The sequence below is a fragment of the Clytia hemisphaerica genome, unplaced genomic scaffold (assembly GCF_902728285.1).
Source record: "Clytia hemisphaerica strain Z4C2 unplaced genomic scaffold, Clytia hemisphaerica genome assembly, whole genome shotgun sequence".
Lineage (NCBI taxonomy): Eukaryota > Metazoa > Cnidaria > Hydrozoa > Leptothecata > Clytiidae > Clytia > Clytia hemisphaerica.
This window is the reverse complement of record NW_027104560.1, coordinates 531,386-603,474: the sequence shown is the minus strand read 5'-3', so window position 1 is coordinate 603,474 and position 72,089 is coordinate 531,386. Positions and strand designations below refer to the sequence as shown.

Sequence of the window (72,089 nt, the reverse complement as noted above, 5' to 3'; positions counted from 1 at the left end):
TATTCCCATTCATTTCTATAAAAATTATACAAAGAAGAGAGTGAACAACAATGCATTATGAAAACAGAGCGAAAGATTATGATTTCTCTAACTCACTATGGCGTTAACCCCATTTCCGAAATTTGACGAGTTTTCTTTGCCTTGAGCTATATTATGTTTATATTTTTTGCAATTTTGAGCATTAATATGTTAATAAATGTTATGCATATAAATAAAGAATTAGTCAGGTAGAATTAGCCTGAGACCTGGACAAAATTGCCATCAAGCTGAAAATTGGCACAGATGTTCTTTAGGGTATACTGAGTTACCAAAAAAAAAGCCCCATCAATCCCGACAGGGGAAACCACTTTTTCGGACAGTTTAAAACCGAACATGTCCGGAAATTATGTCCGAAAACAGAATTGTTCAAATATACGAGTATTATATATCAAAAGAAAGAAAATTTTAAGACGAACAAAAAATTTGCCTCCAAGAAGTCATGGAAATAAACACAGAAAAAGTTATGAGTATCAGAAAAAACCCTACTGTCCAATTATTTTTTAACTATGTAGTAGTATTCCCTATTCTCAATGGCAGCGAATCTCCTTGCAGCTTCAAGCCATGTGTTTTTAGACCAGCTCCTGAGTGCCGGGTAGCGCCAACCTAGAGGGGTAGTAATTTCCTATACGATTTTCGTGCTCCTCGACATCCAGTTTATGGAATGAAGAGGTAAATAGCGTTTTAAGGCGGCTTTTGTAGTAGGGGGTCCTAAAAGAGCTCGGGTAAGGAATTACTATTGAGAAGCCGTTTTGTGTCAGTAACATCAGTCCATATCTTTTTATCTTAGCCATGGAAATGTCTTTAAACTTAGTAAATATAACTCAAAAGAAGTAGTAAAACAATTTTAAGAAACAAATTTCGAAAAATGTTTTCCGGGGGCTCGCCTTGAGAAAAATGGGTAAAAAGTAGCCATTTTTGCCTATTTTTAGCCTGTTTTCACCCTCTTTAACAAATTACACGCTTTAAAATATTCAAAAATTCAACAAAAACATAGAAAACGTTGGACTTATTCGAAATCGTTAAGAAAATTAAGGTTACGTTGTCATTACTGGCAATTTTCAAAGTTTCAGGGGGTAAAAAATGCTATGTTTTCCTATATTTCGCCTATTTTGCTTACCTAAGCTAGTTAGAGAGCTCGAGAATGCTCACAAACCTCATAGAAGTGTGGATAATACTAAACTTCAAAACTTTTGCCTATTTTTCACCTATTTTGCATATACCTAGTTCAAAAACCTCATAGAAGTGAGGCCAATGTAAAAATTATACAAAACTCATCCAGGATGTGGCATTGTTGGAAACACTTTTTGACTTTTCAGGGGGTAATAATGCGCACATTACCTTTTTTCGCCTATATTGGCTGCATAACCTAATTGAAGAATGAAGAGCTCAAAATATGTTCAAAATCCTGGACAGAATTGAGGAAGCTTTGACCAATATAAAACTCGTACTACAATTTCACGACACGTTTATTTGCCCTTTTTGGCATCTCAGGGGGCAAAATTCGGGGCATTCTCCGACCGCCATGTTGTACACTGAGTATCAACCTCAGACGACCGAGTATAGAAATTTTATCACGCATGTGTCAATCTAACCACTAAAGAATCAAAGATGAAGAGCAAATATTGCCGTATTAATGTCTAGCAGATTGTATCAGTATACATGCTTACTATTGACGAATATCCCCAGAAACCTCCGAGTTTAATTGAAATGTGTTTCTTTCAAAAGAAATACTCTACATCATTCCAAATGTATAACAGTAATTCTACTAAACTATTGAGAAAACTGGGAAGTACATTAGTGCAGGATCCGTTGATTCATTACCAATAAGTAATATGCACTTGATTTCACACTAAACTATTAATTATACTTCAATGGAATCGAAATAATAAACAGATCTTTATGTTCTCATTCTCTATCGCTGACTCTTTTTTTAAAAGCGTCGATGATATTTTTGAGATATGTTTTCCACGACGCGAGTAAAAGTATCAACTTTAAACTTAATCCAAGATCTTAGATTGTCGTCATGCTTACTTTTCACAGCGTTGATTGCGCGCTGAATATAATTGATATCCGCTGTCACAGGTCGGAATATGATTCCGACATGTGATTTTCACGGTAGTCATGTTCTGATGGAGGTGATGCTTTGGTGTCAGTATTTCCTCTACTGGTAAGTAGGTACCTTCATCATTGAACATAATATCTTTCTTAATGATATAAAGATCTAGGTAATATTTTTAGTTCATGAGTTCAACACAATTTTTGTTGAATTGAAAAAATGTGGCATCATGGTAATTACTCTTACAAGAATATGATTTATTTATTTGTTACGATATGCACTTGTATTAATAGACAATGGCTGCATTCGAATGCGACCCGAAAGCTTGGCTATCAGACCCAAAAGTGGAGGAAGGTGCCACTCTTTCTCCCTGGACTACTCCACTTATTCTTTGCCTTTCTCTTTATTACTGAGCATTAAGCAGTGAGGTATCAAGTACAAATGACCCGACCAGCCAGGGATTGAACCTACAACCATGCGCATTGTAGCTAAGTATTCCATCTTTACACTATGGTTCGCTTCAACGTTTCGTTTTCAGGGTTCGCAATTGACTGTATAGCGAGTTGATTTTTGTCGGGCGGAAAAGTTAGGTCCAAATTAATTATTTCATGTCTAAGAGGAACTGTATCTATACGGGTTGTTCGACAGTATATCCAAGCAGATTTCTGGGAAATTTCTTGCAACGGACTTTTTTGCTTTAATGCTTAGGTCGTAAAGTGTTGGTTTCCCTTGCTCCTCATTACTAAGCCTTGGCGATTGTGGCGATCAAAGCTGTTTCGAATGACGAATGACGATGCGCTCTCGAACTAGTTTAGGTGAGCAAAATAGGTGAAATATACCTTATCGGGGAAAACTTCGTCGGGGAAAAGTGACGAAATTTTGGACAAGTGACGAATATTTTCCCCAACGAAAATTTTCCCCGGCCTTAATGCATTTACCAACTACCAGCAAGTGACGAATTTTTCCCCGACGAAGTTTTCCCCGATAAGGTAGGTAAAAATAGCCTGAAACGTTAAAAAAAGTGCCAGTAATGACAGCGTAACGTTAATGATTTCGATTAAGTCCAACATTTTCTATTTTTTTGTCGAGTTTTCGACTTGAGTATTTTAAAGCGTCTAATTTGTTAAAGAGGGTCAAAACAGACCAAAAATAGGCAAAAATGGCTTTTTTACCCGTTTTTTTCTCCTTGTGAGCCGCTGGAAAACATTTTTCGAAGTTTTTTGTTTTACTACTTCTTTTGAGTAAGGGGGGGGGTACTAGGGTTGGTGAATGAGGGGTATGTGCGGACGGGACCTCCGGAAACCGACCCTTAGAGAGACCAAATTTTAGTGAAAAAGTGGCCCTTAAAGAGACTTTTTCGAAAAACTTTCTCTGATTTTCAAAAATTTCCTACCCTTAGTGAGACTTTTTTGTAATTTTTTCTCTCAAAATCAATTTTTTTTTCTAAAAATCGTGATTTTTCCCACCCTTAGAGAGACTACTTTGAAATTTCCTGATTTTTGTAACCCTTAGAGAGACATTGAAAGGTGAGAAACCCGACCCTTACCGTCCGCACATACCCAGCACCCATTTTTGCCTAAGTACCCCCCCCCGGGTATTTACCATGTTTCAAGACATTTCCATGCCTAAGATAAAAAGATATGGACTGATGTTACTGACATAAAATGGCTTCTCAAAAGTAATTCCTTACCTGAGCTCTTTTAGGACCCCCTAATTCAAAAACCCCCTTAAAATGCTATTTACCTCTTCATTCCATAAACTGGATGTTGAGGAGCACGAAAATCGTATAGAAAAATACTACCCCTCTAGGTTGGCGCTACCCGGCACTCAGGAGCTGGTCTAAAAACACATGACTTGAAGCTGCAAGGAGATTCGCTGCCATTGAGAATAGGGAATACTCACTACATAATTCAAAAATAATTGGACAGTAGGGTTTTTTTCTGATACTCATAACTTTTTCTGTGTTTATTTCCATGACTTCTTGGAGGCAAATTTTTTGTTCGTCTTAAAATTTTCTTTCTTTTGATATATAATACTCGTATATTTGAACAATTCTGTTTTCGGACATAATTTCCGGACATGTTCGGTTTTAAACTGTCCGAAAAAGTGGTTTCCCCTGTCGGGATTGATGGGGCTTTTTTTTTGGTAACTCAGTATACACTAAAGAACATCTGTGCCAATTTTCAGCTTGATGGCAATTTTGTCCGGGGTGTGGTGAAATTTCAACTAATTCTACCTGACTAAATGTATAACCCAACAGGACTTAATAGAGCTACTTTCGTTTTGTCCGTTTCGCTCTTGTCTTATTATTGTTAATGTTGTGCAACGGACAAAACAGCTCGATGTGCTTCAGCTCACCCACATCAGTTACCCTTTTCCCAGCACAGCAAACGTGCACCCAACGTTCACAATCCATGGCGTCGCAGCCTATTGCCATGTTATTTACGCTGCGCTGGGTGTCGAGCTTTTTGTCCGCTTTAGACCCGAAAACGACACTGCAATTCGGATTCTGGCAAGTGGAGTCCTTTGCTAAGGGTAAGTTCGCTTGTGGCACAGCCTCCTTCTTGCCAGGCAAATTGATGATGGGTGGTAATTCTGGAATCACTATTGGTTTAATTTGGTGAGGTTTTGTTTGGCTTTTTGGTCTTTTCCGTGTGGTGGTACGTACTTTTTGCGATGTTTTTGCAGTCTGTGAAAAATATATTCAAATAAGCACTGAAAGTAGTGTTTCTGGCCTGACCCCTGCTAATTCACCACCCTCAATGCACCCTAAACATAAGCTGTCATGTGTGAATCAACATTGGCAACCCGGATGGCACATTGAAGTGTACTTCCAACACATATTTACCCCAAAAGTCTTGTTTTTATTGTATTGTTCTATGACAAGGTGGACTGAAAGGGAGTGATATTGACCCAATCATAATTCTGCAGAAATATAAAATTCAAATATCACTAAAATTATACCTCGGACTGATTGGCTGACTGAATGGATGCGACTTCAGTTTGATCTTTACTGCAACCAAGCGTGTCAAGTATTGTGGGGGAGTTTTTCTACGGTGAAAGGACAGTCAGGTTTTAGTTATATTAGATATTGTTGGGCTGCTGTAAGGAGAATAATCAACATAAAAGGGGTTGCGGAACGACCGTTCCGTTTTCGCAAAGCGAAGAAATTTTAACACTAACAAATTATTTTTATAAGTCAAACTTTTATTGATAATGTTTTCCAACTCAACTATTTCTTTTTAATAAGAATTTTATAAGAACAATACGAGGCTCAAAAATTAAATACGCCGGGTTTTGAGCAATTCAAAAACAATTTCAGGCTCAAAGTGCAAAAAAGGACAGCCAAACCTTTAAAAAAATTTACTGGTTCTTATAAAAAAGAGTGCAAGTGACAAAAAAGAACACACATGTTTCTTGTGCAATGGCTGAATGACCAACAACAAAGATTTACATTAGGCTTTAGGCGTTTATCTGAATAAATTGAAAGACTTTTATCCCATCTTTTTGTGACTTTTTGAAACAATTACTTACACTTAGCTCTCTATAAAACTTTTACAAAGACAGATTTATCAACAATTCAAAAATTATATTATACATTTCCCTTCAAAATTTAAAAGAAAATAGTGCGTAGTTTGAAAGATGATCTTGAGCTTTTCAGCCACCTCTTTATGATATCATTCACTTCAAATGTAGTATCAATTTTCGGAAAAGGAATCAGCAGCCTAGCAATAATTTCCAGTAACTTATCAAGACTAGTGAGATTTTTTGCGTGATGAAATTTTGTCTTTTTGTGAGTCTATTTTTGCGATATTGTATGTTCGGCAAAAAGATGTTCCCAATGTTTCATTTAAAAAATCAATCCAAACCAGTCCAAATTAATTTTTTGAAGAACCTTGCCTTGCAAAATAAAATTCAAAAACTTCTATAATTCATATAAGTATATTAAAGTAATGCCATTACTATTTATTAGGCGGTAATAATAACAAGCTTTATCTACAATCTCACATCAAATAGTTTATGAAAATATAAGTTGATTCGCCAGTAAAAAACACTTTTTTGTGAAAGATATCTTGTTTGAAAATATATTCGAGCTAGCATCAAAAGTAACATATAGGTACTTTTATCATTTAAGTTGTCTTTTGGGCTAAAGTCATCAATCATGCTTTTGTTATCACTTTATCGTACAAATATAAATCGGCATTATTCTAATTGATGATGATCAAGCTCCAATGTTAAACAAAAATCTCTCGAGAGTCAGCAAGCGATAATGGAATCAACAATCAATCAAGCCAAATCAAAATGATTCCATTATCGAATAAATATTGAAGAAATCTTCAATGACGAAAATAGCAACTAGTAATTATCATTTTGATTCTGCTTTCCAGTACAGTCTTCTCTTTTGTCTCGTAACCATTGCACGGAATAACATGGAACTGGCACAATTTATATTCAGCAGGACCATTTTATTATTGTCCATCAATCACAATCTGTTCATACAGTCATAATGCTATGTATATTTTGGTTTTATGCTGCTTCTTTGTTATGCACATTCATCCACCAAAACTCTGAAACACTGCTGATTCAGCCAGTCGGCTAGCCCAGGACAGGAGCTGGAGCTCAACTACTTTTTGCCTTTGAAAATCTGATGGTGGAATAAGTAGATCGCAGCGCTATCATTCAAATCAAAAAGCGAAGATAGTATACGGCAGATTCTCTGACTACCAGTAGTCGGCCGATCGGTAGTTAAAAGTCACCCATCACATCAATCAAGAGCTCCTTTTCACCTGAACCCTGAAGACAGAAGAGATGAAAATAATTATAGTAAAATGGAATAAACGCACGACCCATATGAATAAAAATAAGCCTGTGGAAAGAAAACATGGCCATATGATATCCATGAAACACATGGCCGAGAAAAAAACATTTTGTTTTGTGAGATGAAATCCAATTTAATACAAAAAAGTCAACACAAAGAAAAAGTACTAATGTAACATTCCAAAGGTAGTTGAAACTATAAAGGTGAAAAAAAATGAAGATTTACCTTTCAATAGGCCATAATCAGTCCAAAAGTTAATAATGCATGCACCTCAAAAATCGAAGAGATTCGTTGGTTTTCAGGGCCATCTTTGTTGTTTTGAAAATGAAACGCAGAAAAAAAGACTGGGCCCACACATCTGGAAGAAGCGGGAAAAAAGCAAAGAAGATAAAGCTTTGACACTCTTACTATTAATTGTACAAAAGTTGCAATTTTAATCAAAAGTCTTACTTTATAATACTTTTGATATCAATCATATTCTATTGCAATAAATATTTTTACAAAACAGATACTTTTAATAGTGCTACAGAAAATTGATCCCATCCAACACGAAGCAAAGTCGATATGTCACCGGACGATTTTTTTTGAAAATTTCGTGCATATACAAATTTTTTACGCCACACGCCCAGATCTAGAGAAAGGATGCTACACTCCCTTTCGGGCGCTTCGCGCCCTCAAAACGGTCGTTCCGCAAAAAGCAGCCAGAATGCTAAACAGTTTCCCGTTTGTCAATTTTGACCCTGTCATGTACATGGTGATACATACAACTCCAAAAATAATTCAAATATATATCTCAATTTCATTTGACAACTGAAGGGGTGTATCATCGTTTTCTTTGTTGCTGCAAGTTGGCAATTCATCACTCACGGGAGCTTTTTCCTAAAGTGAAGCAGACGCTAAGTTATTTCAATATTGTCGAGCCTACCGTCAAATAGACAAAATGTGACCCTCCAAACGATTTGGAGTACATTAAAAACGAGACCGGTCTTGGTGCGGTCGTGCTCGTGCCGCTTTCCGACTGGTCAATTGTGCGAGTAAAAGTTGAAAAAAGCGGCCAGAAGACCGCACAGTACCGTACGGTCCGTGCGTACAAAACGCCGACTAGAGCGGACGATGGTGCGGTCCCTGCCGTTTGTTTATATTTCTTTCGGTTGCCGTAAGAATTTCAGCCTCGAGTTCAAGCAAGCAAAACAACAACGGACAACTCGCAAGCAAAATGGAAGGATGAGATGGGAAAAATAGATTCTTTTATGGGAAATGGGAGTTCGCTTGAAATTTATGTTCTGTTTTATTTTCCTCGTCATTGGTTTTTGACTATCAGGGAAGATTTCTGCTTTCAGATTTGTCCTGAAGTTGTATTCAGATTTCTTTGCTTTGCTTGCACCACCACCAGATGTGGCAACAGGAAGATAGAAAAACAGCATTTGCATTTGAAACTCAAGAATTTAGAAATACTAATTATGGATAGGATACAACTCTTGTTTGCTCATTTGACTTACACTTCTGTCTCTTGACAAAATTATTTGGTTGTAGATTCTTTTCTTAACAGGCCAAACAAAGAGGTTTCTTGCAATTGGAATAAAGGATATAACAAAAGAAAGAGTCGGTTGGTTGTTAAAGTTGTCTGATTTTTTATTTATGAAGCAATTTGTGGTTATTTTTCTGGAAGGCGCTTGGTGACACAAACAGAACAAAATTTCGGTCAAAGCAATTGTGAAAAACTCTTGGTGATTTTTTAGCTTAAAATACAGAGTTTTAACTGGGTTTTTACAGTTAAGAGGCGACAATCACAAATATATTCATGTTGCATCCTTGTTGGTTCTAAAAAGTGAGTTGGTCGGTAGTGCGGAAAGTTTTTCGGGTTCATAAAATTGGTCTGTGAGGCGGAAGAAAAATGTTCGATAGCCAGCCAGCCAAAACGTCTGCGTGTTTTGCATATGGTTTCAAATTATAACCTTTGAACACTGTGACCTTTGACACAAAATGCTGCATGTAGCTAATGATAAACAAAGTTAGAATGCTTCAAATGCGCTAGAAATTGGTCACAAAAATTGGTAATAATAAAATAAGCAATAAGCAAAAGAAACGACATTGACACCAAACGTCCGACAAATTTACTGACTCTCAATTTTCAAGAGTCGGTTGGGGGACGCGAAACAAAGATATTTGTGATTGCTGCCTTAAAATTCTTAGTAAAACAAAATAAAGTTCTCCAGCTTATTAAGTGTTAGTACAGTAGTCAATAAAATTAGTCAGAAACTCAGAAAGTTATGTGAATATATACAAATCACCCAATCAGCTAGAAGACTTCTAGGCATACAGTACAAACTTTCGTGATTTTTGGAAATTTTGGCCACCAAATCAAAAAAGTAAATGTAATTTTTACAATTTTTTGACCTCACAAAAATTTCTGCTTTCGGAAGTTAGTACATCTAAAGTAGTCATCACAGCTTATCAGTGTTGTTACAAAATATTATTTTACAATTTTTGACACCAAAAATGCAGCAAAACGGTAAAAGATAACAAGTTCATTCAATATATATGATATAATCAGTAAATATAAATGTGTTCACCATGTATATGTTTACGATTATATCATAAATTACTTTAAGAAAACCCTAATTGATTTCAAGAGGAATTCAAAAAGAATTTCAACAGAAGGCTACTTATTGGATCTTTATTTTAGAATAGTAGAGAAGATAATTTTTTCTGATCTAAAGAATTCTTATGTCCTTTCTTTTGTCTGTTTATCTAAAAACCTGGAATTGAGTCATCAAATTTAAAATTTGAAATCACAAACCTAAAAAAAATTAATGAAAAGAGAGTTTTTATGTGTTATGGCTTGTGGGGAAAGATGGCTGGACTGACAGTAACACTACCCTATTAGTATTTTTACAATGCTTTTCTTCATTTTCAGAGTTAATAACAAAGAATGAACTGATGGTGGAGTCCAGTTTGGAAAATGGACAATGCAATATGCTATGCTATGGAAAGGAACTATATACAGCATGAAACTGTTTCAACACTAAAAAGAAAATATAAAAAGCAGTATAATCATCTCAATCCGAGTTCAAGGAGCAACCAAATCTTCAGTGCCATGTTTACAAAATTGACGTATTTCTTTCCGAAGATATTCTGCGCGTGCTTGGGTAAACCCCTTTGGTTCCACAATATCTGGTAGCTCTGCTGTTACAACTGGTGGTTTACGCTTTCTAAAAACCGAGATTTTTACTGGTTCTGAATCCAGAGTCTCATAGCATGATACAATCCCTGGTTCATCTTTTGACATGCGAAAATGATGGTACTTTAGCATGTCCTTGAACTTCTTGAACTTCAGGGTTTTTTCAAAGTGATGCGACCAATCGTACGTCTTTACGGTCATGTCCTTGTTGTGATTTCCGACAAGAACGGCAAAGTTACACTTGGTGCCATCACAGACATCGGCAATTTCGTACAGGGATGAAACATACGTTTTCCTCAACTTCTTCTTGAAGCTACCGAAACACCTTCAAAGAAATTGAATGGTTAAATAAAATTGGAAAATTCGATAATGTACGGTAGAGACTATTAATTTTTTGACACAACAAAAATTGCAAATGATGGCTTCATGATATCGTATAAACACTTATATTATATATACTATGGTATACGCACAATATATCTTAGATAACAATGAGAATCTTATGGCTTGTAGAATAGAGTTTAATTGCGTTTGTGTAATAATTTGGAGGGTGGATTCTTCATGAGACGAGAAATAAAAAAGGATAATAAGCTATGGAAATTTTATACTCTTTCATGCTTTAAATGTAGGAGGGGGTTACCTTAAAGGAAGAAATTTTGGCGGAAAGAAAATTTGGCGAATTTGACTGAAATCCGCCAAAATTTCTTTTTCCGCCATCCGCCAAATTAAATTCCCGCCAAATTAAACATTTTGAAAATATGATCTCTTTTAAGGTGTTTTTGCTATTTTTTCGCTGTTTTGACGCCATCTTAAGGTTAAATTTTTAAGCCACCGCCAAATTAAATTCCCCCCAAATTTAGTTTTTTCGTCCATCCGCCAAATTAAATTCCCTCTGAAAAAACCTTTTTGGCCATCCGCCAAATTAAATTCCCGCCAAAATATCTTCCTTTAAGGTACTTTGCATTTTTATAGAGAGCAAAAAGTTACCTCAAGACTTTTGAATACTGACATCATCAAAATTAGAAGAGTCACCCGAAAAATGAGGTTAAATTCAAGTTAGGAAAACTTGTAACAGTTTTGTGATTTTTTTATCCTCAACTCGTACAGAGATGCTCATAAATTGGAGGTGCTGGTGATGAATATGCTCTAGCATTATTTTCCCATTATTTTCTTCCAAAAGTTTCAAGGTAACCCAGCTTAAACCTCTATCTCAAAAAATATCTTCGAGGAATTTAGAATAGAAAAGTATGTAGAACCTGTCGCAGCTGAACTTTGTATGCCCAGCAATCATGAAGCTATATTCTATTTTCTCGTGAAGGCCATTCAAAATTCGCCACATGAGATACCACAGGAAGGCATTATTCTTATTCTGCCCTAAAAATCAAAAAAAATCAGACTTAATACAACTGTCTGGAAATTAGTGTGACATACATAAAATTTTGAGCTGAATTTGATAAAAGGATGTAATACTTTCAGAAAATATGGAGGGTACTTAGCGTTAAAATGGGACTAAAAATGTCCAGGCATATCATAAAATCCAGCTAAAACCCTGTAAAATCCCAAAATCTTAAATTTAGCATAACTTTTGATCTAGGCATCCAACTGACTTCAAATTTTGACAGGTTTTAGGTATCAATAATAAATTTCAAAAAATATTCAAAAAATTTTCAAAAACTGCTGACGTCATCAAAAATGACGTCATTGTTTTTTGAAAAAAATTACTCATTTTCTGCATGGATTTTAATCGTCAATTTTATTAGTATGTTAAAAACCGGCAAATATGTCAAATATATTTATTTTGGCTTTTAGAAATTCAAAACAGAATTGAAAAATCTCCATTCGTTCAACTTTAATTGCTATTTTATTGAAAAGTACTTTTTCATTGGTCAGCGATAAGTGTGAAAGTTTGTGATGACGTCATCACCTTTATAATGACGTCAGCAACCAAAATTTTTTTCTATGAACTCTTTTTATGGTAGAGAACATTTCTGCCAAATTTCAAGTCCATATCTTTTCTAGATCAAAAGTTATGCAAGGCTGGTGGAAAACACCCCCTCCCCCTTGAGAATACAAAATCCGAAAAAGCCTGATAATAATAGGGTTAATTTTATGGCACTTTTAAAAAAGTTTTGAGTTTCTAAAATAAAGTGCGCACAAAGGGTTAAAAATAAAAATTGAATGAGAAAAAATAGAAATTGAAAAAATCATTCAAAAAAGTCGAGTAAAGAAAGAACTCAGACCCACGGCAACATGAAAAAAAATTCAGAATCCTGCAAAATCGAAGCAAAATCATTTAAAAAAAAGTCTGAAAAAAATCAAAAAATCAAAATTTCCGAAAACTTACCGGAGCAGTTATCGGCGTGTAGATAAGCTTCGGTTTCTCCCATTCCATACCGTTCGAAAACATAATGTAGATAGCTTATCGTGGCGTTTGCACCTTTTCCGGTCGTACATATCTCATCCATCAAAAAGTTATATTGCAAATTGAGGCCGTCGTTACAGATGCCGAAAATTCCACACTTTCTAGGAGTTTAAAAAAAAATTGGCCCAGGCTGCATTGGATTCGATGGATAATGAGTTTGTTGGGCATAGTCTTTCCACAGGTGCGAAAAAGAACTTGACCCCATGAATTGTAGATCACTGTCGATGCAAAGCTGACGATAAATATTATAAACACTTTCTTTTGTCTCATAAGACGGTATCAAGAGTTTTTTGGCGTCCTCGTCGCGATAGTTGGCGACGCGACCAGGAAGGGGGACAGCATTTGCCATTGCATAGTTCTCGACAAAATTTTTAGCCATCTCCCTAGTCTCCAAAGAAAACACGTTGTGGGGTAGCCTGTTAGTATTGCCATGTGTGCGAGGCACAGGTCCTTTTTCCTCAAAATGCTTTGATACGGTTGAAAAAAGTTTTTTCGAAAAGGCATGCAAAAAGTAATAGAAATCCCGACACACACGAATGCCACGAAGAGAGTATTCCAGATGCTCACCAGTTTTCCCTTTTTGGGATAATAAAAACCCAATGATAACCATGTCGCGTTCAGTCTCATGAAGCTCTAGCATAGTATCACGCAGCTCTTCAATTTCGGCTCTGGAAAACGGTAGGTGACATGCTGAAGACCCTTCACCGAGCTTACAACAATGCTCTCTATAAAACTTCTCCCTTCGTTCCACCTCAGCAGTATCTGTTACACGTTCCTCAGACATGGTTTTCAAAAGTTATTACTAAAAATGACGAGGACAGGATAGAAAGGACGCGAAAGGAAATACACAATGAATTTTGTAATAGCAGTTAAATTTATTTCGTTTGATAAATTTCGGACGTACTAGGAATTTCAAAACGTTCGAATACAAGAAATACTACTTTTCGGACGTCAAAGGAAGCAAGGGATTCGAAGACATTCGAAAGTTTGACGTTCGAATATGACATTCTAATACTTTAAAAGGCCAAAACGTTCGAAAATGTGACGTTCGAATACTTTAAAGGGCCAAAACGTTCGAAAGTGTAACGTTCGATTATGTTTAAAGGTCAAAACGTTCGAATCAGCTGAGCTATAAAAGAAACTGTTTCCGAGCTGTATAATTTGAACTTATTCGGTTTAAAGTGACAAATCAGCTGATTTACTTCCGTGTTGAATAAAATCACATAACATTAACGAAAATGGAAAAGTGGACTTTGATGTATTTCTCCATTGACGAATCGACGTATCCTATTCTCACAAGCCGTGTACAGTGGATAGAAAAAGGGAAGGTTGGCAATGTGTTGGATGGAAATAAAATGATCCGTGGAGAAGTGTTGGGAACGAGAAGTAAGTTTCTCAGCAGGAGCTGCCTGTTGATATTTAGACAAAAATTTTATCACTTATGAGTTCCCCCGATTAGCTTTTGTTAATTTTCGGTAATTTTGTTTGATAATATTCATTCTGTACAACTTTTCATTTTCATTTTGTCACCTCTCCTTGTATTTATGAATAAGAAAGACTGATCAGGGATTCATGTTTTTTTTTCTCTATAAGCATAACTTAAATTGGCCATGGTTGAATTTAAGAGCTACGATAGTAAAAGAATTGGCTAATTTAACACCCCGAGCCTTGGCAACCTGATATACTTATCCAAGAAAAGTGCACACTATCATATTTATTTCTTTAACAGGGACGAAAGGTGAACTAATCGAATTTGATTTGGAATGGCAAAAGAAAAAAGCTGAACAGACTAATGAGGTATAAAAATTTATTTCTCGATTTTTTCTTCCTTCTTTATTTGATCGGATCGGATGAAGTCTTTGCGATGCTTTTAGAATTAAAACGGTAACGGATTAAGAGAAAAGATTCACGTTTGCGTTCAATAGCGTCTGCGATTATTCGATGGTTTTCGAGTTAAATCGTTTTCGATAACGAATTAAGAGAAGCGATTCTTGTTTACGTTCAAAAGCGTCTGCGATTATTCGGTGGTTTTCGAGTTAAATCGTTTTCGATAACGAATTGAGAGAAGCGATTCTTGTTTACGTTCAAAAGCGTCTGCGATTATTCGGTGGTTTTCGAGTTAAATCGTTTTCGATAACAGATTGAGAGAAGCGATTCTTGTTTGCGTTCAATAGCGTCTGCGATTATTCGGTGGTCTTCGAGTAAAATAGTTTCGATAACGGATTGAGAGAAGCGATTCTTGTTTTCGTTCAATAGCGTCTGTTTCATCTGAAATAAAGGAAGAATAGCTTAGTTTGTTGGTCAAAAAATTTTCCTAACATTTAGTGAAGAGAAAAATAATACATGTTTTTTATAAGCATACAAAAAACCAAAAGCTGGCGCGGAAATGCTTGGCTCGAGAGATTAACAAAGCTGAAAAATATTATCATTCCAGTAGAGGCCACTATATCCAATGAAGTATAAGCCCGAAGGGCTAGAAATGACGGATTGAAACTAAAATTTACCACTAAATTTCGAAAAAAATATCAATCGTAAAGAAAGGAATTGCTAGATTCAATCTGTCGTCAAAAATGCGACGCATTTTTTAAGGCTTCACTTTTTCTTGCCTGAGAAAGGTTAGAGATTTAAAGGGATAATCAGATGGTTTGAGATATTTTGCCTATAGATAGCTTCTAGGATTTTAGGAAAAACTCCTAAATTTTTCGGTGTACTTATTTTCCTGACTCAAGTTATACCACTTTGAAATTTTGAACCTTTGCTTGAAAACAATAGAAAAAAGTGTGAAAAGTCCCTGAAAAGTCCCATTTTTCGAGATTTCAAATTGGTATAACTTGAGTTAAGAAAATAAATACACCAAAAAATTTAGAGATTTTTCCTAAAATCCTAGAAGCTATCTGCAGGCAAAATATCTCAGACCATCTGATTATCCCTTTTTAACTCTACTTTGGGCTTTAAACTCAATGACTATATCTTCCCTTGTACAAGAAGTTGTGCAAGGGATTTTATGAATTAATTATTGCTCATCTGAAAATTTTCAATTTTGTTTGAAGTTTGTTAAAGCTGGCAGTTAAATGTACTATCATTTTTTAGAACTCAACTCTGGTAAAGTCAACATCACCAAAATCAACCACAATAAACCAGCTGCGCTGGAAAGTCAGCCCAAAATGCTTAGAAGGCTTAGAATGATTAATAGGAAGTACAGATAAGAAATCTGGCTTTGTTAAAATCTGAGCAGCTTGAAAGAACGTAACTATTTGCTTGAAACGTTCAGAAGAAAACAGAGCAGTGCATAGTGGAATCCGTATCCAAAGCAAAAGTCGGTGAAAAAGTTATACTCTTTCCATGACAATAATAAAAGACCCAGATAGAAGAAATAGTCTACAAGTGGTATATAACTTTTAACATTATTCGAAGGAAAAAAAATTCTTTGATATCTCACTTTCTCCATCTATGCTTTCTCTATAATTAGCTCTCTTTATTTACAATGCAAAAGCATCTTTTATTAACTATTGGATATGACGCAAAAAAGAATTTTTTTTCTTATTATTAATTATAAGGCTTCTTTTTATGTTATGTGTTTGTTTTTTTTCTTATTTTCGCGCGCTAAATAAGCCCGAAATCCTGTTTCCCGAACATAATCCGAAATCGGAATTAAAAATGAAAGTCTTAACGACGACCAGCGGGAAAAAAATCGTCGAACCGATTTGAAGAGTCACCGGGGCTGACTAAAAACAAAGTCAAAACAGGTCGCGGAGCCATCAAAGTCCAAAAAGGTTGCCAAGCTATCAACATCTAAGCAGGGTGGTGCCCTGTCCAAAAAGGTTGTTGAGCCATCAAATTCAAAACAGGTTGCCAAGCCACCAAAGACTACAACAAAGGTCACGGAGCCAACAAAGTTAACCAAGAAAAAGGTCACCAAGTCATCACATTCGAAACAGGCCACCGAACCACCAAAATCAAAAAAGATTGTTGTCGAGCCAGCAAAGTCAAAGCAAGAAACATCAACTACCAACAAAAGTAAATCAAAACTAGTAGGATACTTACAGTTATTGTAATAGATATTCAAAATTGACTTTAGTATTTCCCCATCATGTGTAGTGGTCCAAGTCTAGAAGAAAAATAAATTTGTAACAATTTAAAGATAATTTTGGGTTACTTTGAGAAGTTATCATGATATTTAATTTTGGGAAGTGAAAAAGGTCATATTCTGGTAAGAGCTGATATTTTGAAAATTTAAGAAAATTCTTGAAAACTAGTTTTTGCCAAAATAAGTACTTATAATAAATAATTTTTCAAGTAAGAACAAGTAATGACCATGAAAACTATTATTTATTAGGTGATGGATGGAAAACCAAAATCTAAATCAAAAGCAGCTAAATCTGAAAGAGCTAAAGACTCAGTTAAAGATAGCAGTGGTCCAGAACCGGTAAGATACTTACAATTATTAGATATTGCTAATAGAGTTTCCAAAATCTTGTTCCAAGTTTGTCACAGCTCTTAAGTTTGTATTCACGTGATGTCAGAAGATCCACAAGAACTGAAAGTGAGAAGGAAGACAAGGACTTATCTTTTTGTCACTGTTTATTTTTGGACGGGCAAATTTTGACAGGAAAGTAATTCATAATCTTAATTCAAATCAGTTTTAGAGGATTTTTACATTTAGTAGAATAATGACTTGTTTTATTCAGAGCTCGCGTTTTCATTTTTATAGGATCGAAAAATGAGTCAAGGAGAGAATGATGTTGTGAAAGCCTTCCACCACCGCCAAAGTAGTAAGATGGAAAAGTTCAACGGGTTCTTAGTTGAAAAGGTTGTATTATCCAAAAAGAAAAAGGTTAAAGCAAAAGATCCACGAAACTTTTTAGAAAAACCTAAAAGAAAGTCATCATCACCATCACCATCACTGTCACCGTCACCCTTGCCTTTGGTGTCAGAATCAGGTTTACGACGGTCTTTGTCACCATGGTCACCTTCAAAGTTACCATCGCAATCTCGGTCCCCATCACGTTTACGTTCATTGTCATCTTCACTTTCAAGCTCGTTAACATTATCATCTTTACTGTCAAGCTCGTGTACATCATCATCTTTACCATCACATCCACGTTCACCGAAAGCGAAACTTCTGGAGACTCCGTCAACTGTGGACAGGTTATCTCCATTGTCTTCAACAGCTAATTCGCCATCCTTTGGTCAAGAATTATCAAATGTGTCGTTTACTACACCAGTAGCAAAAAGCCCAAGACAACTGAAATCTAGAAAATCACCAATTGCAAATAACCAGGCTGTGGCTGTACAAACATCACCAACAGTTGATTCCATCATCCAAAGAAATGGCACCCCTGATTTTTCAAGACTATTTGGTTCTACTCAATCAACCCCGTTCAATCACAAAAACATGCAAATTGAAGATCTACGTCGTGACATTACAGAATGGAAAGAACAGATGAGTAATCAATTGACAGAAATCAAATGTCTTTTAACAAATTTGACTTCTCCTCCACGTAAGGACAGCAACGAAGGCGTCATCGATGTTACACAAATGGACAAGTATATCCACACTGATAACTTCGCTCAAAGCTTTCTCGCTCAACTACAACCTGAATTACTGTCAGGTTCACTCAATCAACAACATCAACAAGGAGCGTCAAACCATCACCAACAACAATCTTTGAACCATCATCAACAACAGCCGTCACCACACAACAATCAGCAACAACGAGCCTCATACCTTCAGCAAGACTATTCAAATCAGCTTCCATCATCAAACCAGTCTTCTCAAGAGAGTGATATCAATCATACAATATCTAAATCAGAGAAAAAGGATATGATCAAGTTAGCATCTGATCACGGACTTGTATTAATCAAAGCCAAATTTTCCATCAGAGAAATTCTAACCTGCAACATCAATGGCCGACAAAAATTTAAACCATTCGATCACAGAGTTATATCGTGCATTCTCAATGAAGTCAATAGCAAGTACAGAGTTCCAGAATATTTGGAGGAAGATGTGCAAAAGGGCATAACAGCAAAATTAAAGCGTTTTCGACAAAGTCTACGGGAAAAACTGACAAAGGAAAATAAACTTCATGAATTTTTAGAATAAAATTTCAAAATTTTAGACATCTAGTTCCAATAGTGCACCTTAAAGGTTTTATTTTCACATAAGTGTTCCCGCTTCATACCAGGAGTCTTTCCGACCAATCTTGCTCCACATTTGTGTCAATTCAATATAAAAACGCTTGTAAATCAAAATTGATAAGTGAGCAAAGAATATAACTCTTATTAAAAAACAAAACCTTTAAGTGTACACTTTACTGAGCCAGTTGTGTTTATTTAATTTTGCAAGTTTTTTGGTTAAATTATGCAAAATTAAGCAGAATTAAGTAATGTTGATCCTTTAAAAGATTACAAAATTAAATAAACATCTATACAATAGCTAATTTTGATTTTTTTACGATTCATGTCCGTTAAACTATCAGCGAGTCCATTAGTTTGATGGCTTTTATGAACGTTTTGAAAGTTTCCCAACTCAAAAAAATTTACACTTACATTTTACAATTATGTGACCCAAATTTCTCAAGTGACTGGTCTGTAGCCAACCTTTTTGAATGCCCGATGAACAATACATCCATCTTCCCTTTAAATAAAGACAAAGGAATTTCAATTACTTTAGCATTTGAAATGTTTTGCAACTATGAGACTTTTAGGAGATTTTACATTCTTATGAGATGCTACTCGATATAATCGATTTTTTCTTCTTGATGGTTCTGCAAATGCTCCTTTCTAACATTTGATTGTTTTTTTTTATTTCGATGAAAAAGTTGATTTTTGTTCTGATTTTTAATCGACAAAATATTTATTTACTTTGGTTATTGATGATATAATGATTAGTGAGTCAATTATTAAATTTGGCAGGAGCTATTTCAGTGAATTTTGTGTTAATTCACCAAAGTTTGTTCCTTTAAGGTATCTCAAATATTTTGATTAAAGTTTTGTAAATATTGTATTTTAAGGTTCACAAATGCAAAAATTAATTTTCTTTAGGAATATTGTATATTATAGGTATAATGTAAAAGTAAAAGTTGTAGTTTTTTTCCAGAAAATTTTGAATCATTTTGTTCTTTTATTTATTTAGATACTTATTTTTCTAATTCCAAATTCACAAGAAAAGGTTTTGTAAGCCTACTTTAATTATTGAATAGAAATGTTTGTATTATTCTTGCAAATTACCCGTATTTTGAATTGCATGCTTCTCATTATATCTTAACTTTTAAAAATTATTCTAGTGAAAAATAGTCACAGTTTTTTCCACGCCCACAACTTTTTTGCAGCAGCCACTAACTACCCACAATATTTTTCTAGACCCCTAAGATTTTATCTGGATATACCAGACGTCATTCCAGATCCACAAGATTATTTCACAAACAAGATTTTCTTTGGGACCCACAAGGACGGACATGCAAAAGGCAGTAGGGCTCAATCCACGAGAGCATGTAATTAATCATTCTCAGTAAGAGAATAAAGCTTAAATCACAAATAACTAATGTGTGCATTGTCTGATTATAATTGAACAAGAATTCTATTTCAAAATAATAACAAAGATAATATTCCATTTCCTGTTTTTGCGGAAATGTTTTAGGCAGTCATCCAAAAAATTCTGTTCGCGTCGCAAAGGGTGTTAAAAATACATGCGGGCGGTCGGACAGGCTGTCGAAAAAATTCCCAGGTTTTTTTTTAAAAGCTACACTATAAAAGAACAAATTGCTTTTCTTTGATTTCTTTCGAATCTCCACACCGGAAAATCAGCGGGTGGGTGACACAAGGAGAAAATTTTTTCGATGACCGCCGTATTACCGCCGTATTATTCCTTAGTCATAACAGAATTCAAACCAGACGTCCGCGCTCGATAGAATCGATCATCGGAATGGCTCGATGACGGATCGATGGATTACTTAACGATCCGGATGGGAGATCGATGGAAGATGCAGCCATTAAAAAGTCTTGAGTATCGATCCTTCGTTGATCCATTATCGAGCTAGTATTTCAATCGAGTATATCGATTCGTCATTGATCGTTAATCGATTAGTCATCGATTGTTAATCAGATCGTCATGGATTGTTAATCGATTTGTTATCGATTGTTAATCGATTTGTTATCGATTGTTAATCGATTTGTTATCGATTGTTAATCGATTTGTTATCGATTGTTAATCGATTTGTTATCGATTGTTAATCGATTTGTCATCGATTGTAAATTGAGATCGATGAAAGATCGATGATAGATCGATAATTAATCATGAGCTTAAAAAAATCTTGAGTATCGATCCTCTATCGATCTCCCATCCGGATCGTTAAGTAATCCATCGATCACATATCGACCCGTCATCGAACTGTTCCGATGATTGATCCTATCGAGCGCGGACGTCTGGTTCCAAGAACCACAGTGACTAACACACAAACACAGCAAAACAGTGTGCCCTTTATTTGCAATTTCTGTCAGATTTCATTTCTGCCCAACTGTTAGTTTTGAAGTTCATTTAGATTCAGACAATTTTTTGCCAACCACTAACTCATTTTTTTACCTAAAAACTACACAAACACAAGTTATTTGTGATCGTGGCCTTATTCAATTGATTCATTTTTTCATTCAGTAGTGTGGCAAGTATAAATTTTCTCTGTATTTGTCAAAGGCAGCTTAACCTTGGTCATGAAGGCATTAAACATTGCTTGTATAAAATTCAATTTTGATTAGAGCCTATTTTCTTGTAAGGAGAAAATAGTTACTAGTTTAAAATAGCAGGATTGCCACTTACAGTATAGCTATGTAAGCTTTCTTTTTGTGAAGTTTCTTCCATGTCGCCGTGTCAATTCAAGACAGCCTTAAGTCCATTTTTTCCATTTTGAGATAATTGACTTTAAAGGTTGAGATGTGTTGGACTTAAGGCTACACATTTTATGTCAATGCTTCATAGAAAATAAAATTTGCACTAAAATTTAGGACTTAAGGCTGTTTATGGTTGATATATTATGGAACTTTCTAAATTCTTACTTTTTTTGAATTGCAAAATACACCTCTTTCCCATTAGAATTCTGTGGACTTAAGGCCGTTTTTGGAAAGCGTGCATGCTAAAATAGGGGGTTATGGTCTTAAGTCAATTTTCGAAAAAATGGACTTAAGTCTGTCTTGAATTGACACGGCGATGTGTGGTTTCTTCCATGTGTGAAGTTTCCTCCAGTCCAGCGAACCTCCAGCTTGAATATTCTAAGTAAAAGAACTTGCGATGTTCGATGCTCACATGTGAATTCTTGAGTTCGAGCTTTGTATATTTTGCCGAACATTATAAAATCCCCGAACAGTCATGTAAAAAACCATTCCGTAAAATGTATGCTGTTTGTTATGATTTCTCCTTTGCCGGCAAACGTTTCGAGCGGCAAAATGTCCGCACCATGACCGCACTGAATACCGCACTTATTAAAATGGTGCTCTTTAGTGACCGATCGAGTGCGTTTGAATGGATTTTTAGAAAAGATTTTTGGATGATTTCTGGCCGATACAAAGGTACCATTTGACCGCACGGTAAATCGTTTCGCCGCTTTTTTGCCGCACATTTTATCGATCTGTCCGCACCAAGACCGGCCTCATTTTTAATGTACTCCAAATCGCTTGGGGGGTCACAAATGCTCAACAGTACCGTGTTTAATACGCAAGTGTAAGAGCATTCCTATTTATGGTAAAGCAAAAACAAAAATCCAAAAAAAATTCGTAATATCACAAAAAACAAAGCTGTAATTCATATGAAGCGATTATTTAGTTCTTCCCTTAAGATGTGCTTTTGTAGAGCAGGCCTAAAAACTCTTTCTTACCGTCCTTTTTACTCTTCCGTACTCAATTCTATCACCTTCCTTTGTCTTCACGGAGATTGAAAATTCGAAATTGAAATCTTCTGCCAGTTTTAGGAAGGAAGTTCCGTACACAGATGTAGCCTTCATCTGCTCTACCATAAATGCTACAAAGTATCTGGAAGGAGGTATTACCAAAAACAAATTTCTAGCGTTTATTTTATACAATAAGTTAAGACATAGTGGTATAGTAGTCAGCACTTCATTGGACTGACCAGTCCTAGGCTGGTTTAAAGCCATACCAATCTTAAGAAAAAAGACTCAGTTAATATCGATTGCCGTTGTTGTAAGCAGGCGGGCCCCATGCGTTAGTTAGTGAGTTGGTAATTAAAAGACCGTCCGAAAACTAACCCTAGAAAGCCTAGTTTTCATTGTTTTCGTATTTCATTAGCGATAATTAGGAGCAAATCCCACCCTCGAATGTGCGCGTACACAATAACATAATATTCTCAACGACTGTTTTTCCATTAGCCGATCAAACACATACATCCATGCACGGGGGTGATAGTTTGAACGAGGAGCTGATCTTTTTTGGCGATGTTGCCAATGAAGCGAAGACCCACCTTCTAAAAGCATTACTTACAAAAACCCAACCGTTGATTAAGGATCTACCAAGAGTCTTCAACACAGAACTCGAGCGAGAAGAAGCAAATCAAATCTCAAAGTTGACAATTGAGTGTGTAGGCTAAAACTCTGGCAAACAATTAATCCACGCAAAATTTAATCAAGTCAAGGTCTTAAATTGAAACTCCTGCTCTTAAAAACCATACGTACAAAAAAATTATGGTTTCTCTTTATTCAGTGTCATGAAAGAGAGGATAGCAAACATGCTTGTTGAGCAACCAGAATACGATGATGAATACAATGACCTTTTGACTGACAAAAAGACAAAGGGAAGTTGCTATGCTGATCTTTACGTGCGAATGACCAAGCCAAAGAGCGATTACAGATAACGTTGCTTGTATCTACCAGCCCCATGTATACAGACCAGCTCCTTGTGTTATAGTTATAATTATTATTATTACATTTTAGCCAATATTTACATCTTAAGTAATAAAATATAATAATAGTTACCCTTTGTAAAATCTTAAGCATCCGCCGCCGGTACTCTTTATTCCGAACCGTTGCTTTACGGCGTTTGATGAAACGTTTAAGTTTAGCTAAAATGAAAGCTAAATGTCAATGTTGTATAGCATCAAATTTAGAACAAAAATTTTTTTCCTTTCATTTTATCACTACTGCCCAAAAAATCTCATGAAGATGAAAAGTGGCACAGAGAAACAAGAGTGTATCAAAAATAAATCCTAAAACTATGACATTGATAGATTTTAAGTGATTGAACATAAAATTTCAAAATTTGACAAAGAGGCTAACAGCATCGAGAATGCCATTACACTTGTCCCAAAAAAAATAACTTTAACAGTTAATGTTAATGATACTGTAAAACCAGCAATAACTGTGAAGATACTCCATTTTAGCTTTCAAAGATATCTTTAATCGTACATATGTGAGGTTTTATAAATAAATGTTTACCGTTCATTGAGATACCTATTTTCTACATAATGAAAAAATTTAAATACTTTGTTTTGTTACACGCTTTTTTATAAGAAGTATAATTTATAAGAACATTCATAATTGAATTAATATTAACTTTAATATGAATGTCAATTTTTAGAGCATTTTACCTGTAAATTGCTAATTATCACCCAGCAGTGGTAAATCTAAAAAGCTTTCACAAAAGTGCAAAATCTTTGCCTGAGGTATGTAGTGCATGCTAGTTTAAGGTTAGGTTGTATCCTAACCTAAGAATATCCTAGGATGATTTTCCCCGAAAAGTTAAGAATAGCCAGCATGAAATGAAAAAAACACACCACTCTTTAAAAAAAACATGTAAACCCCCTTCCCCAAATACACTAAGGGAGTATTTTCTTAAGCACGTGTAGCAATCAGAAAATAAGTGACATAAACATGAAAGTAACAGCACAAAAGAACCCTTATTACCTTACATTAAAAAAAGGCTAAAAACAGATAAAATAATAACCGTAAGGGAAGAAATTTTTGCGAGATCAAATTTTCACGGAGTTTCATTTATATAGAGAATTTTTTGTTTGCAAAATGGCCTTATTTGCCCTAAGATGTAAAAAAAACAATTTTGAGGGTGACTTTTTAAATCCTGAGAGTATTTGTGTTTCGCGGAATGTTACTTTGCGGATTTGTCGAAAAACCGCAAAATTGAATTCGCCAAAAATTAAGGCAAGGCAAAGGCAAGCCATCATGCATTATTTTTTTACGTGAACTACCAAGCACACCTTCCCCAATGAGCCTTCTGCTGGTTTCATAAATTTTATTTTAGAACTCCACCGTGTCAATGAGACAGAGGTGTTCTAAACTTGTCCAAAAGCGATTTAAGGCTGTAAATGGAAGGTTTTAGTTCTCATAAAAACGCTATATTATAGACATTTTCAACATAATACTTTGCGAGTGATTGTCCATAATGGATTGAATGGAAAATTCATCATTAAAATTTCGTTCTGTAGATAATTCTTCACCTAATTCTTTGTTTCCAATTTGCAATTGCCAATGGAGTACATTGTTGTGGTTTTTAAAAAACACTATGAAAGTCGTTATAATCATTTCGTTCCTTAAATAATGTTTAACGGGCGCAATCCATCGTTATCATTTTGCATTTCCAAAGGGATTTCATCGTGGTTTCCTTTAATAATATTTTATGAGAAGCTGTTACAATATTTTAAGTATTATTTTGTTTTACAGTTGTTACGAGGGAAATTATGTTAATGTATACTGCCTTCGGTTTTTACGAGAAGTTTTCGTTTAAATTTTTTCAGTCGAGAACATTAATGTCATAATTACAAAAAAAAGGAGAGTGAAAAAATGAGGCATCATCGATCGGTTGCGTTAGCTCTAAACCGTTATCTTTTTTTAATCGATCACTTGATGCGAACAAAGGCGAACGCGCCGGCTGATGAAGGACAAAGGTTTTTTGAAGATATTTTCAGTTATAATTTGAGGCAGAACAACTAAACATAGAAAGGGGGTATTTTTTAGTGCTCTATACGATGATCAGTATTTTTTTTGGATTCTATGTTTAGATTTTTCTACCCAGCCCCGTTGGTATGTACGCGCGCCCTGTTGCTAGGACCTTTGCTTGAAATCGAAAGCGAAACCAAAATAATTTAGCGCACACTGCCGTTTGCGTAATATCGATAAAGTGAAAGGAGGTCCTGACTGCACTCATTCGCCTTCAGAAAACATAACAGAAAAAGGAACCGACCAACAAAATACAGGGCAAAAGGGCAATAAAGAACACTGTCATAACAATCCCACATACACTTCAGGTGAAAAAACATTTGTTGCAAACAACCTCTCACACAAAAATAGAAAAAATCACCTAAAAATTGAAAAATACCAAGGAACTTGAAAAAAAAGAAGGAATAATAACTCGATTGGTTTGCGGCAAAGCTCTTTCAAATATCCGTGTTTCCGCCCCAGACTCTTTTCCGCGCACCGAGTTTACAAACGACAAAAAAATTAATTGCCGACAATTTTTACCGACAATCCACTTCACTGAGAACTTGAATATCTCTTGGTATTTTTGCATAATTGTAATAATTTCTTATGCATAATATATTTCAACTAGCCGGTACCCGGCGTCGCACGCCGGTTTAGCTGTTTGCTGAACGCATTTGAAGTCCTTTGAGATGTTGGGAAGGTGGCTTAAACACGATGAAATCAAAATTAAAGGGAAGAATTCTCTTCAAAGTTTGACTCTATCCCTCCCGGGTGACGTATCTTTTAACCATATTTTGAAAAAGATTTTTGTGGCAAAAATGATCAGAAAACAGAAAGGGCGTCATTCCCAAATTACACCATACCGGCGACCAGCGATCTCCAAGACGGCTCTGCAATTAGATTTTTTTTCTCGCTTCGCTCGCGTTATATTTGCCGTAGTTCGTGATGTTTAGGAAAACTTTGATGTCAAGATAAGCGGTGTGAAATAATAGACATGACACGCGATTCGTCGAAAAAAGGCAGCCCGGGGAGGGGGTACTTAGCGACTAAGGCAAGAGAAGGGTATGGGTATGGGTATGTGCCGGCCCTAAGGGTGCCTTTCTTGAAACATGGCAGTTTGAAAAATCGGAAAATCAAACTTCAGCCCCACTAAGAATTGGAAAAATAGGAAAATTTTAACTTTTTGCCCCCAGAAAGATAGAAATTTGGTCAAATTAGTTCCAAAAAGTGAATTAAAATTCACGCAATTTCCCTTGTTTCTTCTCCTCTTTATTCTGCTAAGGGTCCGAGGGGCAGGGCCGAAAGTCAGCTCGTAACCATAGTCCCCCGGAAGGCAGGCAGGACACGCAGACAAAAAAGCGTGATAGCGCAATTTTATGTTGCTTTTTATAAAAAAAACTTCGTCATAACTTCAATAATTTTTCAAATTCAACGATGACTTAGATTTACAGGAAAATAATTATCGACATACATGTTTAAAGGTCCCTTTTTACGAAGAAAGAATTTTAGTTTTTACCGCCTTTTGATTGTATTTCTAATGTTGCTGTTGTTCTAACAAACTTGTTATGGTGTTATGTGATTCTTGTGTTTTATTTTAAATTTGTTCTTTTCTTTAATAGATTCAGTTTAAAAGATTTCTTTTGTTTTGAAAAGAATTCGAATGTCTCAAATCAAATAAGGTCGTTAATTACATTCGAAAACATAAAACAAAAGAAAAGAAAGAAAAAAAAAGAAAAAGTCTAATCTATCAATCAAAACAAAGTCTTTATAAAACGGCGCGAATTTGATTTAACACATTTGTGGAGCAAGAAGCAAAAGTCATCTTTTAAAAGAACAAAACATTGCGTGCGAAAACGAAAGTGACACACAAACAAACAAAATGACATACAGACTACGGCTATTAATATATAGATTTATCTGCTAATATTTAATTCAAATAAATTAGATTCAAAACATTCTAGAAGGAAAGAAATCAAGATGGAGTCAGAGGCACATGTTTTCAAGCCTTATTGTAGTGCCCATGGGGAAACAGCCATAACTTTCGTTTGATAATATTTCCTTAAATTCCTGATTGATATGTTGTTGGAAAAGAGTTATACTTTTTAATTTTATAAGTTCCAGCATCAGGAACTAAGGATTTCCATTTCTATGAAAGGTTTTAATCAGCTGAATTTTCGTTTTTTGCATTGAATTTTCCGCCATCTTTGTTATTGTTTTGGTCGCATGGTCGAAATCGCTAGGCCAGAGTGGAGCAAAAACGCGAGGACTTTGGAGTTTCTGAAAAGTAGAAAGTCTGAAAGTTTCAACAAATGTTATAAACCTTGTTGTCTAATATTTTGTAAAATATAAAATAAATTGAGATGAAGAAAACTTTAATCAAACATGGATAATCATTGTGAACGACTTGAAACACTTTGTCGGTTGTGTGGCTCAAAAATAATAACCAGCAGGTTCTATTGGAACCCCAAGCTGGTTTCTGATACTGAGCTCAAAGAGGTAAGGTCTAATGTGTTTTCAATCTTCTGTTAAATCTAGGCCTGCATGCCTGTCTGTCATCCATCTGTATGTCTCAAAAATGGTAGTGTTGATATTATAAAGGAATGATCATGGGAAAAAAGAAATTTTGTCTTCTGTTTAAATGAAGTGATTTTGGAAAGAATTTTCAAGAAAAAAAGTTTTTTGATTGAGCTTTTGTCGATGAATAGATACGTCTATCAAGCCACGTTTTTTCTAAGTTATCTGGCATATGCCATATCCATTTTAGCATCATTGTTTAAGAGATCTTTTCGGGCTGTTTTTATTCATTTCGGGCTGTTTTATTCAGACTATTGATTGACGTAAAAAGATTTTGATTTTTATGATATGATTTTGACAGTCGTGAATTAAAAATTACACTGTCACTAACTAGATATATAATTTTAGAAAAAATCTATTTTCCGCTATTAGAAAATTCAATCTCAGTGTGGATTGACCTGTTGGAATAAACAAAAGAAGTCTTTCCTACAAAGTTGTGTGCAAATTGTGTAAGGTTGCTCAGACATGGAATTTTCAAGAAACAGCCTGAAATTTTCACACTGCACTGTGAAAACTGTAAAATTTGTTTCACACAACAAATAACTGGACGCCCTGAAAAAGACTCAAAGGAAATGAGATTAAATACAAAGACAGTGGACCAGTTATTTGAAGCTATTGGATTCAGAAAATTTGTCTCAAAAGATGCTGGCAAAGATAGAACATATGTAAAGTTTGTCGACTTTTTCCCTGAAATTGAATTAGCAATTGATTGTCCCAACAAAGTTTGGTCAATGACCAATTTTGTATTGATACAATTAATAGCCTTACTGGTATCCTTGTTCCAGCAATGAAGAACATTCATGAGTTTGCTACAACCATCTCAAAATTAGGTGTTTGTCATGGTAACCTTGGATTTCAAGATGTTGTTGCAACTCGTGTTAAAGAGAATCTGAAAGAACCCTTTCCTGCTCAAAGTGATGGTACTTATTTGATTAAATTTTGATAAACCTCTCTATGTAGCTGGATGAGGCATATAATTAAATCCTTATATACTAGCACAAATTAGAAATGCTTTACATGTGATGATGTGATTCATAATAAAATCGCAAAAAATTTCATATTTTTTGTTTTTGATGTTATGTTTACTGACAGTTTAGCACAATTTTTACAGGCTTAATTTTTGAGGTACTGAACTGTAAAACGCAAAATAAATACAAGCAAAACAAGTAGTCATTTCTTATGACCTGTTTTAATTAATTGTATGCTGCTTTATTTTACAGGTGCGGCTGCAATAGTTGAATCCAAAAAGCCAGCATTCATTCAGCTTGAAGCAGAAAACTTTTCTCGTGTCAGACACCCAGATTGTATCTTTGTCATGGTTTGTGACGAGGTCAAATCTATTTGTGATAAGTGTCAATCATTAGACAAGAAATTTAGAGTCTACCAAAATAGGCTTACTTCACCACCTCCACTTCCTGAAACACCAAGAACATCAGATTCGTCGCACACAAATTATCGCTATTTATCACCTAAAGATCTAGTCGAACGGTTACAGGATACCCAACACACAAAGAGGGAAATGAGCCTCAGGATTGCCAGGCTATCACGAAAAGTTCAGAAGCTCACAATGGAAGAAGGTGTTGAGGTTAGACATCAGTAGTTTCATTTTAAAATTCATCATTCAAAATACATTTAAGGAATTCATTTGATTTTGGCGAATGATTTGAAATTGATTTTGAATGATTTGAAATTGATTTTTTTAATAATTTAGATTACTTAGAATTCAATTAGATTTGATTTTGAGAACTTGTTTTTCTTAACAGTCACTTACTTCTCTATATCTCTCAATACAACAAATATTAATAAAAATAATTCTAAATGGACAAAGATCAAATATATCACATTTTACAAATTATTTTCATTGTTTTTCAAACTAGGTTAAGAAAGATCATCAAACATTGTTTGAAGACATTATATCAAAAAGTGATTCACCTTTTGAAGAAGACAGCCCGCAATGGCTTCTATGGGAGCAGCAAAAGAAATATGCCAATAAGAAGGATAAGCGTGGTATGAGATGGCATCCTTTAATTATACGGTGAGACTATATTCTAGAGCCTAAAGTTTAAAGCTGTAAAATAGGTAGTCCTAAGTAGTAATTCTGAAATGCCTAGGTTATGTTAATTGTATTCAATTACAATCTATATAATCATCCATTTAAAATTGTAATGAAAACATTGTCTTTTGCGTTTATGAATTTTTGCGCTCTCTGTATAAGTATCCTTCTCCCCCCTCTTGGTACCTTTGTCTGAGTAGATGATTAAAACCTGTTTATTTTATTTAGGGTTTTCTAATTTTCAACCCCAGATATTTGGTCTCTGTTTATCAAATTTGTAATAAGAATATAATTTGAGAATTTTTTTGAATCTCCCAAAGCTATTTGGCCTTTACCATACCTCACCTGCAGGTTATAAACAGATATCAAGTAAAAACAACAATTTTATAATGCTTCCACACATCAACACCCTGAAGAAATTTACCACTTTCACAGACCCGAAGTCAGGCTTCAATGTTGATGTGATAAACAAATTGTTAAGCGATAACAAGATCAAGCACGAAATGCAACGCAACGTATGTATCGTTTTCGATGAGATGAAGATCAAAGGTGACTTGGTATTTAATCGAGCAACAGGGAAGCTGGTTGGTTTTACGGAGATGGGGAACGTGAATGAAGAGATTAGAGAGTTTGCAGATCGATGCGAAGAAAAGAAAGTAGAAGAAAGAGCATTCAGCAAATATGTCAATGTTTTCATGGTCAGAGGACTGTTTACAGGCATGACAGGTGACATGCTTTACCCAACTGTATTGGAGGCAACAAGAGTTCTTGAATCAGTTGGGTTCAAGGTCAGATCATGGACCAGTGATGGAGCCTCGCCAAACCGAAAATTTTTCAAGATCTGTGGAGGTGATCAAGAGTTTTGGACAATCAACCCATTTGACAAAAATAGGAAAATCTACTTTTTTTCTGATGTCCCTCACCTGGTGAAGACAACCAGAAATAATCTTGAAAATTCACATGGCAACGCAAACACAAGAACTTTGCATGTATGTAGTTAAATTTTTTGTTTTTATTACATATTTTTTGAGGATTTCTAGCACTCATTTTTCATAACAAATATCTTATCAAATGAAATTATTGAGACCAGGACAATGATATCTGTTCCCTTGGCTTTCTTGGCAAATGACCGAAAAAGTTTCTTGAGAGATAAATTTACTTTGGCCGATAAAGGATATTTTCTTAAACAGAAAATTGTTATTAGTGGCGCAAAAATCCTGTATTGAGACCTGAAATAGCACAAATTGAAATGCATAGAAAGATTTAATTTTTGTAAAATTTCTAGCCAATGATAAAAAAAAAATTAGGGGGGGATCTAATGTGTTGATTTGGTTAAATCATAAAACTTTCCTAATGGTGTTAATAAGCTAAAATAATGTGAAAAATTATGTTTAAAATTATTGTTCATGCAATATTCATTATTCTTAAAATTCTTTTGCTTTTCAGTGTAAGGGTCATGAAATCAGCTGGAATCATTTACTCTCTTGTTATGAGTACGACTTGATGAAAAACCGTGCATGCCCAGGATTACGAAAGCTACATCATTTGACGGAAGAGCATGTAAAGCTAACACCAAGATTGACAATGAGAGTAAAACTGGCCATTCAGGTGACTTCAATAACATATGATTTTTTAACCAGCTTTTATATTCTACTTTCTGCTGCAAATTTTCTCTTTCTGCTAAATGTGCATAACTCTTCTTTCTAATGTTGCTAAGTAGAATTTCTTCATTCTACATTTTGTAAAGCTAGAAATTGTAAGACGTTTCCAAAGTCTTCAATCACTATTTTTTCTCGAATTGAATGTTTATAATTTCATTTATTGTTTCAAATTTAAGGTGATGGGTTGTCGAATGGTCAGTGCATTGATTGATCAGGATAACTTTTACACAACTGAAACAAGAAATTTTATCTCTAAAGTTGATGATGTTTTTGATTGTTTGAATGGAATGCGTGAAAATGATTATGGAAAACAACATAGAGCACCATATAGATCTGCAAATGACTCAAGATTCAAAGATGTAAGAACCTAATCCTTCACATAAATAAACGATGAAAAACAAAGAGACAGCTACAATGAAAAATTACAATTTTGGATTGAAGCTTTGTAGCAATTTGCTTTTTAAGAAGGCTTAGGAATGATATATACCATTTTGAAATTTCACTTTCGTTTCTAGGTTTTTATTATTCCTCGATCATTTCATACTTAAATTTTTAATGTTTATTTTTGTTTTTGCTCTTTAAACATTCAGGTATTACAAGATTTCTTGAAGTATCTTGAGGATTGTGAAGCTGAAGTTGAAAAGATTCCAAACCTTTCCAAGGAGGAAAAAGCAAAACGCATGCTAAGTAATCAAACAAGAGCTGGTTGGAGGATTACAAGTAAGGTTTTAGGAAGTGCATACTATATTTTTAAAATAAGTGAACTTGGTGACAACATTAAGGTTGATATCAAACTCTTGTAGTAAAAATTATTGTGTTCCAATAATTTTAACTACAAGGCTTTGATATCGACCCTAGTGTTGTTTTTTGGATCTTGTAAATGGTAGACTTCACCAATATATGTCAATGCAATAGTCTCATTTATTATAACCAAAATAATGGGATACTGGCCTTATGTTTCCTTGTTTTATATCTAATTATTCATTTTTCCTGTCCTTTTTTCAGTAAATTCATTTATCGAGTTGACGAAAGAACTTATTGGAGAAGGAGCACGATTCGTTTTGAGTGAAAAATTTACCCAGGATCCGCTAGAGGAGCATTTTGGTCGCCACAGAAGAAAAGGAGGCTGCAATGAAAATCCAAACTACCACGAGTTTAAGAAAAATGAGCTCATTTTGGATGTAATGGACTCTGAATTGATATCAGACTTACGTGGAAACACTGCTGGCAAGGATAAGAAAAGAAAACCTATTGATATCCACGATATGAGAACATTGCCAACCAGACAATCGATTCAGAGAAGCAAACTTGAGAATGATAACATTTAGTGGAGATATTTGTTCTTGTTTTATTATTTTCATTATTTTCATAGCTTTAAGCTATGTTAGTGTTTTTTTCTTGACAATATTAATCTATTCTCTCATTTCCTACCTAGTTTTTCACAGAAATACGGTTAAAGTACATTATTTTCCTGCCCTTTTGTTTTGAAAGAATCTAGCAACCTTACATCACTATGTAATGGTTTACATGTCGTCTTTATTGAGCTCTTTCAGATAAAAATAACTGTTATAAGGTTGTGTCCAGGAGTGTATTAAAAAAAATCTGAAAAGCTTTCACAGTGCACTCCCCCCCCCCTAGATTGAGAGGGGAATAGATTTGTCAGTAAGGATCAGGTACAGGGGAATCTTCATGGACAGAGGGGACAAATTTAGGGAGAGGAATAGAATTTTGCTTCCTATGAGGGTAAACAAACTTTACAAAGTAAATGACATTTTTCCTCCTTGCTACAAATCACTATAAAAATCGTAAAATTACAAATTTAAGCCACTTTTAGGTCATTCGGTACTGTTTTAGGTTGAAAATCGTCCTAGTTCAGGGGTATATAAATGATATCATTCGCCCTCATGACGGACTTTTTTTGAAAGAGCTCATCCCTTTAAGCCTAAAATGTATATTCAATTTGATAACTTCATTGATATCAAAAACGTCAAAACGTTCAAATATCTCGGAGCTTTCATTCACTTTGAGGAACCGAATACCGGTGACATCGAGATTAATTACCGTATTCAACAGGCGACTAACAAATTCGCAGAAATGACCAACCTTCTTCAAAATTTCAATGTCCATTTGAAAACTCGTATCATCTTCTTAAATAGTTATGTACGTAGTCGCTTAATCTACTCATGCCAAAATTGGAATTTATATTAAGCCAACTTGAGCGACTAAACGTCACATATCGTCGATTCCTACGTCGAATGATTAGAGGTGGTTTTCGTTTCGTAAATGAGTCTAACAACGATTTCCGTTATCAGGTAACCAACAAAAGACTCCATGAAATATGTGGTACATCAGATTTGTCCAATTTCATTGGAAAACAGCAGCTGGAATATGCTAAACATGTTATTCGTATGACCCACGAGCGTTCCATTAAACTGTTGATGTTCAACGATGATAAGTATACGAAACGTGGAAGACCATTTAAAACTTTGCTAGATCAAGTAACTGATCAAAACTCCCTTACAACAGATGGTCTCTGCAACAGTGCTATGTTGAGAAAATGATTTTCTAATATATTTTTTGTAGTTGTTCTTGCTGATATGATGATCGGTGGGAAGTATCTTGCAATCCAGATCAGCTGATCTGGATTTCTCGATGCTTCCCACCCCTATAGTACTAGTCATAGTATTTTGGTAAAATTTATATATATATATAGTGAAGATATGTAATATCTGTCATTTTAGAAAAAGAAAAGTATTGATATATAAATAACTCAAACTGATAAAAACGAAAAAAGTTAAGAATATTTTTGTTAATTTACGATTTTTTTGGTATTTTTTATTTTTTAATCATTCCGAAACAGAGGGTAATTTAGCAAAAAGTTAAAGGGAATTTAAATAGTGGTATGTGAAAGAAAAACCTAATCCAAATAAAGATAGAAGAAAAGTAATGGTGGAGAAACAATGAATTGCAAAAAAAAAACTTTTATGATAAACACACTTCCGTAAGTTCATCAAAATACATACAAAATGGGGACAAATACAAAAGCAAACAAACACATCAAATAAATTAAAAAAAAACAAAAGAAAAGAAGATACATAAACAAAACAAAACCCGAAGTCCCTGGCATAGTGACTTTCCACGTGTTTAAGGGCCCACACTCAGTCGCCTTCGGAAAACATAATAGAAAAAGGAACTGGCCAGCAGCTTCTAAATAAATAACAGACACTACAACAAAATACAGTACAAAAGGACAGAAAGACACACTGTACCAACTATCCCTAGTACACTACAGGTGAAACAAACATTTGTAACAAACACAATCTTACATAAAAATAGAAAAAATCCCACAAAAACTGAAAAGAATAGAATCGTAAGTTGGCCGAGAACCCGGTTCGGCGTGCCGCGACGGGAGGACTGCACAGGGCAAAGAAAAGTAGGAAATGAATACCTCCGATGCTAATGCTCAGCCAGAAATCGGCTCGGCTTTTCATGTATTACATGTATTGTCAAAAAGGCCGAATGTTCATGTGTTACATGAAAAATTAAGGACCGCGTTTTCATGTAATACATGAATACTATGAAGTGTAAGCTTTCTTTATAATGACGTAATGTTCTGAACAAAGGAAATCTGATTGGTTGATGCTTTTTGAGAGCGAAAACGAAATCGGATCATGGCGCTGAAGGCGGCGGCGGCCCCCTGGAGCTGGGAGCCCTGCCTTATTACCCCTCCAGCAGGGAGAAACAATGGGGCTCATTTGGGGGTCATACAACTGTATTTATTTCCAATTTGGTTCAATGGTAAGTAAGTTACTCTTGTTTATTCCATTAGCTAGCTATTTTCAAACTCAACAATGCTTAAAATTGGAATTTCAGTCTGATAAAAAGTACTGCAGCTGGACCTTACTTTCTGATATTAAATATATTTTGTAGCTATATTGCGTGTTTGAATAGTTGTTTAGGAGAAGTTACCCACATAAATTACTTTCCCTCGGCCAGTTAAAAAATGATGATAGATTATCTTGTAACTTAAAGGTAACTGCTGCGGTTATATATCCAAAAGAACGTTGCGCTCTACTACCAGGTCACTAGTCAACTGTTGTTGTGTCGTCTGATTGAGATTCGATTGTCGAATGCAATCGAATCTCAACCACAATTTTCAGATTCAATTGATATTCGATTGTGTTCGATTGAGATTCGATTACGTTCTATTGCCCAGACGATCTCAATCGAACGGAATCGACAATCGAACCAGTCGAACCAAATCGAACGCAATCGACCGATTGAAATTCAATTGTCGATCGCAATCGAATCTCAATCGAACGTCAAAATTCTGGGTAATATTCGATTGGTTTGATTGTTGTTCGACAGGTTCGATCGTCGATTCCGTTCGATTGAGATCGTCTGGCTTTATTCTTGCAGCTTTCCAACATCCAAGCTCTCAAACATCACAAGCCGAATGAAATTACTTTCGATTTCCCGTAGAAATTATGCGAGGAACAATCCGGGGGTCAATGAATCGACGATCGAACGCAATCGATCGCAATCGAACATCATTCGAATCGCAATCGAATCATCAATCGAATCTGAAAATTGCGGTAATATTCGATTGAGATTTGATTGCGTTCGACAATCGAATTTCAATCGGTCGATTGCGTTCGATTTGGTTCGACTGGTTCGATCGTCGATTCCGTTCGATTGAGATTGTCTGGTATTGCGCGGTGCTGGCGGTTGCGTCATGACTCCCGTTCTTTTGCTTGGTTAACATTGAAGCGCTTCTTTTTTTGCACGGGAAAACATGTGGTTTTGAACCGTGACCTAAGGATTCGGCCCGAAGCGAATAAGGGCGGGATAAGAAAAGCAAGTGAAGTGTCTGGAAGTGTTATCATGAGGGCAGAAGGACAAATTGCCGAATTAGGTCACTTGACGAATCATATCCTTTCCATACGGTTGAGAAAGTATGACGAAAGTGGTGGATTGTATGTTTTCGGGGCATCAGAGGGCGTCAAACACTCTTCTTTGATTTACGATGGAAAATCGGCCTTCTTTAGAGCATAGAGCAATCAAACGCAGTCAAAAGACGATTAAATGGCGTTCGAACGCAGTCGAACGACAATCGAATGCAGTCAAACAACAATCGAACCAATCGAATATCACCCAGAATTTTGACGTTCGATTGAGATTCAATTGCGTTCCACAATCGAATTTCAATCGGTCGATTGCGTTCGATTTGGTTCGACTGGTTCGATCGTCGATTCCATTCGATTGAGATTGTCTGGATAATTACCTGTTTCATGCATATTGTAATAATTATGCATGGGTGTATCATTGTTTTTCTACTGGACTACATAATTATTCAACAGGGTGGCCTCTTTGAAAAAAGGTCTATTCGTGGCTGCCCCCAATACGGCACTGCCACTGGAAAAATTACCCTGCCGATGCAGCACCGAAGCGGACACCAAAAATGTCCGGTGCCAAATGTCGAACGTGTGTCAAATACTTTTAAGCATTGAGATTGGATTGGATTGTATATTATCTCACACTGAACAATAATGTCCGGTGCATTTACAGAATACTTTTCTCCACCAGACAAAACACCGGTGCGTCGTCAGGGTTGTCTGGATGGAAAATCAGATAAGCATGTTACTAGTACCTCGGGACGAGGAGCAATTAATGCGAGCAAATGAAATTGGTTCAATCGAACGTAATCGAGCAACACTTTTTCGATTGAGATCAATTGATTCAACTTTTGGTTCGTTCAATTGACACTGTCTGGTCAGAACGGGTAATAGTTGTTTAAGAGAACGTGACGTATTTTGAATAACTAATTACTCCTAGGGACAAGATCATTTATCACGTTTTTACTGGCTGAGAGCAGACAATTATGTGGAGTAATTTTTTGTTCAATAGAGTGTCGCGTTCTCCTAAACAACTATATGGAATAATCGATTGAACGTAATAAATGTTAGCCAGGATTAGTGTTCAATTAGGCGTCCATTGAAGAATTATTCTATTTGCGTCACTCGCTTGCATCATATTTTCCACTAATTTTCCAATGCAGAAAAGCAGGAAAAAATTTGGAAGAAAGAAATTAACAGAATTGAAACAAAACATCAAATCTAGGGAGGAATGATAAGAAAACTGTGTGTTCAAATCAAACGAACAAACGAACACACAGCTGAAATTTCGCTGATAAATTAGATTGAAACTACTGGTTAGTTTAGCTATACCTTTTGTAGTCTGGACCCATACAAATTTTTACTCCATTTCACAAAGCTCACATGAGATAAAAATTAGTATGGTAGAATTGGAGATTTTGAATTTGCCACCAGAAAAAAACCGTTTGAAAACTGGCCAATCAGAATTTTGTTGCATAAATTTTTCGGGAGAACAATATACATAATCGGCCAATCAGAAGCGTTTCTACAAAAAATTGTAGAAATTTTTGTCCAAAACTACCCGTCTACTATCGAGTTCAGAAAAAATCGTGAGTAGACGGGGCCCCATCTATACCTTTTGATGTTTTGTTCCAATTATGTTACAATTTCTTTCTTCCAGATTAGCGTTTTCTCTAGCTCTTCGCCCAGAACACGCACACATAAACTAAATGAAATTTCACTGATAAATTATATTGAAACTACGGGGAAGAATAGTGTTAGTTTAGCTATACCTTGGAAGAATACAACAGATACCATCAGAAATAGAAAATTGGCTTACTGATGTGATTTAAAAAAACGCAGAAATCTTTTCGTCTGCCCGCCCGCATGTATTTTTAACAACCGCTACAACGCAAACAGAATAATTTTTATATGGACGTCTTACTCTGGTCACATTGGATCAATCAACCATCAATTGAATTGAAATTTAATTTTCATAAAATTAAACCTGCATTGAAGGTGTATAAAACAGAGATGTATAAGAGTCTACGTTTAGTATCTTCAATAATGGAGAAAATTACAATTAAATTAGATAGTTACAATTTTGTTCCACAATTTAGAATTTCAATCAATTGGGATCAAATTGGTTCAATATATACATCTTTGGGTGAAGGCAATAATTGTGATGCAAGTTTGCGTATGTCTCATCATGACGCTTCTACATCTCATCATAGCGATTCAATGTATCATCATGCAGCAGCATGACACTTAAAGGCTTCATCATGGTGCTCCTATGTCTCATCAAGGCGCTCCTACGTCTCATCGAGGCCCTCCAACATAACATCGAAGTGCTCCTACGTCTCATCATGGCGCCCCTATGTATCATTATGGTGCTCCAACGTCTCATCAAGGTACTCCTATGTTTCATCATAGCGCTCCTACGTCTCATCATGGCGCTCTCATCTCTGATCTCATCATGGTTGGTCGCACATCTACCCTTTGACCTCACAATTCAACCCTCCGACGTCACATCTCAAATCAAGTTTAAAGTTTTGGAAAGCTTAAAACTACTTGAAAATGAAGTTTTACTGAACGATTGGTTTGGTTCAAGTAAGGTTTGATGATTTTATTGCTTAAACAAGTCTTTTATGAGATTAACTTGAGACGAGTGAAGTTTCCCCAATCAAAATTTCCAAAATTTATGGTTTTCCCCCGTCAAATTTCATTCTCGTCAGGATTTTTTAGCCATTTGAACTACCTTCGAAGGGCATGATGTACTCCAATATTAAGGGTTTCAGTGCAGTGTTTGATATTTTTTTAGATATGATATTTATAGTTACTGGTTTTATTTTTAATATTTGTTTAACATTGCTTTTCACTTTGCCTAAACTGAAGATCATACTTCTCATTAGAACCCCTTTCTTGCAAAATTTTCAAAATATATATCCCCATCATCAAAAACAAAAGGGGACACTATGTTCTTTTAGCACAAGACACTAATCTCAGTCATTACATTTTCAAGACTTTATTTGCACCCCCTTTATTATTACATTACTAATTTCTAATGTTTGCCCAACGAATCTAGGTTTTATGTCTCTTTTATAGTATTTTCCCATCCCTTCTCTATCAAGTTCAAATTGATTTGTCTCTTTTTTGAAGCTCAGTCTATAATTAACTTTTATTTTTAGTGATCTCTCTTTTGATAATCTTGTGAAATGTATCATTTAAAATAACTACAAGCTGCATTTAAAAAAATAAGGAGCCACAATATCTTCCGAAGAATCACATTGTTAATGTTGTTTTAAGAATTTATTAGTTATGTTATATGAAAGTTAGGAATGATATTAGTAATTTATCATTTGTTTTTAACTGTATTTTGTAGGTCTGTCATCTTGTGAAAAATTAAAAAAACAATTCTACAAAAAGTTATTTAATTATTTATCATGTTCGATTTATTTGATGTCAGTATTGCTACAACTGCTTCATTTAAAACTCAAATTGATAAAGTCGACTTCTCAAACAACTCAAGTTGAGTTCCGAAATTCCTGAAACTGATTGTTATAGTGGGAAAACAAATGCCTTTTGCATCTTGCTGCTTCTAGTGAAAATATTTTGTTTAGTTATTTGGAATGTACAAGATTGAATAAATTTGTGCTTGCTGTTCAGCATACATTGTGTTCAGGCTCCTCTCTTTAACTTTGATTGATCTTCCAAAATATTTTTTTCAAATATTTTATGTTGATGATCTTTTTAGATACATACTATTAGTTTTTGAGTTATCTTGGTGATTATTGATAGATAAACAAAAGAATGATTAATGGCATCAACAAATCAAGAAAATGGTTTGTATTTGTTTTTGATTTTTCCTTTTATTCTTTCTTTTGCCGCTTTCAAAAAATGCATAAAATTTCAAATATAAATTAAGAGGAGACAGAAATTTCTTCTCATGTGATATTGATAAAATTAAAGATGAAATTAGAAATTGTATCTTTGCACTTAGGGATACATTCAAAGCAGGAAAAGAAAACTATTGCATTGGAAACCCTTAAAGCGCTTTCCAAGAAAAAATCCAAACAAGATGAAGCGCTAGAAAGACTTCAAAGATTGTCTAAGAAGCCCAAAAAAGAATCAAAGCGTAATAGAAACAGAAGGATTTGCTTCAAAACAGACGTTCTAGGAAACAGAACTTTCCCATACGCTGGAAGCAACCGATCAAAAAAGGGTAAAGCTTCAACTATTTAATTATGATGTTTTGTCGATGATGAAATCTGGAAAGTTATCTATGTCTTAGTTTAAATTTATTTTTGTTTTTGATATTTGTCAATTGAATTATGAATTAAATGAATTATTTCGTTTATTTAGACCACTGTATATTTGACACAAGGATAATTAAGACGAGAGCTTCTTTGAAATCAAATCCAAAGAAACAAAAATGTTAGTTTGTGTAATAAATTCTGTATAATATTTCAGCTTCCACCAGTGAAAACGTGACAGAGAGCTTCACACCTTGGAACGACGTAGAATCTGTATCCTCACCAGATGAAGGTACCATCATATTTTAATTTTCTGTTTTTGATGAAGATCAAAATTTACATTGGAGTTTTTAAATCCGAAAATTGTTTCATAAAAAGAATTATATCCAGGCCTGTATATACTAAACTTTATGAGAATCTTACTTTTCTATTTAGAACCAACTGAGATTAGCCCCGAGATTATACTTAATCTCGAGCTTCTCTTAAAGCACAAAAAGAAGAAAAAGCGCAAGAACAAAAGCTGGAGCCAAAGAAGGAATGCAGTAGAGGAGAAATGGGAAGAACACAGGGAAGACATATTGTCAGCGGTGATCCTTAACAACAGTTTCGACGGCCTCTGTCAGTATTGCAAATTCGAGAAAATTGCTGTGAAATGTGACACCTGCTTCTGGAAAAAGCTGTGCATCAAATGTGATGAAAAATTACATGTGGAATACCCCATGCACAACCGTATTGGTATTTTTGATGGTTTCAAAAGAACGCTATCCCCATCTGAAACAGTCGATGAAGAAAGTGTCATTATTGACAAGTGTAGGGATTCTAATTCAATATTATTTGATAAAAGTCTCAGATTTCAAAGTTAATGTAACTACAAATGAATTTTATTTTAATATCAATTAGAATTTTTTCGCTTCTTAAATAATAGTCTAAAATAGTTTGAAAAGAGCAGACCTTGGAGGGACAAAAACTGACCCTAAGAGAGACTGAAATCAAGGAAAATAGAATTTTCATGAATTCTATTGCCTTGATTGGGAATATTGTTATTTGAATGTTAGTTTTTTCAGGCTCACGAAATGAGACTTTATCTTATTTTACAATCCTTAAGAGGATTCTTGGATTTTGTGATTTGTACCTTTTAGTGGGATTTTGTAGATCCAAAAAAGGATCCTTTTGCTTAGGTACCTCTCGGAAGTTTGTCTCAGATCAATATTCCAACAATTATGTATTTTTTATAACAGATCCAACGATACCACTGATGCCCATTAATTGTCAATCATGCGATAGCTATAATGTTGAGAGAATTCCTGGTGATTGTGTTGCTGTTGTTACTATAGCAGGTAAAGTGTTTTAGTGAAGGTTAAAGCTAAGAGCATTTAAAATACTAGAAACAGCTTCTTGCTGTTTCTTTACATTCTATTATTTACCATCATGACGCTGAATTGTTTTATTTTGTGATAAAACAATGATATGCACTGTAATAAAAATATTTTGAAAAATACAAAAATCTTGTAACATAACATATATTTTAGGCAAGTATTATCTTCACCTATATTCGTTGAGATGTAAAGATTGTGATTCAACCTCAAACCCTTTTACCTTGGAAAATGTGGTTGGGTCTGGATTTTGGCCAAGTGCACCGACCAAATTCAGCTACCTCTTTCATGTAGAAACACTTCAATTTTGGGACACACTCCGGAAAAACGCGCCTGGAACATCGGAAGCTGCTTTTCTAGAAGTATTGAATACGATGACGAACCTACATGGAAGGGTATTTCACTTCTTTTTTTTAATTTGTTAATTTGGATAAAATTGAATCTACACAATGTTAGCGACATTTGTTGGCTGTATGAAAATGAAAGTTGATATTTCACCCTTAAAATAGAATGTCAATTAATTTGTTGTTTTTTCTCTATAGAAAACAGGGAAAATTACTCCAGCTATTTTCTCTATGGCATTCAAGGAATGGTGCTTTTGTCAACATAAAATACACATACTTCAGAAAAAGAAGTGGATAGAGTGTCCATCTTGCACTCACGTCCAACACTCTTGTCATGTCGATGGAAATTGTAAACTCTATCGTTATCGGAGTTCAGGGAGGTTTGAATGAACATTAATTAACTTTATTTCAATAATGGCCATTATCGAAACTTTTTTTAATCTATAAAACTAAAAACGTATTTTTTAAAGAACAACGATTCGACAAATTAAAAAATTTTAATGGTTTTTAATCTCACCCTTTTTAGACGTACAAGGCCAGAGTTTTACAATGGTTTATTCATTGCTGAAGATACGAAAGTAAAATGTTTCATTGACGAAATATACAAAGGAAAATTCGGAAAGGTTTGGATATTAAGGATACTATTCTAAACCGATTTTTGTTTATTTTGCAAATTTAGACAACATTTGCCAAAATTTGTTCTCGCCAGCCAAATAAGTCTCAAAATAGAAAATTCTCAGGATTTATACCACTTTGACAAATAAGTTCTCGGCAAAATAAGTTCCCTACCTAATTTTAATTTAAATTTAAATGCCTTACATTTTAATTATTTTTTACTCAGGGAGAAGCCGATTTTATTTGTGGTGGAAAATGGAATGCTGCCCGAAACAAAGCGAGTACCAAAAAATCATTGGATGTTACTGGATTGGAAGTTATGTCTTGTCGTCATCAACTTGGGCAAAGGGCTCTTAATATGTATAGAGGAGAGATTTACGGTTACCCATTGTACCTCATCAGGGAACACCTTTCAACGAGAAACATGAAATTTGTGTACGCGGACATCATGTGCAAACTTAGCAAGTTTATCAAGCGTGTCGATGCGGAAACTGCAAACAAATTTACTGGGGCTTTGTCTGTTATGCATGCAAAAGGTCATGGTATAGATTGTCAGGTATTATATATTATTTTAATAGTTGTTAACTTTTGGTGATTGATTTGTTTTTTTTTAACTTTGGAAATTCTTTTCAACACATTCAAATTGAAATGTAATTTTGCATCTTATGAATAATTACTCTTCAGTTCATATGGGATGGGAAGTGGATTGACGGTACTGGTCGTTCAACTGGCGAAGACACGGAACAAATTTTCAGCTATATGTCAAGATTTTGCAATACTACAAAATATCAAAAACCTGAGAGTAAAACTTAGATTTAAATTTTTACATCTAACATAATCTTCAAAATGATTGATTGATAACGGTTGCTCAAGAGACCTTTCATGTATTGTATTTAGATAGAAAGTGGAACTGATTAACTGAGTAAGTGTATAAACGACTTTCAATTTAATTACGAGATGATACAAATGGAAGTTTTTTAGGAAAATTCGCAATTAATCCACTCAATCACTTTTAATAGATATCAAGCATCAATCAAGCAATAACCAAATTAAGGTCATATATATATATATGAAAAAAAAAAAAAAAACGTATAATTATAAAAATATTAGTGCCTTTTTATGTTTCATCTTTATTTTATTTCGTATTTTCAACACTTTCTCTCCTTGAGGTCAGATCTCTGATCTTCACCATATATATATATATATATTTTTTTTTTAATAGATCGTGAGGAAACTTTGACAGAAATGATTCTTTTTTGGAATAAAAAAAAAATTGCCAGCCTTGCTCGTTATTTAGTTCGAAAGTACAAAACAGTAAGTATATTTTACTTGGATTTTATATACAGGTGTAGACATTTAATGAACTTGGTTTGAGAGAGAACACTGCTAAAGACCCCAAAGGGGATATTTTATTAAAGGGGTTTGATGGATCTGGATTTCATCATATTTTTTCCATTTCTTTACAAACCTGTTAGCCTTTTTGTGGACATTCATTCTAGATTTTTATTGTAATTTGTCTTGTCCTTTTTTGTGGGTTTTGTGGGTTTTCTTCTTTGTGTTTCCATTTGAATAGTTGACTTTTTATATTGTTTTATAGGTCAAACAAGATCTTGTCAAATACGAATCAGAAATCAACCAGGCATTAGATAAATTGGAAATACTACCTGATAAGATTAATTTTGAAGGAATAAAAAGAGAAATTCAGGCAATCGCTGCAAAAAGTAAACTTATTTATATTTTTGATACGCCGCTTTTCGGTGATTTTAGAAATAAGTCATACGACGAGCTTTTGACCAATTTTCCTAGTGACTGGAGTGATTTCTATCGAATGTATAACAGATGGCTTCTTAGTTACAAATATTACAAATAGCGTATGTACTTAAATTTAAAAGAAATAGTTTTTATCTTTAGTTGCTGTTCCCTCAAAATTTGAGTTTTCACCCTACGAAAACAGTGTTTTACTTTTTCACGATATGAAGACAGATCTTTATGATGACCCTGAATATTTGGAGCTGAAAAGAACGTGCCCTGTCCTCCCTGACATATCACCGTTGAGGATTCCAATGTTATTGAAGTCTAAAGCTGATAAGAAGAAGCTTTTACATGACCTTGTCAAATCAGTAGAAAAAAACAAAAAACATGACATAAGCAATTTGTTGTCCTATCTCACAGTCGGATTCCAACGTCTCATGGAATCAACATATTTTGAAAAGGTTCACCATCTTGTTAGAGTCGAACAACTTGCAGGTTAGTCTTCTCAGTTTTAAACTGGTGCGTGCTTAAGATAAGTTTTTTTTCAAATCCAAATGAAAAATGAATTTGTTGATTAGCATTTAGACGAAAGCTTAGAAATGTTCTCGGTTTAAAATGATATGGCTATTTTTATTATTTTGGTTATTTTATTATTTTTAGATACCGCAAAACAACGGACGGTGCTACGCAAGAAGGCCTTTGCATGTAATTCAATTATCAAAACGCTTGTGACAAGCTACAACAGTATCGCTATCGATCTAGTTTTAGTTGACGATGTACTGCGTGGAGTTTTTGAATGGAAAGTGAAACTTTTCACGCAAGCTTATCCCCCTGAATTTACAGGTATGACAATTGGGACAATTGACTTTAATTCTGTTTAAATTTTTGCTTGAAACAATAGATTCAAAAAACGAAAGGAGTGTAAAATTGTTTCTTGTATTGTTTCTTTTTGTTGTAGTTTTTTTTTTTAGTTTTCCCATCACAGTTTTATTATTACAGATGGCCAAACAATGCAATATGTTTTTATCAAAGGCTATATAGATGTACTGTTTTTCAATTATAGATGTTACAAAAAGAGCCGTCCTAGAGTCCTTTACAAAAAAAAAGAGGTGTGAAGAAGAATTGGTGATATTGGAACAGGATATGACCAAATATCTACGTTACTACGGCAATATTTGCTTGGAATTAGAGCAGCAAATTAAAGACACTGAGGTATTTTATTTTCATTACTCTTTAATGTTACTGTTTCGAGAGTATACAGTTTAATAAAAGGCGGAAATTTAAAAAAATTAAAGAGCTGCTTCCAAGAGCTTTAATGATAGACTACGTTAATAACATATATCCTGGAAGTATAGAACGCAATTCTGTTTTTTATTCTTCCCATTTTCTTTCGCAACAGAGTGGCAGTAGTCTCATTTTTCAATTCCTAGTTGTTTTTTGTTATTTTATAATTTTGGTGAAAGTGGCAATTTTGTTATAAGCTTTTATTTTACTCTACTGAACTCGACGTCATCAAAAATTATTAGAAAGCAAAGTTCGGCCAAGAGTAGACCCTAACTAGGAGTTGTTGATATTCACACTTCTTACACTAGAAAATAATTTAACTTTTCTTTAGACCTCGAAAACTGGTATGCTCATCTTGCTCCGTGATGGATACCTATTTGCACAAAATAAGCTGCATCTCGGATTGGAGTTATTTCAGCCATTTGTACCTGTCATCTCATCATTAGAACAAAGTAACAACTCCCCCTCTGATGATGATGACGACGATGATGACTATGATGATGACGAAGGGGATGTTAACAACGACAACGACATTGACGCAGATAACGAAGAAAATGAAGATGTTTTTTTGGACTTGGAGTTGATTTTGTTCACGGGTAATGAGTTGTTAGAAGGAAAGTCATTTTCACATACTGAAAACACTATTCAATTTCCTCGTGATGTATGTCAGTCGCATCTAAACGGTAGAAATGGGAGCAATGCCTGTACAACCATCGCTCTATTGGTTGGGCATTTCTTGTACGATCTTGTTTGCGGAAATTCCCTCCAGAAAATCGATGTGTTAAAAGCTTTTGTGGGATGTATCGATTTTGGTAATTTTTATCATGGTGAACAATACGGAACAACAGTCGTCGAGAGCATGGATCTACTCCCGATCAGCTTTTACATTGAAAAAGAACTTAATTGTACAGCTACTGAACTCTTTATGGTGCTGAACAGAATTGACACACAGTCGTTTGTGGTTATCACTGACAACAATGAAAAATCTTTTTGTTGTATTCCTTTTGATGATTTTTTTTATTTTTTTGACTCACACGTGCATGGAGATTATGGTGCTTTGGTAGTACAACACTCCAAGAATAAGAACTTCCAAAATTTTAATTTTTTTTCTGATTCAAATGAATTCTACGTATGTATTATTTCCTCTTAACTTATTTAAAATATGTACATGATTTACACTCTTTTTATAAGGACCAGTAAATTTGTGTTGAGGCTCGACTGGTGAGTAATTAGAGACTGGCGACTAACACAGTTGAGGGTTGAGAATGCTAAGTTGACTGTTGGATTTCGATTTTAGTCAAAGCCACGCATGGCTTAAATACAGCGGTTTTATGATTATATGAGAAACTTTCATATTAAGGCTATGAATTACAAAAAAGAAAAAGGTATATGTGACATGAGTGGCAGGAGATGCTTACTCAAGGTACCCCACCTGATCTAAAAATTCGGTCTTCAGCTTATCACTGCCTTTTGTGTCTCGTGCATTCCTTTTGTTTTTTATTTCTTTTTTCCAAAAAGTATATTGGGTTTTTGTTAGAGATTGTCATGGTTAGTTTGTATTTTCTTCAGTGCGTGTAATTTCACTATATTTTCACTAAAATAAAGGCATAAGAACGAGAAACTTGCTTCAATTTTAATAATGTTGTTCTCTTTTTTACATTAACTTGACAATGCAAATATATTGAATTTAAAAAAGGGATAATACTGTATTTCACATCTCACGCAGTGAATTTGCTTTGCTTTTGATAGGTTGGCGAATGAAAAATTAACTTCGGTGCATTTTAGATTCTAGGCAAGTGAATCGAATTTTCAGGCCGGCGAATTATAATTTTTCTCGTGTTTTGGACCGGCGCAATTCGCCGTTCACCGGGCCTGAATAAGTCCCCCTGATTACGTCTCCATTTTTATGATTAGATCTAACCCGCTTCACACAAGTTCATTTCGTTTATTTCGAGAACTCCTTACATGGAAAACAATCGTATGAAAGTTTAATCAAATTTATAACATACCGACACATTATCTTTAAGATAATAGAAATTCGTAGTTGTTCAAGTGATTGTAAAAATTCATAATTAAAGTGAACATGGAAGGACGAGATCAGCCTGTTCATTGCTCATTTTGATCCCAAATAACTTTTTAGTCGAAAGTCGAAAGGGTTTTCTTTCAAACAAAAATCTCGCTAAATTTACCCCAAACTTCAAGCTGTACCGCTATAGTCCCAATTTAAGCCAAACGAGAACCTCTAGTGGCGTATTCAATGTAACAAACAGCTGTTTAACCAAATTCGAGTGAATAGAGCCGCATTTTGAAATTTTTGTTTTGAGGACTGATTTGAGCCAAATGAGAGTCTCTAGTGGCTTATTCAATGTAACAAACAGCTATTTGAGCAGGTTCGATTGAATGGAGCCGCATTTTGACATTTTTGTTTTGAGGATTGATTTGAGCCAAATGAGAGTCTCTAGTGGCGTATTCAATGTAACATACAGCTATTTGAGCAAATTCGAGTGAATGGAGCCGCATTTTGAAATTTTTGTTTTGAGGACTGATTTGAGCCAAATGAGAGTCTCTAGTGGTGTATTCAATGTAACAAACAGCTATTTGAGCAAATTCGAGTGAATGGAGCCGCATTTTGAAATTTTTGTTTTGAGGACTGATTTGAGCCAAATGAGAGCCTCTAGTGGCGTATTCAATGTAACAAATAGCTATTTGAGCAAATTCGAGTGAATGGAGCTGCATTTTGAAATTTTTGTTTTGAGGACTGATTTAAGCCAAATCAGAGTCTCTAGTGGCGTATTCAATGTAACAAACATCTATTTGAGCAGGTTTGAGTGAATGGAGCCGCATTTTGAAATTCTTGTTTTGAGGACTGATTTGAGCCAAATGAGGGTCTCTAGTGGTGTATTCAATGTAACATACAGCTATTTGAGCAAATTCGATTGAATGGAGCCGCATTTTGACATTTTTGTTTTGAGGATTGATTTGAGCCAAATGAGAGTCTCTAGTGGCGTATTCAATGTAACATACAGCTATTTGAGCAAATTCGAGTGAATGGAGCCGCATTTTGAAATTTTTGTTTTGAGGACTGATTTGAGCCAAATGAGAGCCTCTAGTGGCGTATTCAATGTAACAAACAGCTATTTGAGCAAATTCGAGTGAATGGAGCCGCTTTTTGAAATTTTTGTTTTGAGGATTGATTTGAGCCAAATGAGAGTCTCTAGTGGTGTATTCAATGTAACAAATAGCTATTTGAGCAAATTCGAGTGAATGGAGCCGCATTTTGAAATTTTTGTTTTGAGGACTGATTTGAGCCAAATGAGAGCCTCTAGTAGCGTATTCAATGTAACAAATAGCTATTTGAGCAAATTCGAGTGAATGGAGCCGCATTTTGAAATTTTTGTTTTGAGGACTGATTTAAGCCAAATCAGAGTCTCTAGTGGCGTATTCAATGTAACAAACAGCTATTTGAGCAGGTTTGAGTGAATGGAGCCGCATTTTGAAATTCTTGTTTTGAGGACTGATTTGAGCCAAATGAGGGTCTCTAGTGGTGTATTCAATGTAACATACAGCTATTTGAGCAAATTCGATTGAATGGAGCCGGATTTTGACATTTTTGTTTTGAGGACTGATTTAAGCCAAATCAGAGTCTCTAGTGGCGTATTCAATGTAACAAACAGCTATTTGAGCAAATTCGAGTGAATGGAGCCGCATTTTGACATTTTTGTTTTGAGGATTGATTTGAGCCAAATGAGAGCCTGTAGTGGCGTATTCAATGTAACAAACAGCTATTTGAGCAAATTCGAGTGAATGGAGCCGCATTTTGAAATTTTTGTTTTGAGGATTGATTTGAGCCAAATGAGAGTCTCTAGTGGTGTATTCAATGTAACATACAGCTATTTGAGCAAATTCGAGTGAATGGAGCCGCATTTTGACATTTTTGTTTTGAGGACTGATTTGAGTCAAATGAGAGCCTCTAGTGGCGTATGCAATGATCTAGTGTAGTATATTCCATCGACTGCATACCAAAAGGAATAAGAGAAGCTTGTATAAATGGTTCATTTTCGTTTGTCGTTTTTAAAAGGCAAAATATCGACGTGTCTTTGACAATAGCTGCAGTTATTGACCTTACAACAAAATTTTGTTAAAAACGGAGCGTATTTAGAAACTGTACCAAAATATGCGTCCGCAAAGATTCAGATTCGATAGATTGAGGCCCTAACTCTCAAACTACCCTCGGGTACCTAACAGACGGGGGTTTGTAATATGCGGATATAAAATATAGCAAGGTTTTGGCTCCGACTATTTCCCTTTGTACAGATGGCGGGAACCAGGTTATACCTGGGTTGGGCTAAAAGGTTTTTTGGCTTGGGATAAAGATGTTCCACACATCCAATTTTCACAGGATTAAATAACTATGAAGCACCCTAGAGTATAACTTTGACAAAATGCACCTGATTGGGATACCAAAACAGTAGGTCAACAAGTATAGGTTGAAGACACTCCAATTCTGTAAAATATGTAAATATCACCTTTAGACAATATTTATGAGCTATCTAGTCCTGAGCATTTGCCTATCCTAATTTCTAAACAAATTCTGTTTCTCCACATATACTGTGCGTAGGTGAGAGAGGGGATAAATAAAAGCATTCTTGGTCACAGTAGATTTTTCGAAGTATTAAAATAGATCACTAAACAAATATAAAAAATATATCCAATGGTCGGTCATATGTCTATTTTATAATACAAAATAAATTCGAAGTACTTCAAAAACATAAAAAATAACGTAAGCAAATTTTTGAAACGTTTTATACTTTAAATGTAGAGGGTCAATTTTGGTATTAGGAGCCGATAATTTGAAAATCAGAATACCAAAATAATAGCAGTATTTGGTTTTATCAAAATTATTTTTTTTAATTATTTTTTTTTGATAAATGATCGTCTGAAGGGAGGCTTTTGAACAAAAGAAAATCTAACAATCTGACATGAATAAAAAATACCAACATCAGTGTGACAAAAAGCCCTCTTCCAATACTTCCAACTGTATATCAACGTTTGCCGGTTGTCCTACGTCATTGTTTGCCGGTTGTTCTACGTCATTGTTTGCCGGTTGTTCTACGTTATTGTTACCCGGTTGTGACATCGGATGTGCTGAGACGAAAAAATCAATACTCGTTTTAAATCAGCTTTCCATTACTCAAACCCTTTGTCCATTATATAACTCAAAAATTTACGTTTACGTTTTATAACTGAAACGACCTCTGATTTCCATCAAGAGTTCGTGATATCGAGATTTGACTTTAATCATTTGCTAAAATCAAATAAATTTGTCAACTTGAGCACATACATGTACCATGCTGTATGTGTATTTTCAAAAAACAAAAAAACAAAACAAATTAAATTCAAATTCTGTAATAATTTATTGAAAGATCAAGTAAAAGGGTGGTGCAACTTTGTCAAATATGGTAAACAATTACCTTGCTGGAACTCAGCTTCCCAAAGCTCTTTCAACGAACTGTAGATCGCTTGATTTTTCAAAAAGCTTTGTCCAAACCCCTCTGACCCTGTCAACTTGAAGCTGTAACCATTATCATTTTTCTTAGCGAAAAGGGTTACAGTATTCCAGTGATGGTGTTCTTTTAGCGTCGTTATCTACAAAAATAATCGATAGACAATAATAGCTTAGTGTCCTAGAAATGAAATCTCATTTTTCACATTTGTCATTTTTAAAATGACAAATGTGAAAAAGGCAAGGCGGACGCGGAAAGTTTTATTGATTTGATAATCAGGTCAATTAATGTTGTCTTATTCTGATTGAGATTGAATCGATTTAGAAATTTTTAAAGGTGCAGACTCTTTTATTGAAAGAGTCGAATTAATTTAAATTTTCGGAACATTTTTTCAAATTAGCTCTCAGTAAAATTAAAAATTGAAAAAATTGTAAGTGGAATGTTTTATAATGTGTGTTCCAGGTTTTATTTTTACACAAGTGTTCCCGTTTCATATCAGACACATGTTTCATATCAGGACAGTGTCTCCCTATTGTTATATTATGCTGATTACAAGTAAAATGTTTTTCTTTTCCTCTTTCTGAACAATATTGCTCCACATCCGTTTCAATTCAATATCAAAAAGCTTGTTAATTAAAATTGATGGTAAGTAAATTGTCAAAATCGATCCAAGAAGGCGAACCAAACCTCTTCTGAGATTTTGATGTTTTTTATAACTATAAGCATAGTTTGCAGAGAGATATGAAAGGTTTATTTTATCCCCCTTCTGAAATGAAACCTTACCCCCTCTTTTTTTGCAAAAAATCGAAACTCGCTCTATGCGCTACCAAAGTGATCAAAGAGTACCAAATAATAGGGGGGAATTTGTAAAATCGCTCGATTTTTTTAGTCAAAGCACTTCTTATACATTTTTGGAAAGCTAAGGGGTAGGGGAATCAAAATAACTTGGGTGCCAATTTTTTTCGGACACTTTGGTGTGATTTTCAGGCAAAAATTATAGGGTCAAAAATTAATGAAAATTTTAGCTTTAGAAAATAGAGACCTGTTGTATATTTTTGAAGAGCTCTCAAAAAATTAAGATTAGAGATATATTGCGAGTATAGGTGATTTCTGTACCTAACTCGAGATATTGAGCTCCAAAAAGCGCAAAAACTGGACAAAACAGCTGTTTCTTGCTGAAAAACACTGTTTTTAAGGGTTAATATCTCATTTCTAACCTTATTTCATCGTGATGAAAAAGATATTCATGGGTAACGAGTAGTTCGTATACAGATGTATATAAAAGAACATTGATTTGCAGATTGAATAATCACAAATGAAAACTACATACTACATCAACTGTAATTATGTGTAATTTCAAGTATAATTTTTTGAGTAATTAGTACACATCAATTGATATGGTTTTATATTTTTCTGCTTGAAGAAAGCAAAATGCGTGACTGAGCATTGGAAAATACGTCATCATTATCTTAAATACCCAGAAATACGTAAGTAGCTTGCTGAATGCTTTACTTGGAGTGTCGAATTCGCAAAAATGTTCACACAAAACATTCTGATTTTTGTCGTATGTAAGTTTTCCTATTTCAATTTCAAAATTATGATACGTCACCCAGAAAAAATACATTATATCATCATTCCTGGTTCCTTCGAGTAAAAAAACTCTTTGTAAATTTCAAGGTATTGAGAGGTTAATTTTTATTAGCATAGAAATAATTACTTTGATTCATCATTTGCTTTGAACAACATATTGAAAAAACCTGAAAATTAATTTCACCATCCACAACGCCTAACGTATTCATTCATTTTTGTGTTTTGCGGATTAACGACTAAAACAATTTATAAAATAAAAATCTATGCATGTGTTTTAACTTTGTTTTGAAAATGAAACAATAGATGCAAAGTAGACACTCAGTCCAAAGTATGGTGGTTGATCAAGTAAAAAACAATGGACTCGAAAAGGAAATAAATAAAAAACAAAACAAGTAACCTACGTCTTTTTGCCAAGCATCCATTACTTCCGTCACTCTTGTTTCCCCTGCGGTACTCTTTCCTGCGGGGTTTTTTTCTTCCGTTTAAAGGGGTGTCCATTAGGGCAGTTTTTGGAACTGTTCGATTTTGCAGCTGCATCACATGTAAGACATTTCTAAATTGACATGAATAAAGAGGAGTTTTAAATTTTTGCTGTCTATCAACTGAGACTATTAAAATCATATAAGGCGACACCAATTTAATTTGTTGGTCTACGGGCGCGTCCTAATATTGAATTTCCTATGCCACAAATTTCTAATACTAGTCATTAAAAAACTCCATCAAAGATGAATGATGAATTTTCAACTAAGATTATTTGAAAATATTACTTAAAGCCTGATTACCCTCCATGATTAATGGACCGACCGACCGACCGACCGACTCATATTTTGCTAACGATATTGTTTCTTTTGTTTCGAAAGGCTAAGTAAGCAAATAGTAGAATGTACGTACAAATATTATCTGTATCTCTGGATCAGAGGTAGTTTTTGTGTGTTTCCCTTTCATTAATTAAAAACAAACCTCGAATCTGTAAAGCTTGGCTGAGGCGTGGCTGTTCTTATTTATTCAACACCTCGAGCGTCCAATTATTCTTATCCTGTTCTTATTTATAGGGTGTAATTGGGGTATTTTAGGCGTTACATCCAATTTTTTACTACAAATTGTTTGAAATGGGTAATTTGAGGCTCAGTATTGTTCTTATTTTTTAGCGATTTTGAGACTCGTTGCTCTTATAGAATTGTTCTTGTATAAAAAAAATTTACCTTTAACCTTGGCTTAGTATAGTCAATGTTCATCCTTTTCTTGGGTTTTAACTTGGCTAGAGATTAAAATGAATGAAATAAATCATGTTTGTTGAAGAAATTAGAAAATCTCATCATGTATGATGATGTTCAAAGAAATATTGAAATTATTCTGATTCCGATCGTCTCGTAGAATTAACTTCATTTGTTCCACAGATATTAGATACTAGATGGAGTTTCTTCGTCCTCGCCGATTCAAATTATGCATGCATCATCTTAAAAAAAGCACATTGGCTAAATTTCACCCAATAAAGATTTACTGGCTATTTATCCCTTTTTCTACCCCTCGAAGGCTATGTAACTATTCCGTAACTATGTAATAATGGTAAAATAAAAATGTCTATAATGGTTTATAGGGTCAAAACAGCAAAAAAAATGTCACATTAGATGTGTATTAACAATTCATTTTATATTCATAAAGGAGATCACAGGACCGAACAAGAGCGTAAATAAAATGTTACCGTTACGTTAAAAAGTGTTACCTGTAAGGTCTTAATTGTCTCGATAAGTATCGATTTGTCAAGTAAAGTCAAGATGTTCAGTTGTCAATAAGTCGTCATAAATGAATTGAACATAGTTCTGAACTAGTATGATAGAGTCAAAAAAAAATTTAAGTCAGTCAAATTGTTAACGTGAAATAATTTTCATTATTGATTGAAATCAACTGATGAGAAGGGTAATTATAACTTCAATCCTATTACAATTTCAATGATATAGCGAACACTTACAAATTGATGGAACATTTTCTTCATTTGGAACTTCCATATTTTCTTTCATATTATTCATTATTATTATTAACCTGATTACAAAAATACAGTCTAATCAAAGATATATAAACGGTTGGTGTAAGCGACAGGTTACATAATTGCTAACTACGGGTCACAGATAAAAAAAATTAAAGACGACAAGACCAGAAAAAACTAAATGAAGCGAATGGTGTTATGCCTCTTTTGAAACACAGGCCATCAAGGATATGATGTCATTTCATTAAGCAGAAAAATAATTGTCAGAATGATATATAGAATGTCAGAATGAATAAGGTCTGTGACCCAATTTACAGCAAACGATTTTATCCAGTGGTCAAAGCAAAGTTTTCATCACAGACGGAAATGGACTCTAAATAACAAATCTGGCCAGATTCTTCATGTTTTGCAGAATTTTGTTGAATTTGGTGACGGAAAAGCCTCTTTTTGCACCTCGCTATGACGGAAATCCGTCTGAGACGGAAAAACTTTGAACACTGTTTATCACGTTTTTTTTTACCAGGTTTTGAATAAGATAAAAAATGATCTGTGAGAGTCATTTAGCATAGTACGGAAAGGGGTCTGATCCCCTTCTTAAACGACTCCCCGGCATCTTCCCCCAACCTGTAAAAATTGTTATCCCCAGGGGATTTGGACAAAAATAACTAACCTTTAGTTTAGAGAGAGAGAAGTGAAATAAAAAACTTCTTTCTTCTTTTTGACTCGACTACTAAAACAGAAAACTTCCTTTCATGCAGACCAAATTTAATAACAGTACTTAAAAATAATCTACAATATATTATATGTAAGCCACTTTTTTTAACGATCCCCTTATCCTTTCTACCTCCACCCCTTTTTCATAAAAATTTCTGATCGCCTTGTTCATTTACTCGGAAGGGTGCACCCCCTTAAGAAACCTTAAGAATGTTTTTTAGAGATATGAATATAATGTAAATATACTGTACTTAAATTCATTCATTATTAAAGATTACCGGGTATCCCAAAAATAATGGACCTGAATGGACAAGTTTGAAAAATATGCTCTTTTTGTGCAAAAGAGGAAGCGAAATAATAGTTTATTCACACATTCTGACACATTTCATCTTTTTGAAAATTTTTCTTTCATTTTCGAAAAAAGTGGTACCCTGAGACTGCTTGAGAGAGACAAAGAGAAATAAAAAAAATTTTAAAATTGTGAATTTTCCGATCCTTAGAAAGAGCCTTGTTAATAAAACTTTCCGATTTTCCAACTTTGAAACAAAGAAAAATAGCAGGCAATTTGACAACAACAAAGAAAATTTATTCATTGTTTTTGTTCGCATGGAGAATATTAAAAGGGTGAAGTATTTTTATTTCCACAAAGATGCTTTGATAAAGTTATGATGATACTGCATGTGGAAGCCCATAAGAGGGCATACACTCTTAAACTGCATTTCTAAGACAAGGTTAAATATAATACGAAAATGTAGGGTTCATTCATATTCATCAAAACTACCAATAACCATCCCACAACAGTAGAAAGGTACTTGGAATTCACTGCAAAGCATTTATTGACACTACCAAAATAAATGTATAATAATAAAACCTGATATTATATCATAAGAAAAGAATGTCTTTCCTGTATAAGAAAATATATTTCACATGCCAGATTTATTTAATTCTAAATATTCTCATTTTATACATTTGGCATGAAAAGCTGAAACATGGACGAGTTTTCTCATTTTATTTCTATATACAAAGAGGGTTAGAGGGTATGGGTTTTTGCACAGAAATCAGTAACCATGTATCAATCAGGGGGTCTATACTAATCATGGCTGGAGCCCCCCCCCTGGCCTGAGCAACTGGTACCTGATCTTAGCCTGTGGCTAGGGGGGCTAACCATGGTCACCTGACTTTTACAGATGGACATGCAGGCTATATTATTTTCTGAGCTTTATTTTGTTTCATCATAAACTTCACTACGATGGTATGTGTAAATAGCTAAATTTTCCCCTGCAGCACCATGTTTTTCATATAATCTTTAATACAAATTTCAGTGTCTTGGGTTTTGAATGACTGGTGGACTACTGCTGTAAATAGGGCAGGTTCGAAATTTTTTTTAAATAGAGGGATACCAGCATATAAGGGGATGAATAAAAATGGGGGGCTCACACCTCTGCACACTATGATTATTTTGACAATTTATAAAATGTTTGTCCATGGAAGGGTTAATAACAGATTTTTTGACGTATTCTATTTTTTATTATATTTTTGCCTTACCCCTGTCTAAATCCTTGCATTCTTCCTAACTTCTGGTCTTCTTTCTTCACTTAACTATTCTTCCTACTTAACACATAGTGTGAACCCCCCTTCTTTAAAGGGGGATCCAAATTTTCCAAAAGTGCTTTATAGGGGGGATAGGAGATTTCCTGAATAAAATGGGGGGTTTAATTTTTAAGGGGGGTAAGTAAAAATAGGGGGGATGTACTTTTGGTCAAAATATCTATCATATTTTATATTCATTTAGATATTTACTAAAAACAAGAGTGTAAATAGCTAAATTTTTGCCTGTGGTGCCATGTTAAACTCTTTTTTTATAAAATCTTTAATGTAAATTTCAATGTTTTGGGTTTTGAATGACTGGTGGACTACTGCTGTAAATAGGGCGAATTTTTTAAAATTGGGGGAATACACATATAGGTGGATGAAATAAAAATTTGGGGGGGGGGTTCAGACCCCTCTGCACACTATGTAACATTATTAATTTTCCATTAGATAAAAAAATTTTAATCCTGTTGCGTTGACTGCAGATAAATCTATCCCAGAATTACAAAACCTTGAAAATGAAACTTAGTACCTACTGTAGCTTATCTCTATTATTTGCATTGGCTAAACCAACTGTTGTGTTTTTTGATTTTTTGTAAAATATATTTTGACCATGTAGCACAAAAGATTTTCAAAAGAAATTGACGCGTTACTGGCTTATGGATCACCTAAAATATTTGCCAGCCAGGGGTTACCTAAATCTTAGGAGGCACCTAAAAGCTGCAGCCAAGCCATGACTAAGTTGTAGAGATCTCACTGCACTGCTGAGTGAGTAGTCAAATTTAGCAAGTCAAAAACAACTTGGTACCAAGTACTATATTGGGTGGTCTAAGCTGTAAATTCACTTTAAAACCTGATCTTCAACTTAGAACCTTGAGCAAATTTGGCCTAAAAATGCACTCATGACTAATAATTTTGGGTCAGAGAGAAAAAATTTGTTAATCAAACTATGTCTTACAAAATTTTTTTCAAGACAAGTAAAAATACAGAGAAATTAAAAATGCTATTTATGTGAGACTTTAACATCCCATATATGGGGTGTTAAAGTCATATGGCCATATCTAGAGAAAAAAGAACGCTATGTCTACAATAAAATGTTTTGGAGCTAATCCTCAGCTTAGGTTAATTCCAAGTCGAATGAAGTACACCATCATGCAGAGGCGATTAAGAAGTAGTTTTTCGGTTACCGGTTGTTTGCTCCTTTGCCTATATATTTTTCAGTCAAACGCCCTCAAGCTCAGTCTCTTTGATCATCCTTTGACACCTAGGTTAGAGAATTTTGACCACTCTCAAAAACTTCTCATTCTTATGCCTGTTTTGTGTTCCCTTACCTCCTAGGGCCTTATACTTTATCGTATCTGAGACGTGGGAATTAACTCAATATAACAGCCTTGCTTGGACCAAGCTGAAAAATAATTGTTAGAAAATGCAACAGTCTATCAAATCACAAATTACTCAAGTATGCACAACTTTCCCTCAGCCATTTAAAGGTAAAAGCTGTGTTATGATTATCATACCAAATACCCATGGTATGGCCTGAACATACCCTGAATATTTTTGAATAAAATAGTAAAACATTTTTTGACACAAACATTGATATTCTCAGGCCAAGTTAGAGCCACAAAATTTTAGAATTTGTTTCTATTTCCAAATAACTTGACCTGAAACACCCTGAACATATGCGCCGGCCAGTTCCAGAACTTTTTAAAGTTTGAAATCCCCCTAATGCCTGAGTGGCCCGGAAAAGTTTAAAAGGCTCATACTGTGGGTAATGTCTGCAAAGTAGTTACCAGATACCATATGGGGTCCTAATCCCGTCAGTACAGGTTTTAATCTGTCATGTCCTTTCAAAGATACAAAAAAGTAAGCAACAAACCTTTGATCATACAATTGCAGAAACATATAAAACATTGCAGTTGACAACCAGACTGCAATTTGAATTATTTCATCTTGTAAAACATGGATATTGTTGAAATGGACTTAAAAAATTGTTGGTTTTCCCTCACCCAACCGACCCTACCTCGAAACCTGCCGACCCAAAAAATTTTATTGCCATTTTAAAGAATATTTTTTTTCCTTCAAAAACTTCAAACAATAAAAAGTCAAAACTCGTATCTTGTTTGTCTCAAGCATAAGAATCATAAATTCCCTGCTAGCACTTCTGTTTTCTATTCAAAATTACCTAAATGTAACAAACTGTTAACCCTTCCATGGACGAAAATTTCATAAATCGCCAAAATAAAAAAATATCCGACCGACCAACCCACCTCCAAAATCTAGGATCGGGGGACGGCAAACCAACAATTTTTTAAGCCCAGCCTTAATAATTAGAAGCAAAAAATCTCAATAAAAACTTAATTACATGGACGTTCCAAAAGTCATAAAAATCTAAATTAATTTGATTAAGCATGTTTTTTTATTAGATCTCTCAGGCTGCATCATTTGAGGCGTGCGATAGCACGCGCACACCTCCACACACACCTAGAAAGTCTGAGGAGTGCGATCAATCACACCCCATAAAGTAAGTTTCACAACTGAAAGTTGTGCATAGCACTCCTTATCACACGCCTAAATTACTAAAATTAAGATTTTAAGATTGACCACACGCCTGAGATTTTCAAATGATGCAGCCTGGTCTCTACATAATTTGTTTTGTGATGAGTGAAAGTGTTTTATGGGTTTGAATGACCAACATGAAAACAGTTTTGAAAAAAGGTTAGATTGTATGATGGAAGGTTAGTTTGTTTTTTACTGCTCACTAAACTACCTGACAGATTAAAACCTGTACTGACGGGATTAGGACCTTGTACGGTGGTTGCTATGACAGAATTACAGTTACCGTAGCTTTGTGTAATATCAACATACCTTTGTCCAATTCCGTCATAGCAACTATCTGGTCTACAAAGTAGTTAGGATGAGTAGTTCAAGTGATTTCTTAAAACATCTTATTTGATCAACATTCTAAAGACCAGATAGTTGACATAGTGTCCTCCCCCCTTTATAAAGGGGGGGGGAGGAAATCAATTTTCCAGTTTTGAATGGGTGAGGGGGGAAAATGAAAATTTGAATAGGAAAGGGGGGGGGGAAAGAGGGGGGAAAACATCGATAGTTGGCAAATTTGGTGGGGGGAAGTGTGAAATCACTTCAATTTTATCTCAGCAACCAAGGTCAGTCCACATGATATCATGTGATTAGATCATGATTGAAAATTAACCAATTTTCGATCTATTTTGTCTAGTATTCCTTTTGCAGCAAAATTTTACGTCTGTGTCAGGTTGAAATTTGAGAAATTTATACGGGTATATGGGGGGGGGAAATGATATTTTCAGAATTTTCTGGGGGGAAAGCAAAAAAGAGGGGGAAAACTAAAAAACTGAAAAGTCATAGGGGGAAAAAAAAGAGGGGGAGATTTAAAAAAATCAAGAATTTGGTGGGGGGAACAAACCCTGGAGGACACTATGAGTTGCTAATGAAAGAATTAGAAGAGCAATGTCGATATTAGACCATTCTGATGGTAAAACACGCTCAGCTCACCCAGGTTTTGACACTTTTTGACACTGTCTAATGAATAAAAAATTACTCCATACTGTATATCAAACACACACACACAGGCCAGTGCAGTACAAATATAAAAACTCAAAGATCAATCAAATGTAATTGACAATCAAACATGGTCAACTATATCAATTGAATCATTCAGGCAACCTTACTCGAATGCAATCAAACACAATCCACCCAGGAATTGGCCATACGATTGAGATTTGATTCTGTTTGACCATTGAATCGGAATTATTCGTTCGGTCTGTTACCCCCAATGGACGACATGGAATTTCCGTAGCAAATTGCTTTCAAGAAAGTCCGGAATTTCTGTAACAAATTTACAAAATACCTATCAAAACGGTGGAATCCCGTTACTGTACTGTAACCTAAAAAAATCATGTCAATTCATATCAATTCCAATACTTTAATGCAAAATTAAGTAAAATTCATGGAATTCCGATACTTTCTCTTTAAAGTTTGCCTGAAATTCCGTGCCAAAATTTATTTCAAAAATTGATGTCATCCATATTACATTAAGGGGGTAATGTTTTTTTTCTGGAATGGCCCAATTGGTTCGGTTGCGATTTTTGTTTAACGTTGTTAGAATGACAGTGTCTGGTAATAGTGGTTTAGGAGAACGCCACACTTTATTGAATACTAGCAAATTACTCCACACCACATAATAAATTATCTTCCCTCCAGCCAGCATTAAAAAGGTGAAAGATTATCCTGTCTCTCTAAGGTAACTACTTGGAGTAATATTAGTTATTCAAAAGAAGGTTACGCTATCCCATCCAAACCAAACATCTATAGGATGAATATATTGTCCATCTAGGTAAAAAAAAACATTAAAAGACAAAGCAAAGCAATACAATATGAGATGACTGCACTTAATAAAAATAAAAGTGGCTGTGTGTATGTATGTGCTATTGTATTAGAAATCCGTTCATCTCTACCTAGTCTCCTTTCTTTTAAAATAAATCAGATCAGTAAATAAAGCATCAAAATGTGTGAAGAACCATATCATAGCTAGCTGGCTAGCAAGCTTTGCAGCCAAAGAGAAGCATCACAGTGTTTACTTACCACCAATTCTTTCCCGCCTGTCGCCCCGGTCTGATGGATCTGCCTCGTTTTGAATCAATGCTCAAGCCCAGGAGAAGTTACTTTCATTTATTACATGAAAACACGGTCCTTTATTTTTCATGTAACACATGAACATTCGGCCTTTTTGACAATACATGTAATACATGAAAATCTGCGTTGATTTTGTGTTGGAATAGAAATCGCGAAAATGAATGTATAGAACCACATTTTACTGACCAGGGAGCATGAATCTGATTGATACTTAGATTGATCATGTATGATTCCAAAGATAAACAAAGATATAAATTACCACGTGTTAATGCACGAGGAGTAAGAAATAGAGCTTCATTATGATAGAGCTATTTCAAAAGACTTTTTGTACCTATTATAAGCTGCCATATTTAAAAATTTTGAAAGGAATTAATTGTTTGAAACATCTAAACATGATTTAAATTAAACAATAGATTCAATAATAAAGTATTGTTAAGATATGACAAGATAAGAAATCATATGGCCCAAAGGCGATTCCAAAGTTATTATCATCGAATTACAGCTTCACGGAAATAACAATTAAAAACATAAATAAATCTAAATCCAAAATATTAAAAACTGTTTTGTATACATTTTTTATTCGGGTCTGTAAAGTTTCAAACGAAGCCAAGAATGAAGACAAAATGGCGCCAGGTCTCTTGAGAAGTAACAAAATTCAGTACCTTTGGAAAAAAGGCTATTGTGGCTGAAGTTCGAAAGGAATCTTAAATTTCATTACATGGAATCATTAACAAGATGTTGTAATAGTTATTTCCACATGAAAACAGGTTTCAGATCTCAAAAGTTTAGGCAAAAAGAGGTACCCCACAACCTAGCCCAATTGGCTACCCCATTGGCTACCCTGCTTTTTAGACCAACCCTGTGTACTCTGTTCATGTGATTTTGAAAAATAACATTTAGTTAAAACGAATAATAATATAGAAATAACAGAGTAGCCGGGTATTTTTGTAGATGCCAAATCTGGTTGCATAATTCTATTGGCTGTTAAACAATTGTTGAAATCATGGGATATTAATGTTTTGATTTGAAGTGCGCGATCTTGATTGGCTAATCTTCTCGACAGCTTTTTTGGCACGAAATACAAACCAAATCTAAATAAATTTAAACTGGGTTAAAAATACCGTACTCTCAATTAGTAGCTTTTGATGAGATTCTTGATTATGTGGTGTAAGTTTGAATAGAGAGTATGGATCTCCAGACTACAAATATCTTACTTTGTTTCTAATTTCAACTCTCTATTTTTGCCATTACACATTAGAACCTTTTTTTGGCTGGGTTCTTCTCCCGGAGGGGGGGGGTACTAAGGCAAGATGGGTCACGGGGATGCTCCGCTGGTCAGGGTACCTTTTTCAACCTCCACGAGTCCCAGAAAAGGGTCGCAAAAACACCAAAATAAAAAAATCCTTCCCTCGTAGGGTGCCTATTTTTGGAAAATTTGGGGAAAAAATAGAAAATTTGAGAAAATTTTGGAATTTCAGTCCCATTCAGGGTCACTTTTTTCGCAAATTTCGAGTCCCACACGTAGGGTCCATTTTTCGAACCCCAGCGGAGCACCCCCGTCGGTCGACAAGGGTAGTACCCCCCCCAGGTTTTTTTCTGCATAGCCAATTATCTTTATAACTGCAGGGCAAAACAACTCAAAGCCTTTTTTCTTGTTTTTCTTTGTTAGCATTTCATTATTTTTAATTTTGAATTCAGTGTTCATTCCTCTTATCTAAAAGAAATTGGAAATTTTTCAGCTGATAAGCTTTTTTAAAAATCAGGGAGCAAATGTAAATTTCAATGTTTTTAATTAAAAACCAGAGAAAAACTTAACCAAGGGCTATGAACATATATTTGAAAGGTGGCATCGTGGTTAACAGAAAAAAGCATCAAAAAAATATTATAAATAATAACATATACAATGCCATTTTTTTAATCATAAAGATTGTAAAGTTTATGAGTTTTAGAGCAAACACAACAATTAGATTAAAATCAATTTACACTCCTCATTTGATGCTCATTGAAAACAAAACGAAAAGGTTCATCCCGTTCCAAACAGTTACTATGTTTTAGAAGATCGTTCTTCTGCTTTTCCACTATTTCCATATTGTCACAGAAGTCTATTAAAAAGTTGTAATAGATATGTGTTAAATTTTGAATACAGGCCGATCGATTCCTTTTCTTATTTTTTTATTATTTAATGATTCTTGATAACTTGTTTTTATAACTGTGCTGTTTAAACATAAATCAATATTATGAAACTTGCGAGTTTAGATTTGTGGGAATTCACCCTAGTGTGAAATCGGTATCCGCAAATAAACCGCTGTTTTTTATGAGACAATGGATGTATTTGATTGCCGTCTATCAATACATCCTTTTGTTCTTGTTGGAATTCGGCAGGAACTATACTTGGAACTTCCATCATCTAAAGTAAAAATAACACAAAATAATTGCAGTACTTAAACCCACGCTTTTTTACAAGAATAGCGTAATTTGGATGATGGTCTTCTTAGGATTTTTAAGAAAGTGCCAAAATTGAGGGTAAAATTATCTTAACGCAGTCTTACTTTTATAGACTTGAAAAATGATCAATTTGAGAGTATTGGACTTTTGAGTGAATATTTGGGTTAAATTACATTTTTTTCTCAAAACTTCAATTTATCTCTAACAAAGGAAGCAGTTTTATTTGTTAGTCTCTGCACTTTTGAGCAAAAAATTATAAAAAAACAATAGGATCATTGTTTAGGTACTATAGTTACTACTTTGCAGAACCAAACAAGGTATGTCGACATTAACGAAAGCTATGGTAGATTATATATTTGAAGAGTGCAATTACATGCTTATTACTATTTCAATGGGTGCTAAGCATGTAATCGCATCCTTAACTAGTCTATCCGTCTATCATTTAAAAAAAACTTTATTTGCTTCTGGTCGCTTCGTTGAAATTGGAAAGCTTTGGACTATCTTACTAAAAATTTATCGTAGAAAACGATCGTGTTAAAAAACGTTTGCTCGTTTGACCATGTATTCACCCGATTTTGAAAAATCTGAACCCTCTACCGTAACTTGGTCTAATATCGACACCCCTCCTCTAAATCCGACACCCTTTTTATCAGCTGGAATTTATAGAAAGGTTGAAACTGTTTTTCTTTGTTTAGTGGTCAGAGAGGAATAATCTTTTTTAAATCAGTGATTCTTTCATATTATTCCTTTCTCTAAAGAAGGGTGTCAGAATTAAACGAGGGATGTCGATATTAGACCAACGGGCCAGGATCATAAGCGTGCAATTGCACAAGAGCGTAAATTTTAACTGTATCATCATTGCAGGCTTACAGCCAAGTCAAGTCAAACACGCTATTAAGAGGATTTCTCAGACTGATGGCAGAAGGGTTAGAATTGCCAAAACGATACTTATTTAGCTAAGTCACATAACTGTTTTGTTCTTCCAACTGTTTTACGGCAGCTACTTCCCATGCAATTTAATCTTCTTCCTTTGCCCCCCTTACTTTGCTGAGCATTAATTTAACATGATTATATCCTGGTATATCCTACTACTCATTACATTACGGTCTTCTGAAAGTGCACAAAGATGGTGGAAAATAATAAAAAATCACCACTATAAACGACTTTTGCAGCCCTTCAAAGTGCATCATACATTTTCGCGAAATTAAGTCCTTAAGAAAATTTTGCGAACCGAACCGTGATTTTGTGAACACGAAAACTTAATAAGCTGGGAATAAGTGTAATTAAGAACGTGTTATTGATATACCAGTCAGTACCCTAATTTTCCAAAGCTTATTGATTTTTAACTTTTTCAAAGAAAAAAGCAGGGCTGAACAGACGTTTAGATTTCTCTCAAACTGTTGCCTGTATTCTCACTACTTTGGCCCGTTAAAATCATATAGATAGGTGTCTTGAATTTTTCCTTTTCTTTGAAACACGTCCATATCATTCTTTTGTCTCAAAATTCCGCGGTACTCTAATATGAAGTCAAACTTCTGAAATTTTCTTTTTGCAAATACTCCCCATCCTAAAACGAAAATAGTTTTTCTATATCTTTAAACTGCTTTCTAATAATATGCTATCTTCCAGTTTTTTTAACATACTACTCTCATACTTTACTCATACTAATCTCCAGACAACTCTGCAATTTTGAGCCGTTTTAAAAAGAACTTTCAAAAAATAAATCAATTGTAATCACGATTAGATTAATTAACAAATAATGTCACCATCTACCTTTTGATGAGTTGATAAACTTTTTGTAAACATCTTGCGGATCAACTTGCGCATGAATAAAATGCTCAGCCATAGCCCTTGGAGAGAGTCGCTGAAAAAATTAGTAAATGACTTCAATTAAAGGCAAAACCCATCCATCAAGGTTAAGCATTATACCATATTCAGGGGGTAAGCAGTTATTACAAGACATTATGCCAGTTGGTACTGTGGGGCAACATTAGAATTTGGTGCTCTATTAACTGCAATAAAGGGTGGTCCCTTGGTAAAATGTTACAAAATTTTGGTACTATCTATGTGAAAAATAGAATCTTAAGAGTCTGAAATTTTCAAATAAAAACACTGTATTTTACGAAAATCTCTTGAGATTGTTTTTCAAATTATAAAATACCGTATTACTTTGAATAAATGCCCGGGGCGCTTATTTATTTTTTTCGATTTTAGGAGGGGCGTTTATTCGAAGGGGGCCAAGTTAAATTAATGTTATGTTTTCCGTAACATGCCCGCATCTCAAAAACCCAGCACAATTGGTCAACTTATTGCAGGTCTATCTGTAAATTGCGTGCCATAGCACACCCCACGCTGACACACGCCTAAAATTATTTGTAAATGCTAAAATCTGTGTTATGTATAACACATTTTGTTGGTGCACGCAGAAGATACATCATAAAAAACAATTGAATACAATAACAAACTTCTCAACTCCACAAAAAAGCCCCATAATGCTTCCTTCCAAAAGTGTAAAACGAAAACAGACTTCATTCGAGCCTGTTGCTTTGTTTTTCTTAATGATCCAATTTTCTTTCATATACATGATTTGGTGTTTCACAGATACGTAAAACATTACGTATTTTAACATTTTTACAAGTTTTTACAAGGGATTGCTAGCTAAAAATATCTTAAGCCGATATACAGCTAAAAGCGGTGAATCTCAGGACAATGGACTAGACGATTAAGCATTATCCATAAGAATCACGATTCGTTAAGCAGAATCAGATAATTAATGCACATTTTGCATAATTATGCATATGAAAAACGACGCCATTTAGTGTTGATCCAAAGTTCAGAAGCAAAATGGGAAATGTTTTTGGCCTGGAGGAGATTGACAAGATTTAACTTTTGACATAGAGCCACAGATGATCAACATAAGTTGAGATGGGGAAATGCAAGAACTTTTCAAGGTATTCGAACACTACTTTTTCATGAAACAAATAGCAAAACTGGGCCATCTGGATTAAAGGTGAAAGAGAATGCCATGAAACAAACGGTCCGAATAAAACATATCTACTATAGCGTTGGAATAGAGAGCAAATCAACTTTCTTTAATTTCTATGAAAAATTGACCTGCCGCATCTATGTTTTAGATTTCTATAAATTGACCCCTGGATTTCGATTTCTCACCCAAATAAACAGTGTCCCACATTTGCTTTTTTATGACCGAAAAAAACTGCATCCCGCATTTGCCTTTTACGCAAAACATAAGATCAATTTAACTTGGCCTAAAAAAGTAAACAGGGATCATAATCTTCAAAACTATGAAAAAGATACAAAGATAAAAAGGTCCATCTATTTACCTTTGGTCTTTCATTTGGTTGCATTGTCTAAAAAAATGAACATAATGAATTCAAATTATGACAAGCCAAACATTGTGACCTATACAATTTGATGAACTAATGAATGTGCACACTATAATGTTTAAAGGTGCTGTTTGCTAACACTGAAATATTTTTGTTTACTTCCAGGCCTGTGATTATCAAATGTGAAATCATAATTATTGTTCAATAGCCTTTTTTACCAACTGCTCATTCGTTCCATCATCCTATTTTTTCAAGTACCATGCATTGTACCAAATAACATTTGATAGTATTTTATATATTACAGTTTTGTTGATTTAGACTAGACACCACATTGTATATTAATAAAGGCATTCAGGGTCTAATGTACTGTTTCCTTTTTGTAGATCTTAGTTACCTGTTTCATTGCTAGAGCTATCAAAGCAGGATTCATCAACAGATATTGTGTCGCCTCCACAGACGGCTATATCAATCAAATCAATTATGGTTTGTCTTACAATGGAAAACATATGGAGTGTTGCATATTTTTCACAGAACTCTTTCAGTGAAAGGACTTGTATCCTTCTACGGTGTTTGTCATCTGAAACAAGGCTGCTGTTGTCTTCATTGAGGTTAAATCTAGTTTTCTTGCAGGGTATCTCAAGCCTTTTGTTATAAATGTCACTAATTCTTTTTTTCTCCATTAAACTATTTACTGAAAGATTGTTATCTCATATTTAACAAGCAAAATGCTGAATAGACCTCTGATGAGAAAAGTCAGATGAAAAATGGAAAAGAAGTCGGATTGTACAATTGTCAATTATTCATTTGAACGACCCTAGACATTTCTGTTTTTTCTAAAGTTATTCACTTCTCTCACAGGTACATGCTTTCTCTCAATTGCGTCATTCTTTCAAACAATAAACCTTTTTTTATAAGATTTTCAAAAGGTTCTAGAATAGCTATTCTCTATCTTTTGGATACAAAAGCAACCTGCGAAAACATAAATGACAGGCAGCTGATGACATCAAAAAAAGTGAATCAGTGAAAATTCGAGGGACAATTATTGAGTACTTATTTAGAAATCTTTATAGTTTAGAGAGTCAGAAAAATTTACTCGGCGTGTTTAAAAATCTTTACCGGACGTGTCCGAGAATAATTTATTAATTGATGACGTCACAAGCAAAAGTGAAAAATTGATGTTGCAAAATTTCAAAGTTTTACATACCATTCGAAGCGTTTTTTGATGTAGATTTCAAATCACATCAATCTTAATAAGTAAAAATTTGAATATGAAAAGTTATTGAGGTCCCTAGCTCTTCTATGACGTCATTTTTGAAAAAATGTCTCATTTTATAAGGAATTACGATCTCAATTTTCTCGAGTTAGGCTGAGAAATCGAATATACCCGTTTAATTGTCTTCTATATAGTTTTTGACGAGCTTTCGAATGGCGTAAATTATTTTTCGATTTGATGACGTTGAAATTTGACATTTTTAGGTGGTGAGAGGGTCATGATTGACCAAAATCACATGTCAAATTTAAGTCATAACTTTTGAAATCTAAATTTTTACCTATTTAGACTGATGTGATTTAGAATCTAGATCGAAAAATGCGTCGAATGGTATAGATATCATTATTATATGCTGAAATCAAATTTTCACTTTTGGTGGTGACGTCATCATTTGACAAATTACTACCGGACATGTCCGTTAAATAAATTTTCGGACGCCGAGTAAAATTTTTAGGATCAGTAGATATATGGGAACAAGAAAAATCAACTCGACGTTTGTCCCAAACTCGTCCAGATTTTAGATGTCGTCAGCTGCCTGTCTTTATTTGATCAATTATTACTTCCATCTAGCAGATTTATCAAAAAATGTTAAGCAGCGGGTTTAATTCATTAAATACTGACACTAGATCACAGACCTGATCACAAAACAAAAATCCAAATAGACTATGTGAAGTTCTTTAAGAAAATATACTTTTCTTTCAAAAAAAACTTTTTTTTGTTAGCATGCAGAAAGTACTCGATAATTTCTTAATATTTTTTTTAATGATTAGTTGTTTTTCACGATAATGTCAAAGGGCATACTGGAAAAGTGGGACCCCTAAGTGGGACCCCTAGTTAAAAACGCTTCAATTTCAAACATTTTCTTCCTGAGCGAGAAAATAAGCATCAACTTTGGTTGAAACAGAAACACGAGGCCTTATTATAAAAAAAGTGCTTACACAGAAACTGATCACCATATTCTGTATGAATTGAAAGGACGTTTGCGAAGACGCGTGCCATATGGAAGGAGTTTTATTTAAAAGACTCAAAATCAACAAGAACCATTCTTAGCCTTGATAAGAACTTAGATTTATGTAATTTTTACAAAAACCATGGACATACTGAGTAATCTGTATTCTAAAATTGAAGCCTATTGAATTATATAGTGAGACTAATAATATATTAATACAATGAATACTAATTAGGTGCACCTGCACGGTTTCACTTTTTTTTGTGTCAACCTTTCTTCGAAACTGATTGTGCAATCAATTAATCAAAAAATGATATAGTTGATGAGATTTCTTTTTAATTATCACAACAAGAAAGTTAAAAAAAATAAGTTTTACAAAAAATAAATGAGGTTATTTTTTCCAATCGGGAGACACATTTTCCCAGGAAATTATTATATAGATTGTTTTTTATAAGAAAAAATAGTTAAGAAAACAATAGAGAACTGCACTGAGTGACATCTTTTTTTAAACACTGGAAATTCTTACAAAGAAAATAAATTTGTTGTTGAAGGAAAGAGGCCTTCAAGATTGAGGACCCGATAAAGCTGATTTAAGAATTCCCGAGTTAAAAAATCCCCTATGACGCTATAAGCGTTGCGAATAATCAAGCGTGATATTGGAAAAAATGTCTCAGTGTGTTTAATTACGACTAAACGACAAAAGCATAACGGTCGTCTAGATGTTAGACTTTTTGATAAAAGGGACAGTTTTTCCTTTGAGATTGTACGTCTTCCTTTTTGCACTAGTAATTTGCCTTCAACCATGTTTTACTCTTGTTTTGGTGCTGAAATCATCCGGATAGCACGGGTTAGTTCATCTTTGGAAAATTTTAGCTTGGCGGGTAGAGTTTTAATGGACCGTGCTTTGAAACAAGGCGGAAAAGTCTTTCATTTACAAAAGACATTGAAAAAAATATATGGACGCCAGCAGGTATTCCATTCCCTTGCTAGCAATATAACACTATTCTTAGAAAGTCTTCTCTAGTTTTATTTAATTATCATCTAAAACATTTATCGGATTTTTAGTTTGAAAATTGTGAATGTCTAGTTTGAACTTATTAGAAAGTCTAGTGGTTGGTAGCGCTCCACTTGTTTGCAGGATATGTGAATTAGCAACTCACATTAGTAGGACGCGGAAGAGAACGATAAATTCAAAAGGTCTTCCAACATCATTGTTCACGGATTAACTGAGCAAGAAACTAATGACGACCTCAAGTGGGCAAAAGATCTTGTTAGAGATACACACTCCCGGGTTGAAATCAAGCGTGTCACTCGTCTTGGAAGTCCATCACAAGAGAAGAAGCGACCTCTTTTGGTTTGTCTCTCAAACGAGAGAGAAAAGTCCACACTCTTTGGCAATCTTTGTCTTCTTAAGGGTATTGAAAAATATAGGGCAGTCAGTATCACTGAAGATCTAACACCCGATGAAAGAAACCAATTAAAAAAAACTTTCGAACCAAGCTAAAGAACGTAACGCAAATAATAACTCTGAAAATGAAAAATGGAGAGTGCGGGGAAATTCAAAAAACGGATTCTTCCTCATCAAGATCAAGACGAAACCCCAAATAGAGAATGCAACCAGAAAGTTGTGTTCAAAAATCTCACTCAAACACAAACAACAAAAGAACAATAAATCAAAAAAGTCTGAATCAAGTCCCTCGCCATGATCTAACAATAAATGGTATCAAGTTTTATTACTGCAACGCTGATATTCTAACATCAGGCAAAAAAGAAAGAACTTATACAAAACGTAG

The 72,089-nt window shown here is 34.6% G+C and overlaps 2 protein-coding genes and 2 long non-coding RNA genes across 4 annotated transcripts; 3 read left to right on the top strand and 1 right to left on the bottom strand.

Annotated features, from left to right (window-relative positions):
• Positions 1 to 14,307: 14,307 nt before the first annotated feature.
• LOC136823032 (uncharacterized) lies at positions 14,308 to 21,359 on the bottom strand. Its single transcript, XR_010848990.1, has 5 exons — positions 21,330 to 21,359; positions 19,067 to 19,154; positions 16,957 to 17,054; positions 16,562 to 16,625; positions 14,308 to 14,785 (listed from the first exon to the last, which is right to left on the bottom strand). It is a non-coding gene; the product is annotated as an uncharacterized lncRNA (long non-coding RNA).
• A 14,074-nt stretch (positions 21,360 to 35,433) lies between these two features.
• LOC136823020 (uncharacterized) lies at positions 35,434 to 38,993 on the top strand. The gene is made up of 2 exons (XR_010848986.1): positions 35,434 to 35,532; positions 38,729 to 38,993. It is a non-coding gene; the product is annotated as an uncharacterized lncRNA (long non-coding RNA).
• Positions 38,994 to 40,366: 1,373 nt separating this feature from the next.
• LOC136823046 (uncharacterized) lies at positions 40,367 to 44,116 on the top strand. The gene is made up of 10 exons (XM_067079341.1): positions 40,367 to 40,450; positions 40,609 to 40,830; positions 41,079 to 41,153; positions 41,297 to 41,671; positions 42,100 to 42,198; positions 42,391 to 42,629; positions 42,777 to 42,958; positions 43,105 to 43,201; positions 43,420 to 43,749; positions 43,878 to 44,116. The coding sequence occupies exons 1-10, from the start codon at positions 40,426 to 40,428 to the stop codon at positions 44,004 to 44,006; spliced, it is 1,773 nt and encodes a 590-aa protein (XP_066935442.1). The 5' UTR covers positions 40,367 to 40,425; the 3' UTR covers positions 44,007 to 44,116.
• A 626-nt stretch (positions 44,117 to 44,742) lies between these two features.
• Positions 44,743 to 47,505, top strand: LOC136823033 (uncharacterized). Its single transcript, XM_067079330.1, has 5 exons — positions 44,743 to 44,914; positions 45,105 to 45,440; positions 45,606 to 45,788; positions 46,009 to 46,157; positions 46,561 to 47,505. The coding sequence occupies exons 2-5, from the start codon at positions 45,167 to 45,169 to the stop codon at positions 47,377 to 47,379; spliced, it is 1,425 nt and encodes a 474-aa protein (XP_066935431.1). The 5' UTR covers positions 44,743 to 44,914; positions 45,105 to 45,166; the 3' UTR covers positions 47,380 to 47,505.
• Positions 47,506 to 72,089: the final 24,584 nt, after the last annotated feature.

What these genes read in the sequence shown, in the direction of transcription:
- LOC136823046 (XM_067079341.1), top strand. Translation starts at nt 40,426, where the DNA reads ATGGCATCAACAAATCAAGAAAATG. An exon ending in AAGTGTCATTATTGACAAGT is followed by an intron (nt 41,672 to 42,099) that starts GTAGGGATTCTA and finishes TTTTTATAACAG; the next exon opens with ATCCAACGATACCACTGATG. An exon ending in TGACGAACCTACATGGAAGG is followed by an intron (nt 42,630 to 42,776) that starts GTATTTCACTTC and finishes TTTTCTCTATAG; the next exon opens with AAAACAGGGAAAATTACTCC.
- LOC136823033 (XM_067079330.1), top strand. Translation starts at nt 45,167, where the DNA reads ATGAAGACAGATCTTTATGATGACCCTGAATATTTGGAGCTGAAAAGA. An exon ending in TTATCCCCCTGAATTTACAG is followed by an intron (nt 45,789 to 46,008) that starts GTATGACAATTG and finishes TTTCAATTATAG; the next exon opens with ATGTTACAAAAAGAGCCGTC. An exon ending in AGCAAATTAAAGACACTGAG is followed by an intron (nt 46,158 to 46,560) that starts GTATTTTATTTT and finishes ACTTTTCTTTAG; the next exon opens with ACCTCGAAAACTGGTATGCT.